This window comes from Gossypium hirsutum, chromosome D11 (genome assembly GCF_007990345.1).
Source record: "Gossypium hirsutum isolate 1008001.06 chromosome D11, Gossypium_hirsutum_v2.1, whole genome shotgun sequence".
Taxonomy (NCBI): Eukaryota; Viridiplantae; Streptophyta; class Magnoliopsida; order Malvales; family Malvaceae; genus Gossypium; species Gossypium hirsutum.
The window spans coordinates 55,234,553-55,306,641 of NC_053447.1; the positions used below are offsets into that span (position 1 = coordinate 55,234,553).

General features: G+C 34.8%; 2 protein-coding genes, 1 non-coding gene and 1 pseudogene across 3 annotated transcripts; 1 reads left to right on the plus strand and 3 right to left on the minus strand.

The window, feature by feature from the left end:
- Window positions 1-7,880: 7,880 nt before the first annotated feature.
- LOC121223941 (small nucleolar RNA R71) lies at window positions 7,881-7,987 on the minus strand. The gene has a single exon (XR_005921408.1). It is a non-coding gene; the product is annotated as a small nucleolar RNA R71 (small nucleolar RNA).
- A 20,672-nt stretch (window positions 7,988-28,659) lies between these two features.
- Window positions 28,660-29,516, minus strand: LOC107961904 (germin-like protein subfamily 1 member 14; annotated as a pseudogene).
- A 3,012-nt stretch (window positions 29,517-32,528) lies between these two features.
- Window positions 32,529-33,498, minus strand: LOC107961910 (germin-like protein subfamily 1 member 14). Its single transcript, XM_041104157.1, has 2 exons — window positions 33,351-33,498; window positions 32,529-33,245 (listed from the first exon to the last, which is right to left on the minus strand). The coding sequence occupies exons 1-2, from the start codon at window positions 33,475-33,477 to the stop codon at window positions 32,692-32,694; spliced, it is 681 nt and encodes a 226-aa protein (XP_040960091.1). The 5' UTR covers window positions 33,478-33,498; the 3' UTR covers window positions 32,529-32,691.
- A 1,062-nt stretch (window positions 33,499-34,560) lies between these two features.
- Window positions 34,561-35,643, plus strand: LOC107961906 (germin-like protein subfamily 1 member 7). The gene is made up of 2 exons (XM_016898080.2): window positions 34,561-34,745; window positions 34,879-35,643. The coding sequence occupies exons 1-2, from the start codon at window positions 34,622-34,624 to the stop codon at window positions 35,430-35,432; spliced, it is 678 nt and encodes a 225-aa protein (XP_016753569.1). The 5' UTR covers window positions 34,561-34,621; the 3' UTR covers window positions 35,433-35,643.
- Window positions 35,644-72,089: the final 36,446 nt, after the last annotated feature.

A 72,089-nucleotide genomic window follows, 5' to 3' on the forward strand; every position in this document is an offset into this window, starting at 1 on the left:
AACCACTCTAAAATCTTGGGTTTAATTTTTCTATCTTTACTCTCTAGCATCCAGAAAATTTTTAAAAATTCAATTCACCCCCTCTTAGAAATTTCAATTTACTTATTTGAGCTAACAATTGGTATTAGAGCTAGTCTCTATTTGACAGCTTTACAACCAAGAGAAGATCCTTAAGATAGCTCAAATTTTAGCCAATCAATCCACAAGAGATGACGTCTACATCCGATTTAGTTTTTCTTGGAGAATCGCAATCTATCTCAAAGCCTCTTTAGTTCAACGGTGCCAACTATTCTTATTGGAAGACAAGAATGATGTTATTCATACAAGCGAATGATCTTGTTGTATGAGACATCACCATGGACAGTCCTTCCATACCTCTCAAGTAAGAAGAAGAGTTCTTTATTCCAAAAACTATGAAAGAGTGGAACGAGGAAGATAGAAGGAGTATTTAGTTGCCAAAGCTATGCACACCTTATTTTGTGCACTTGGCTTGAAAGGATATATTAAAGTATCATTTTGTTCCAATGCCAATGAGATATGGGATTAGCTTGAAGTCACACATGAACGTATTAGCCAATTAAAGAAGTCTAAAGTTGGAATTCTTACTCTAAATTATGAAACCTTCAAGATGAAGCTCGAAGAAGATATCAAGACGATGTTCGACCGGTTTACTATCATCATCAATGGATTAAAGTCTTATGAGAAGACATATCCAAATGAAAAGGTGGTAAGGAAGATGCTCCAAGGCTATGCACACCTTATTTTGTGTACTTGGCTTGAAAGAATATATTAGAGTATCATCTTGTTCCAATGCCAATGAGATATGGGATAAGCTTGAAGTCACACATGAACATATCAGCCAATTAAAAAAGTCTAAAGTTGGAATTCTTACTCTAAATTATGAAACCTTCAAAATGAAGCTCGAGGGAGATATCAAGACGATGTTCGATCAGTTTACTATCATCATCAATGGATTAAAGTCTTATAGGAAGACATATCCAAATGAAAAGGTGGTAAGGAAGATGCTTCGCAGCTTGCTTAAAGCATAAAAAGCCAAAGTGAATGCATTTGAAGAATTAAAGAATTTTGAAACATTGACTTTGAATGAGCTCATTGGTTTTTTTCTTGCACATGAGATAAAGCTCAATGAAGGGGTTGAAGAAGCTAAAATTGAGAAGAAGTTTAGAGCTGCTATTAAATCCAGTAATGAAGATAGTGAATCTAGTGAATAGGTGGATGAAAACAAAGAGACGTTCATGTTTGCTAAAAGATCTAAGATATTTATAAAATCCAACAAGGGAAGAAGATTTCAAAGAAAGAAAGGATTAAAACTTGAATCCACCAAGAAGAAGGATCCCATAATATGCTATGAATGCAAGAAGCAGGGACAAATCAAGTTTGATTGTCCTCAATAGAAGAAAAATGGATCTAGCAAACAAAAACAGAAGGCCAATATGGCTACTTGGAGTGATGAATATTCTTCTGACGAAGAAGAGCAAGAAGTAGCTAATCTTTACCTTATGGCCATTGATGAGTCTAAAGTAATTTATAACTCATCTAGTTCAATTTCTTATGCAATTGATGAATAACAAGATGCCTATGATGAGTTGGGTTTGGAATTTAAAGTCATGGTTTCAAAGTATAAGAAAAATATTTCAAAATGGAAAAATGAAAATGACTTGCTTTCCGAAACCAATCATGAACTTGAAGAAAAAGTAAACAAAATGCAAGGAATCATTAATGATTTTGAAAAGAAGAATTTAGACTTACATAATTCACTCTCACAAGTTCATGAATATCAAGAAAAGCAATTTCAGTAGCTCAAGAGTGAAAAAGCTCACTCTAACATAGTTTTTCAAACAAGGTTTGAAAAAAGAGAAAAATCTAATCAAAACTTTGTTGAAAATAGCTTTAATCACTATAAACATAGAGGTCCTTTTAAAAATTATAGGGGAAAATTAGTTAGAACTATATGGGTCCCCAAAAGACTCATTACTTCTAAAAATAAGGATATCGTTTCTAAATGGATATCTAAAGGGACTAAAATCTTGGAAACTAATGCTTATGGACCCAAAAGAATTTGGGTACCAAAAATGAAAAATTAATTCTATGTTTGTAAGAAAAGGAGCATTGTTTCAAGGTAAGAAATTCAAACAAAAACTCATTGTACCTTGATAGTGGATGCTCAAGGCACATGACCGGTGACGAGCAATTTTAGTGAATTGAAGCCAAAAAGTGGAGGAGAAGTTACATTTGGTGACAACTCCAAAGGACTTATTAAGGGAATTGGCTCTATTGGCAAAACATCTTCAAAGTTTATTGAAAATGTTTTGCATGTCAACGGTCTTAAGCATAATCTATTAAGTATTAGTCAATTAAGTGATAAAGGTCTCAATGTCATCTTTGAATCAAACGGATGTAAAATAATTAACATTGTGTCTAATAAGGTTATGCTCGTGGGACATAGGATAGGAAATATTTACATGGTGCATTTAGATGACATGCATGATTCAAAGATAAGTCTTATCACTAAAAATGAAAATAATTCTTTATTGTGGCATAGAAAATGACATGCTAGATTGAGAATATTGTCTAAACTAGCCAAAAATGGCTTAATAAGAGGTTTGCCAAAAATTGATTTTGATTTAGATAGTTAGTGATGCATGTTAAAGGAAAACATAAGAAAGTTTCTTTCAAACCTATAAATGATGTATCTACTAGTAGAGTTCTTCAATTAATTCACATAGATGTTTTTAGACCAATTAGGACTACTAGCTTAGGTGGAAAACAATATGCTTTTTTCCTTGTAGATGATTATTCTAGATTTACTTGGGTTCTTTTCTTAAATACTAAATATGAAGCTTTAGAAAAATTCATCACATTTTTAAAAATTAATCAAAATGAAAAAGGCTACTCTATCACTAGTGTTAGAAGTGACCATGGAACTGAATTTTAAAATATTGGTTTTGAAATTTTTTGCAACTCAAATGGGATTAGCCATAACTTTTCAACCCCTCAATAAAATGGAGTTGTTGAGAGGAAAAATAAACAATATCTAATATTCATCTCTAATGATTTAATAAAAGTCAAAATGGAGTTGCTGAGAGGAAAAATAGAGTTGTATTGGTGGCTTATGATGCACAGCATAAGGGCTATTATTTGCTTCCCACAAAATTGTTTGCCTCAAATCCACATCATTTGGCTCGTAAACCTGACGTTTGAAACATAGAACACCTTCATTATTAAAACCAAACTCTGAAGTCTTACTATCATCGATCTGCTGAACCCGACTAACCAAAGACTCATCTAGAAGCTGCTTATCCTGAATCTCATCAACCCAAGTTGGCTTAACCTGCAACTAAACCAAAACTCCACCATCCTCAAACAAACTTAAGCGAGCAAACATCGCCCTTAACTCAATGGTACTCTATGGTGTAGTCATAATCCTTAAGAAACTCAATTCATCTATGTTATGAAAGATTCAACTCCTTTTGAGTGAAGAGGTACTTAAGAATTTTGTGATCAGTGTAGATGATAAACCTCTCACCATCAAGTAATACCTCTAGATTTTTAGTACGAAGAGAACCGTAACTAACTCAAGATCGAGCGTCAGATAGTTACCCTCATGTGGCTTAAGCTGTCTAGATTCGTAAGCCAACTCCTTACCCTCTTGCATCAAAACACAACCCAAACCAGTGTGAGATGCATCACTATAAACAACAATCTCCTTTCCAGATTCAAGCTATTTCAGAACAGGTGCCTGAGTCAAAATTGATTTAAGCTTCTCAAAGATCGATTATTGATCATCAGTCCACACAAAGGGTGTGTTCTTAAGCAATAGTTTAGTCAAGGGAACTGCGATCAACGAAAACCCTTTACAAACCTTCGATAATACCCTGCCAAATCGAGAAAGCTCCGAATCTCAGAAACATTCCTAAGATGTTTCCACTTAGGAACAGCCTCAATCTTTTTCGGGTCCACACGGATACACTTGGCAGAAATTAAAAACCCTAGAAACATAACTTCCTTCAACAAGAACTCACATTTTCTCAACTTAGAGTAGAGCTTCTTCTCTCGAAGAATTTGCAGAACCACTGTAAGATGCTCATCATGTTCAGTCTTGGTCTTAGAGTACATCAGAATATCGTTGATAAATACCACGATGAACTAATCTAGATACGATTGAAACACCTTATTCATGAGATCCATAAATACAACTGGAACATTCGACAGACCGAATGGCATAACAAGGAACTCGTAATGACCATAACGAGTCCTAAAGGCGGTCTTATGCACATCAAGTTCTTTTACCCTCAACTGATGGTACCTAGAATAGAGATTAATCTTGGAGAACACAGACGCTCATTGGAATTGATCGAACAAATCGTCGATCCTTGATAGTTGATACTTATTCTTTACTATTAACTTGTTCAGTTGTCGATAATCCACACACATCCTCATTGTACCAGTTTTCTTCCTGACAAAGATTACTGGTGCTCCCCATGGAGACACACTGGGTCTAATAAACCCTCTATCGAGAAGCTTTTGAAGCTAAACTTTAAGTTCCTTCAGTGCCATACGATAAGGAGCAATGGACACTGGAGTTGTCCCTAGTAGAATCTCAATTCCTGATAAGCTATAAAAGTAACATATTTTAATCCCAATTTTAATGTATTTTTGGATGATTAATTATGAAAATTAGTGAATTTGATGCCCCTAACCCATTAAATTCATATTTCAATACTTAGGAGAGCATTTAGGAGCGAAAAGAGTGAAAAATAAGCCAAAATTTGATAAATAGGGTTGTTTTCATGAGCCACACGGGCTGAAAACTCGCCTATGTGCTAGCTGTTAGAGTATGCCCAAAGATCAATCATGAGATGGTTGTAATAACATACTTGATTTATCATGTTTATTAATATAAGGCGTTACCATTATTATTTCAGTTTATTTTCTGTGTGTATAAATAAACTGTTTTCTAATAATGTCCTAAGAATAATATGATTATTCTTAAAAGATCCTTAGTCAAGTATTATTGTTGGATAGGACAACAATAATGCATTAAGACTAACATGTAGTTGATTGATGATAAAGAGTTATCATTGATATGGAATATCAGAATCGATGCATGAATATGTGTGTTAGAGAACAACATATTGGACTGACCCATTATGAGTATGTTTCTTGGATTATTATGTAATTGTCACGACATTACTCATAGTGATTAATATGTATATGATCCTCAGACTTGAGATCATCATAATCCCAACATCGTGAGTAGTATATTTTGATACAGTCAAACGTACACCGTAACTGGTTGTTCTATAAAGGCTGGTGTTGGATATACCACAATCGATGTAGAGGGATATGGTTGGTCGATATAGAATAAGTCCATCCTACATAATGGGAGTAATATCTTAGGCCACTTGATTAAGTGAGACTAGAAATGCATGGCCATGCTCAAATAAGTTGATATGAGATGTCATACTTATTTGTATATCGTAGTCTGCTTAAAATATCAAGGAACATGGAATGGACTATACAAGTGTGACTATTCCATGACTTGTGTCCAATCCAAAGATAAAGGACTTAAGGATTATTGCATAAAAGGTTAATCATAAAAGGTTATGTCGAATCATGATCTCTTGTGACTTAGGTAGCAATGATGCATTGCTAGATGCCACTCATTGTTTGTAACATTGGAATCGTTCTAGTATTACTGCTAACGTTACAAGAACCTACAGGGTCACACCCTATAGTTAAAATGAATGGAATAAACCATAGTTGGTATTGTTTTTAGGTGTCACTTAAATTAAATTAATTATAGAATTAATTTAATTCGATTTCCAACACATTATGTACAAGGTTGTTGTACACATAATGAGGTTAGCATATGAATTCAAATAAATATATGGTTTACCGAAATTATATTATAATTAATGTAATTATAATTTTTGGTTTAAAATATTATTATATTTATTTTAATTCATAAATAAAAAACCCTAAAAAATAAATAATAAGGATATAAGTATCCCGTTTTTCTTTGTTATGGTCTAGCAGCCGTCAAAGAAAATTCACTCTCAAAACTGTTTTGGGGATTTCTTTCGTTCGTAGTCAACTGGGTGGATCACGTAGAGGTCGGAGTCTCGATAGATTGCGGCTTTGTTCGACTGTAGATCAGACTACACGTTGTTGAGAAGTTGTTGTCTACTCAGAACAGCATTAGGTAATTTCGTAACCCTTTTCACCCCGATTCGTTCCTCATACATGGATCCGTGGTTAGGGTCGCCGATTATTAAATTTTTCCACTGTGCCGTAGGGGTGCCGGCAATCCAACACTAACCCGTGTCGATTTCGCATCCTAGTTCCCAAATAAGCAGAAAAACCCAACTTTTAGGCTTTCCGAACATTATAAAGTCTATAAATACCCATTAGAAGAAGACCTAATGAGGCAATCAGAGAAAATAAGAGAAATCACTCAAAGAGCACCATCAGGATCAACTTGGAAGCGGATCTCCATCAAGATCGAAGATCTCCTTTTAATTTCTTTTAAAGTTTTATTGAGTTTCTTATGTCTTGTGGTTATTTTGACTTTGATATGTTTTCATTCAGGATTATGAACTAATTCCCTAGATACCTAGGGAGGATGAAACCTATGATGAATCCTTTTATTTAATTTCTGTTTTACGCGATAAATACTTTATTCTTGTTCTCAATTATGTATGCTTATTTCTTGTTTTAATATTTTTGGGATATTAATTCATGTTTAATGTGCTTATTTCAGTGGAGGAAAAGTCCCTTTTTAAGAGTAGATCTAGCATAATTGAGTGGAGTTGCATGCAATCCTAGAAATAGGACGACATGAATCAACCCGATTATTGTCAAATCTAATAAAGAAAAATATTAGAAAAATAATCAACCCGATTATTCGATTATCTCTTTGATTCATTCTCTGTTGCGTTCTTAGTTAAATTAGTTTAGTAAATTTAAAATAAAACACATCGCCCTAAATTGTTGGCTAAATAATAGAAAAATAGTAATTACTAATACTTTTAGTCCTTGTGGATACGATATTCTCTACTCACCATAGCTATACTATTGTTCGATAGGTGTGCTTGCCTTTGTCGTATTTATAGTTATTTTAGTGACCATCAAGTTTTTGGCGCTTTTGTCAGGGGCTAAAATATTAGGAACACTCGATTTTTATTAATTTAGCATTTTTTCTTTTTATTATAATTGTTTTTGTTTTTTTTTTGTTTAATTTGTACATTCTAATTTTTCTTTTATTTGCTTCTGGTAGGTTCCTTTAGTTTATGACTAGAAGAAACCCGTCGGGACCATTGTTATTTGATAGTGAAATCAAAAGTACAACTCGTAGAAACCGTAGAGAAACAAGAAAGAGTCAAGAGAATTTAGTGGTCAAACAAGAGGAAATTATTATTACTGAAGAGATAGGTGATTACTAGAATAATCAGCTACCTCCTACAGTTGTTGCAGATCCAAATCCTGTTCCTCGTACTATGTATGATTATGCCAAGCACACTCTAACTGGGGTTGAATCGAGTATTGTAAGACCTACCATTGCTACAAATAATTTTGAATTGAAGCCAAATACTATTCAGATAATACAACAGTTTGTTCAGTTTGATGGTTTGCAAGAAGAAGATCCAAATACTCATTTGGCCGATTTCTTGGAAATCTGTGATACTTTCAAAATTAATGGTGCCACTAATGACGCCACTCACCTACATTTATTTCCTTTCTCATTGAGGAATAAAGCTAAGTAATGGTTGAACTCTTTACCACAAGGTTCTGTTACCCCATGGGTTCAAATGACCGAGAAGTTCCTTCTAAAGTATTTACCACCGGTTAAGATAGCCAAGTTGAGGAATGATATCTCTTTCTTTGTGCAGATCAATTTAAAAACCCTATATGATGCACGAGAGAGATATAAGGATTTATTGAGAAGCTGCCCTTCCCATGGGTTACCTCTATGGCTACAAGTTCAAACCTTCTACAATGGTTTGAACGCCTCAACTAGGAAATTAATTGACGCAGCAGCCGGTGGAACTCTGAAAAATAAAACGCCCGAAGCAGCTTATGAATTTATTGAGGAGATGGCACTGAATAATTATCAATGGCAAGTCATGAGGATGAAGCCGATAAAAGTAGTCGGTGTTTTCAACTTAGATGAAGTCACCATGTTACCAAATCAAGTAGAATAATTAAATAAGAAAATTGATGGTTTATATGTTTCTACGCAGGTATATCCGGTGATGTAATGCGATACAAATGGAGGTAGAATGAATAATCCAGAATGTTTACTCTTCGCTTCTAGCACAGAGAACGGGCATATCAATTATATAGGTAATAATTTTAGGCCTCAAAATAACACTTATAGTAATTACTATACTGTAGGTTGGAGGAACTATCCCAATTTCTCTTGGGGTGGTCAAGGAAATCAAATAGCACAACCCCATCTGGGCATTCAACAACAACCTTATCAGCAAGAGAAAAAGTCGAACCTCGAGGAGATGTTAATGAAATTTATATTGGTGTCAGAAACCCATTTTCAAAACACTGAGGCAACATTTAAGAATCAACAAGCATCAATTCAAGGGCTCGAGAACCAAATATGTCAGCTTGCTAAGTTATTCTCAAAAAGACTACAAGGTAGTTTTCCTAGCAATATCGAAACTAACCCAAGGGAGCAGCTTCATGCAATTATTATGCGAGATGAAGAAGGGTTAGTTGAATCTAAACCAGAATCGAGGCAAGAAATTATGCTAAATAGCAATAAGGTTGAGGTAAGCCAGAAAGAGCAAAAACCTATTGTTAAGGAATATAAACCTCGAGTGTCATATCCTAGTGTGATGAAGAGAGACCACATGAACGAACAATTTGGTAATTTCTCAAACTCTTAAATAAATTACATATTAACTACCATTTGTTGAAGCTCTTTCTCAGATGCCCAATTATGTTAGATTTTTAAAGGAGCTTTTAGCGAAAAAAAAGGAAGTTAGATGATTCGTCGACTGTGGAGCTAAATGCAATTTCCTTAACCGTATTGCAAAATAAACTACCCAACAAATTGAAAGATGCAGGGAGTTTTACTATTCCTTGTTTAATTGGTAGTTTGAATATTGATAATGCTTTGGCTGACTTAGAGGCTAGTATTAATGTCATGCCCTATAGAATGTTTAAGCAATTAGGTATTGGAAAACCCAAAAAAACTAGGATGAGTATTCAATTAGCAGATAGAACCATTAGATATCCTAGGGGTGTTGTTGAAGATATGCTTGTTAAAATCGATAAATTTATATTTCCCGTTGACTTTGTTGTATTAGACACAGATGAGGGTAGTGAGGTACCTTTAATTTTAGGGCGACCCTTTTTAGCAATTGCTTGATTTATAATTCATATTGGTATGGGTGAGTCAAACAATCCAAGCTAACATTTTTAAACACGAAAGTATAAGTGTCTCCCCTTATCTAAGTAATTACCTTTAATTCAAAATCGACATCCTCACTAAAGATTCACCCAAATCACTCAAATTGCTTAAGGGTCACGAATAAGCACTCACTAGTCAAACAAGAAAGGCCATTACCATATGCTTGCATGAAAATCAAATATCCACCACTATAAAATGAGATGATATACAAATCAAAAGGTCTTTAAAAGGTTGTAATGGGGCATAGGTTAAGGTTGTGGAGAAAGACCAGAAAATTTGATTATAATCAAGATCAAATTGATAAATTACCAAACAAGAAAAAATAAACAAATGTTGAATTAAAAACAAGCAAAAATCAAGAATTATTCAAGATAAAAATGAGCTTCTTCTTAAAATATGAATTTAATTTTTCAAGCTCAATTAACATAGAACTAAATAACAATCAATATTTTTTTCGATTTTATTTTTTTCTCTTTTTTTTTCTTTATCTAGAACAATCAGAAATAATTAAGCAAATCAAATAGAAGAACTTAGTTAAGCAACTAACCAAATCAAATCTCGACAAAAAGGGAGTCAATAAAATGGGAAAAAATCTCAACAAAAAAATTAGTTATGGGTTAACATTAACGGGTAAATCAAGAAATTGTTTGTTAGGCTCAAAGAGGTTCACTAAGGATTAATTATGAAGGTAGGCTTTTTATGTGATAAGTGGGTTAAAACCTAGGTGCCTTTATCATCTCAGTAAATCAAATCAAAGGTGTGGTCTCGACATGCATAATCGAAGCAAGTTCTAGAATAACAAATTAGGTTGACACACTCATAACCAGTAATAAAATGAGCAAGAAAAATGAATGCTCTAAAGGCTCAAAATCTCACAAAAAATAATGGTTTTTGATGTCAAACTTGCAAATCTCAAATTTCAAGATAATACTTCAATTTAGGGAAACAACTTAAAAATTTTTAATTTCTGAAAAATAACTTATCATGCATGATTCTCTCATGTCTTAAAGTTTAAATCAACCAATAACAAATATCTACAAATTAATCCAAAACACATCAAAAAAATTTCAAATTGATAAAAAATCATTCTAATGAAGTATGAGAAGATTACTTAAATACAACAAATAATTTAGGGGTTTTCTAATAATTATCTAAATAACCTCCCCACACTTAAGATGTTCATTGTCCTCAATGTACAAATAGATATAATCACAGTATAAGTTGAGTATTATAAAAGAGAGAGAAAATTGAAACTACCTTGAATATTGGATGAAATCGCCAAAATGGTAAAAAGCGGAATTGTAGACAAATCAAAATGTAGTGCATGATTCCGAGCACACTAATAAGAAAATAAAAACAAATAAGAAAGAAGATTAAGAGGTTACAACTTGATTAGAAACAACCATAAAAATAAAATTATAGTTCAAAAGATAATAAATGAAATAAGTCTAAGAAAATAAAAATAAAAAATAAAACAAAAAATAAAAATAAAACAACTAAAAACAAAACATAAAAAGAAAAAAAAGAAAAAAGAAAACAAAAAAATCAATAATAATAATCATAATCATAATCATAATAATAACAGTAAAACAAATAATAATAGTAATGAAAATAATAATAAACATGAAAACTAAAAAAACATTGATTAAATGGTTCTACTAACACTAAAACGACAAGGAAAACAATAAATATAATAATAAAAATAACACAAAAAGTAAATAAAGGAATAATAAAACAAATTAAAAAAAAAGAAAATAGATCAGTAAAATAAAAATAAATAATATAAAAATAAATAAATAATAAATTAGAATAAAGAAAAGGGTAAAAGGGGAAGACCGACGGAAAACGGTGGTCGGAGTTACGACTGGGGGTCGCGCGTGGGAGGTAATGTCGTGCATGGGTGGGGGCGGGGTTGGTTGACTATGGGGAGAAGGGAGAGGAGGTGGGTGATGGGAGGGAAAGGGGGTGGCTTGTTTAGGGAAGAAGAAAAAGACAAATTGAGAAATAAATTTTAAGGTTTTGGCCACACAACCGTGTCACAAGACCGTGTGGGGTGTTTTCAGACCGTGTGGGATTAAAAATTTAGCCCAGTCTTCCCACGGCCTCGGACATGCCCGTGTGTTCAGGTCGTGTGTGATTTCCTTCGCTTCTCCCATGCCTATATGAGATCCCACATGCCCGTGAGCCTCGGCCGTGTCTGGCACACGGCCATGTGTCTTGCCCATGTAACTCTTCGACTTGAAATAAAATTGAAAAATTAGCTCCAGAGTTCACACGGCCTAGGACACACTCGTGTGTCCAGGCCATGTCTCCAGGCCGTGTAACCTTCGATTTTTTTGAAAAAATAAGTCTCAAGATTGACACGACCAAGGACACGCCCGTGTGTCCTGGCCGTGTGGGTCACATGGCCATGTCGCCAGGCCATTTAACTCACTGTCGAACCTTTATTGTGCACACGGCCTGAGACACGCTCGTGTGTTTAGGCCTTGTGGATCAATCTTTTTTAATTTTGAAAATTAATTAGTTTTAAAAATAACATGAAATAAAATTAAGAGAATTAGTAGAGTGTTAAAACTTGAGTTGCCTCTCGAGGAGCGCTTATTTAGAGTCTAAGCTCGACTTACCTGTATTCGCACAGTTATGGTGGTTCGCAGAGTCGAGGCTTCTCTTTCACTCTATCAATTATTCTACCTAGATAAGGTTTAAGTCGAGTATTGTTTACCTTAACTGTGTTGAATTCAGAATGAGTTACCTAAACTGTACCATAGGGGAAGACGTTCAGTATCATAAAAGTGTGTGATTCGTTTGCATCAAGCTCCGAAGGGGCAATTCGTGGATCCGTTTTGTCTAGTAATACCTTGTTTTCGACCTTAAATTGGTTCATCCCGTTCATATGCTCATCATGGCGTCTCCTTGACTCTTCATCGTGCTTTTTCGGTTTCTCCTTGCATGTGTTCGCCATTCATTTAGTTCATCGATTTGTAGCATTCGTTCATCATAAATCATTCTATTTCTGTCACATTGACTGGAACATGGCTCCATTACATTTTTTCAAGGGGTTTCCTGCAAAGAAGATTGAGCCACATGATCACTAACATTAACAGAAGATTTAAAATCATCTTGATAACTAGATGTTCTAATAGAATCACGAGCTTGGAGAGTAATCGATTCGTCACCTACACAAAGTAATAATAAAAGTAACATATTTTAATCCCATTCTTAATGCATTTTTGGATGATTAATTATGCAAATTAGTGAATTTGATGCTTCTAATCCTTTAAATTCATGTTTCTATACTTAAGAGAGCATTCGGGAGCAAACGGAGTGAAAAATGAGCCAAAATCAGACAAATAGAGCTGTTTTCAGGAGCCACACAGCCTGGGCATTTCTACATGGTTAGGCAGACGCCCGCGTAAGCCACATGGGCTAGACATATGTCTGTGTCAGCCAGACGGGCTAGACACACGCCCGTGTGAGCCATACGGGTTGGAAACATGCCCATGTGCCAGCCCATGCCGATTTCGCATTCTACTCCCGAAATACATGGAAAAACCCAATTTTAGGTTTTTGAGCGTTCCAAAGTGTATAAATACCCATTAGAAGAAGACCTAATGAGGCAATCAAAGAAAATCAGAGAAATCACTCAAAGAGCACCTTCAGGATCAACTCGGAAGCGGATCTCCATCAAGATCGAAGATCTCCTTTTAATTTATTTTAAAGTTTTATTGAGTTTTTTATGTCTTGTGGTTATTTTGACTTTGATATGTTTTCATTCAGGATTATGAACTAATTCCCTATGTACCTAGGGAGGATGAAACCTATGATGAATCCTTTTATTTAATTTATGTTTTACGCGATAAATACTTGATTCTTGTTCTCAATTATGTATGCTTATTTCTTGTTTTAATATTTTTGGGATATTAATTCATGTTTAATGTGCTTATTTCAATGGAGGAAAAGTCTCTCTTTAAGGGTAGATCTAGCATAATTGAGTGGAGTTGCAGGTAATCCTAGAAATAGGACGACATAAATCCACCCGATTATTGTCAAATCTAATAAAGAAATCAATAGATTGTGTTAATGCGGCGATAGGGGTTTTAATTAGAAAGAGATTTCAATTAAACAACCTAGAGTCAGTTGTTCTTACTCTCGAAAGAGATATTAACATAATTTAGGGATTTATATGGATCAAGACACAAGTGAATAAATCATTAATTCAGGTTGATAATAATAGGTGAAGTCTAGGTCGATTATTTCCTGGGTATTTCTACCTCATTGGTTAATATTCGATTATCTCTTTGATTCATTCTCTGTTGCATTCTTAGTTAAATTAGTTTAATAAATTTAGATTAAAACACATCACCCCAAATTGTCGACTAAATAATAGAAAAACAATAATTACTAATACTTTTAGTCCTTGTAGATACAATATTCTCTACTCACCATAGCTATACTATCATTCGATAGGTGCGCTTGCCTTTGTCGTATTTATAGTTAGTTTAGTGACCATCAATTCCTTATCCGGTGGTAACCCTAAAAACTCCTTAGGAAAGACATCCGAAAATTTCCTAACTATTCGACAACAGTAGAACCCACAACAATCATGTCATGTACATAAGCCAAAAACTCCTCACACATTTTTCGAAATAACTTTTCGGCTACCATAACGAAGATTACATTAGAGAGGTAATCTTGGCACTCGCCAACCATCACAATTTCCACAGCCTTCTTGATTTTTAGAGTTACCCTCTTTGTCAAACAATCCAAACTGACCTGATGCTCCACAGGACATTCCATGCCTAAAATCAAATCAAGTTCCCCAAACGGTAACTCCATTAGATTGGTCAGAAAAACAACCCCTTAAATCTCTAACGGACACCTCATAAACACCTTACTGATTTGTACAGATTGATCCAATGGACAGACTACTGAAACCCCACTAGGAGTGTTCTAAGTAGGAATCCCGAAATTACCAGAAATAATACTAGCTACGTATGAATGCGTGGAACCAATGTTAACCAATGCAAAATATGGGTGAGAATTAATAGTAAACGTATCGTCAATCACGTCGGTCGCATCTCTGTCCTCGTGGTGCCTTGTCACAAACACTATAGTAGGTTGTCTTTCTTTAATCTAATTAGCACATCTACCTGATGCTGTCTGTCCTCAACCCAAACCATTAACACCCTAACCTAACCATGACCCTTAGGAGGCTGATGTATTACCCTCTTACAGCTGAACCAAACCCTGAACTAGGTCTTGCGCCTGATTAACCAGATATGAATAATCTTTAATGCGGTGTTTGAAAGACCCACATCGTAAAAATGCTCCTGTCCCCCTCCAACACTAGCCCGAATGGCGCCTACTACAACCAAAACATATCTGAATCCTACCAATACCAACCTTCTCCTCAACCTATTGAGGCCTATCAAACCCGATCCATTCTTTAGGTCACAGAGCTGAAATAGAAGGACCCAAATCCCTCTTGTTCTTATTCTATCCTTTTTCTTGCTCCCTTCTCTTGTACTTTACGCGTTTAATCTCCTTTGTAATTTTAGTCTTCTCCACTAACATTTTGAAGACTCAGTTCTGCTACGAAGCTACCAACACTTTCAGATCATATCGAAGTCCATCCTTAAAATGGACACTCTTATCATAATTGGTGGCCACTAAACATTGAGCGTACCTACTTAGATTCAGAAACTCAGCCTCATATTCGGTTATAAATATCTCACCATGCATAAGCTCGACGAGCTCTAACCTATGAGACTCAATGTACCTTGCCCCCACATAGTTTTCGTGGAAGGTGCTCTAGAAAAATAGGCATGCCATACGCTCAGCCTATATGCCTTGCTCTACTAACTGCCACCTTTGATATGCTTCATCGTGAAGCAAATATATTGCACCTTTCAATTTTTGCTCTAGGGTGCAGTCTAAGTCGTTCATGATTCTCCCGGTAGCCTCCAACCAATACTCAAACATAGTCAGGGTAATCCTAGCGACACCCTTAAATAGCTTAGCGCCATTGGACCGAATTTTTTTAGTTACCGATCCTCAACCCCTAGTTTCTAATTGGGTTCCAACGACCCTCTGTAGAACCCTCAACATAGCTTGTGACAATGCATCGTCCCCTACATTCTGAGTTTGGGATTCAGTTTCAATAGTAGGTGCCCCAACTATCTCCTTAGTCTCTAAGCTGGGCATGCTACCTAGAGATAGAGAATCAGCTCTAGCCCCTCGACAATGTCCATCACGCCCTTGAGTATCGCGACCTCGTGCACCTTGTGTTTTCATTTTTTTAAATTATATATAGTTCAGAAATTTTATGGATTAACTTAGGTTATTAAAAATCCTAAGTCTAGAGTTTTATTAGAATTTTTACAGAATTATCACAGTCTTTAACTAGAGTAGAGTAATCTTATCACTACATTTACTAGTTTGTCTAGTATAGCTAAAGTAAAAGTAATTACTAGATTGGTGTCAGAGTCTCGAATTTCACTTTTTACAGACTAAAAGATAAAATATAGTCAAAATCTGAATGTAAACTTTAAAAATAGTTTTCATGAGATTTTAAACCCAAAAACCACAACCCGAGTTTTGAACCTAGGATCTGATACTACTAAATATAACACCCCACCCCCAACGTAGACGTTACAGTCGAATCTTGAGGAATTACATAAACTCGTTTTAAACTTTGATTTTCAATTTGAAAACATGTGCTCTGACTATATCCATTTTGGGTAAACGCTTTCTAGTTGTTAGGAAAATTCTTGTTAAAACTATTTATTTTATTACAAATTACTTCATTTTGCAGTGGAAAGTTCTAACTTATTATTTTTTGCAATTTGTGATTTAGTTTATAAAAACATATAATTTTGCAGTTTAAAATTAATAATTACCAAATCCCACCAAAAACAATTCAAAAACGAAAAATAAAGTCCAAAATAATTTACAGTCCAAAAAGTTTGAAAAAGTCAATATTAAACATAAAGTCCTTTTTGAACTGTTTTTATTTCTGAGAATCCAACCCGAGCTCCCGTACAACGTCTGATCCTAAGTTGGATGATTGCCTAAGAGGATAAAAAAATAAAGGGTGAGCTAACAAGCTTAGTGTGTAACTCAGCCCATACAAATAGAATAGATGCAGATACAATAACTGATATAGATTCAGATACAGATGCAGATGCAGATACGGATTCAGACACAGATACAAATATAGTGTAACATCCCTAATAGAAATCCATCGCCGGAACAGGGTTACGGAGCATTACCAAAATTTACAAATCAAACAGACAAAAAATACGAACGTTTCATATCATATAGCATTCATATAAAAAACCAGTCAAATTCATACATATTGTCCCTTACACTAGCCCTCGAGGCCCAAAATATGCATTAGAAACAAATCGAGACTAAATTGAAAACTCACAAAATATTTCAGAAACATTTAAAATTTTCAAAGCTACAGGGGTCACACGACTGTGTGGCTAGGCCCTGTGATTCACATGTCAAGAGACACGCCCGTGTCTTAGGCCGTGTGGACATTCGAAATAGGGACACACGACCGTGTCCCAACGCGTGTTCGTGCCTGTATAACTCACTGACTTGGGTCACACGGCCAAGCTACACATTCGTGTGCTAGGCCGTGTACCCTTTCGAAGTAACCTCACATGCCCGTGTGCCAGGCTGTGTAATAGCCTGACTTGCAAACCTTTAAAATGCTACAAGGGACACACGGTCGTGTCACCTAGCCATGTGTCACACATGACTGAGACACATGCCCATGTCTCTACCCGTGTGGACAAATATAGACCATTTTGCAAGCCACATTTCTCACCCAATTTGGTATCAAATTACAATCAACATTATGCATATCAACAAGCCATAATTAGGCATCCAAAACAAGCCAAAATCAAGCTTTAAACATTTAATATCTTCACATACAACCAACATGCCTTTGGACACCTTAGATGACAACTTATAACATGTGTATTCATGTATTCAATATATCCAAATATATAACTAACTTATATGCATATTTGTACCTAAAATTTACGAAGCTAATTTGCATCATTTCAAACCAAGTCACTTGCCTACCAAAACATACCGTTTGGTGCCAAAATGTATTTCAATACTAACATATTTAGATATATAAAAATACCTTACATGTCACGGTACCAATTCATCACATCATAAACACATGTACAAAATGCAGATTTAGCTAACATTTACCTTTCATCATTCTATCCCAAATCAAGCCACACACCAAACATGATAAGACCATTTATATATACATAACAAAATACACCAAAACACAAGCAAAAGCATATGGCCACAATCACAACATCACACATAGGCCAACATTAGTCGAAATAACCTAAACATGCCATTATAACCTAAAATAACTAACCAAAGGTACCGAATGAGCCGATAGATAGTGTGATGTAGCTCTGACAAGCTTCCAACCCGAACGAGCTTCTGAATCACTATAAAACACGAAAAATAACAAAGAGTAAGCATTTAAGCTTAGTAAGTTCGTATAACATAGAATTTAACTTACCATTTAATCACAATTTAGGTAAGTTAACATAACATATCCCAACAAAATTGGCCAAAAGCCTAAACACATGTTCACCAACATATTAGCCATGTAAATCACATATAAAATCCAATACACATGGATGAACTCAACAAGTATTCAATTTTCATATACATGTATCAATCATTTCATATATCAATACATTACGAAGTATCATTTCATATATTTCATGTAAATACCTGTAATAGTTCTTATCGAACTCATATAATATCGTAACAGAACTGTGTCTGTTGAACCATTTAGAATATCGTTGGATACGCGGGTAGCACACACGAGGTGTACTGAACTGTAATCCATCAATTCCTGTACATGTATGCTTATATGAGCTTAGAATCGGTATGCTCCTCTGAGCTGAATAACGGTAAGCTCATGCGAGCTGAGTATCAGATTTACACAATTCACAAACATATAATTCAATTTAAATCATATAAATGCATGATTTAATTACACGAACTTACCTCGACGAGTGTACGTAGATATGGAGGTGACTAATCTGAGATTTTCTCTTTGCCTCGATCTAAATCCGTACGAGTTTTAACAGGATCTACATGGATAGATTTAACCCAATTCAATAAATTTCGTGTTCAATTTAGTCCAACATGTAATTTAGTACAAATTACCATTTTACCCCTATACTTTTAATTCTTTGCAATTTAGTCCCTAGGCTCGTAAAAAGAAATTCATTCAATTTTACCCCTACCCAAGCCTAGCCAAACTATATACATGCTTATAGCGGCCCGCTTTTTCACAAATTTACAAATTTAACCATGAATTTATCATATTTTTCAATTTAATCCCTATTTGGCAATTTCACTAAAAATTCCTTAACAAAAGTTGTTTATCCAACAACAACCATTCATTTTCTATCATCAAACATCAAAACTCAAGCATGTTCATCAATGAAAAACCCTAATACTTTATCATTTTTTCAAATTAGTCCCCGGGCTAGCTAGATTAAGCTACAACGATCCCAGAAACATAGAAATCATTAAAAACGGATTAAAATCCATACCTAATTGGACAAAACAAGGTTCGCCGAACTTAGGTCTCCCATGGCTTCCTTTCTTCTTCTAAAATCGGTGGAAGATGATTATTAAAGATGATAGCTTTATTTTATTACCTTTAATTCATCATTTATTTACTATTTACTTATGAACCTTTAAAATTATTCCAAATTAAAAAATTGTCAAACCATTATCATCCACTAACTCATCAATGGGCTAATTACAATATAAGGACCTCCACTTTTAAGTTCCATAGCTATTTAACACCTTTAGCTATTAGAACTCAATTTTTGCACTTTATGCGATTTAGTCCTTTTTATCAAATTGAACATGTAAATGGTAAAATTTCTTAGCAAAATTTTTATACGGTATTTCTATCACGAAGTAGGCAATAAAATAATGATAAAATAAATTTTTCAACCTAAGATTTGTAGTCCCGAAACCAATATTTTGATTTAACTAAAAATGGGCTGTTACATATAGAAATAGGTACAAAAACATATCCTACTCCCATCCGCTACACACCATCTCCGTCCATCCCTACACACCAATTAGGTTAATCAATACCCATCCAACCCCACACACCTATAAGTGACCGTATGTCAGTTTTTAGAATAGTGCAGTCAAGCTACCAAAAATAATGAGGTAATCCGCTAGAATCATACAAGTGTGGTCAAGCCACTAGAATAGATATGTGATATAAACCACTAGAGGAAGCAGATCATTAAATTGCCAACACTTCCTCCGTGACATAATTATCCCACCCTAATGCACATGCACACTAATCAGATGTCAGTTGCACATAAATCGTACATGCTTTATACATCAGATCATGCTAACATGCTTTCAGAAGTAGCACATACAGAACCAGAATATCAGATTTAATATTTAAAAGTGATAAATATCACATTACGGACCCTATGAAGTGGCTAACCTTGAATTGCACTCAACTACAACCTTTATAACACTATATACCCGGCCTGATCGTTGAGCTCGAGTAATAGGATGCCACATCAAACATCAAACTCATACATATTCACACGGTCTTTAAAATACAAGCAACCGTCATCAGTTTCAAATATTTAGAGGAGTATTGAGTCTTGAACACCTTAGGCAACATATAAAAGACTTATCAAATGTTTATCGACATTGATAATAAGATAATTATGCATGGGGACCATCTAACAAAAATTCCCAAAGAAATCACGTAGTTATCGATACTCACTTGCAGGTATCGATATTTTTGCGAGATAGGTATTGATACAAGTCAGAAAATCAATACCAAACCAGAATTATGCCAAAATTTGTTAAAAACCATTTTTATCGGTACATAGGCAAAGGTATTAGTATTTTTGTCACGAGTATTGATACTCGTATAAGGTTATCAATACCAAAGTTGAGCTCCTAACTTCTTACAAAAACAATTCAACACCTAGGTATCGATAGTTATGCCCTAAATATCGATACCCCTACTTAGACTTGCAAAAACATAGTAAAATAGAGAAGTATTCATGCTTAAAAAAACTATCTTCCTTACATGCATTCTAAATCATAATATCATGCATTCAAATATCCATAAACAAGTCCAAAACCAATCATCAACTCATTCATAAATATAATTCCAAGCAATACTAAAACTCTAAAATAAAAAATCATAATATCAAATAAATAATAATGATAACCAAATGAAAATTTAACTCACATTACCTTTATTCAAAGAGTCCAAAAATAATTATAAAACCACCCACTCAAAATTTTATTGCCTTCCTTGGAGCACTTCCTCGGTCGCACCGCTCACACCGAAAACACTACTTATTTGCAAAGATTTAGTGAGGAGAGTGAGCATAAACAAGCTCAATGAATGTTTGAAATTACCACAAGCATAGACAATGTCACATGATAAGCAAGAGCAACTAGATACATGCACAACCATATTTACTACGAGTCCAAATAATAAATTCATGTTTCATTAATTCATAAAACCAGCACATACTCTCACATGAAATTACATACAACTTATATATATATATCAATTATTGATAATTCATCAAGACAAAACAACGTATTCATGCTTTAATGACCCACAAGTCTAGATTATATATTCACATGCATCTACACCAATAACATTTTCATGTATTAATCAATTAATGATAATTTGGCAACTTGAAAACATGAAACATAAAAATGGGCTCTATCACCACACATTGGATACATGGATCTCCGTTACACCAATGGCTTAAAGAGTCTAACATATCCCATAAGTGTAGCATCAAACTAAACACTCTCCAATACACCAACATATCCTGGTGAATGGAGCTTAGCTCGATATTCCCTTATCCCTCCAATCTATCCCGAGGACTCAATGCCCAAATCACAAAACACAAGGGTGAGTACTCACAGTCCTATGGCATGCCAACTATATCCAAAAGTTTCAAGAGATCACAAGGCTCAAATATTTGTAAAATTCACACATTTAATTACTATTTTAATGCACAAAATTCTTGTTCTTAAACATCAATTCACATCACAACTTGTACATAATACATGCTTATCAGATTCACATAAAATTACACTTTAAGTGCCAAAACTATGCTCATTGAGCCATCACATATTCAACCACATATGTGTACATTAAAAATAAGCTTATTACATATCACATATAAGTATTCACACACACATTACCTGTCACAATAGCATCACATTCCACAACTTATCATACATGAAGCATATTTTCAGAACAAGGCAAATAGTATAAGAAAGGCTTACACTCAGAACATAGGACAGAGGTTTAGGTTACTCCTAAGATCCCGATTCATGCTATGATTCATCCATACTAGCAACAATTTGGGACACTCACCAATTACGCTTCCGCTTACTAGTTGAAAGCTTAAACTAGCTTTTCCTTGCCATTAGACTTGCTCGTAGTGGCTCTCGACTGATCCGAAACTTTACACACATAACAAAAAAATTCCAACCTCATTACAAACAGCCTTGAACACAATCAAACAACAAAGAAAACACAATTCAAGCATCTCATTTTCACCTACCAAAAACTAGCTAGTTTTCCCGAAATTGAAGTTTCGACATCCTAATCTCATTTCTAATCCTCGATTTTGATTCCAAAAATCCTAAATAAAATTTAATTTCATATCTAAACCACTAATGTCACCTAAATCTGTGGTCCTAAAATTTTTGAAAAGTTCAAGCTTTCAAGAACATGAAAAATGGGAAAACATTTTATTCTTGGAAATTCGATTATGAACTATCAAATTGAATTGAAATACCTTCTAATTACATTAAAATGAATAAGAAAAAACTTTGAAAACACGATTTTACTCAATATTACAAGATTTTCCATTTTTAAACCCCAAACATACTTTAAAAACATAAAATCTAAATATAATTGTTTAAAACTCAATTTGAATTAACAATGCTATTTATTTAACCATAGAAATTCAAAATATTACCTTGATTTGATGAAAACGATTATCTACAACTCTAATTTGGGATATGAACTCAAGAAGAACAAAGAAGATTTTGGGGGAAGAAAACACATTTTTTTTAATTTAGAGCTGTTTTGGTGTTTGGGAGGTTAGCAAATATGAGGGAATGAATAGGTTTTAAAGAAACTCTCTAATTTTAGGTTTTCAGAAATATTGGATGATTGGGTGTTTTTAAGCCATAAGGAGACATAAATGGCTTGATGTAGAAGACCAACTTTCAGAAATTGGACAATCTGCCCTTTTGGTCGTTCCTAATTTTTCCTTTTTCCAATTAGTCCCAAAATTAATTAAAATCCATCTCTTTGCAAATCAAACCTAAAAATTAAATCTTGTTTGAGCTAAAAAAATAAAATAAGATTTTGATTAAGATACTCACATCCTTAAATACTCACTTACGACCATTTTTTTGATATTTGACTCCACTCCTCGATAATGACCTGATTCTACTAACCTAAAACTACTAGGTCAGATTTTGGGATGTGACAACCTAACCAAAATTTACAAAAAATGGGTCCACATGCCCATGTGGCCCACATAGCCTAAAACATGCCCGTGTGACCCATACGGCCTAGCACACAACTATGTGGCATCGACAGTGAGTTTTTCTTCTTCGCACTATTCGCTATTTTTCGGGCTTATCATTACATACGTGGTTGTTTCTGATTACTGATGCAACAACACACTTGCAGACCCTAAAATCATCATGCAAAATGAACAATTAACAACTACATACAAAAATCAATCAATAATTTGGCCACACACACTAAACATTTAGCCTTAATCACTAAGAATCAACCCCTAATGTCGAAACCATTTTTTTGAAATCGGGTCAACTTTGGTTTGAAAACAGAAATCGAAACTGGAGTCGCCACCAATCATTTTTTATGAGGTGTGATCGGATCACCCCATAATTAGGTTGTTTTAATAAAATATTTTGATTTATCAAAAACAACAATTTTAGTCTACGAATTTTGAGAAAACGGGTTCAGGAGTCGGTTACGTGCGAGGAAAGATTAGCACCCTCGCCACTCCCAAAATTGCTACCTAATTGACTAATTAATGTATAAATGTCGAAAGTTGAAATTTTGAAAAGATTTTAAAATATGATCCCTTTTTATTAATGTTATTAAAAAACGCTTGAATAAATCGAAAAGGAAGTTAAAGACGTACTTGTCTCGAGGTAACGAAATGTCACATCCCGTAAGTTAGGACAGGATATTTGGAACCTTAGAGAATAAGCTTGCCTTTGATTTTCATTTAAATTTCGTATATTTTGAAACTTAAAAGGATATTTTGCTATTTAGGTTTAACGAGAAAATTGAAGCCTAGTAAGTTAGGGTACAATTTCTCGTATTTCAAAAATGCGAAATATTGCCTTATTTTAAAACTTTTCCTTTTTGAATTATAACGAGTACAATATTTTAACGAGGTGCATTTGCTTTATTTAGGATAAAATACAACGGTTTATTATGGGCATATAAAAAAATTTAACGCGACCTTTTGAGTGATGACATGAAATGAAATGACAATAGAACATGGAATGACGATTTATGACTAAAATGATACATTAATGAATGAATACGAGAATATAAATAAACAAATTATAGTACACATAATGACAATAAGCACACAACATATATCATTTTAACACCAACATTAATAATCAAAGGAAAATAAAACAAGATAATACATAAAACAATTTAAAATAAATAATAATTTAAAATAAATGATTTATAGGAACAACTCAAAATAAATAATAAAAGTTTCAAATAAACAATATATAGGAAAACTTAAAATAAATAATGATAAAACAATTTAAAATAAATAATAATAAAATATATCAAACAGTTTTAAAGAATATATATGAAAAGTTGAAAGATATATATATAATAGTTTACAATATAATAGTTTACAATAAATGATATATAAAAGAAAATTTTAAAATAAATAATATGTAGAACGGTTTAAAATTAATGATGATAAAAGAGAATTAATGATGATAAAAGAGCTTTCTTTAAAAAAAAATTAAATGGACTAAGGACGAATTTGAATTCGAATTAAAAATTTAGGGTCTAAATTATAAATGAATAAAAAAGGATTGCTAAGGATCAAAATAATACACGCCCAAAGAGCGAGGGAAAGATTGGGAAAATATTCCCATCCCTTATGCGCGGCGTTTAACACGGACCAAAGTGAAAAGAACAAAAAATTATGTGGCCAGATTTGGGAAAAAAATAAAAGAAATAGACAAGGGCCAGATAGCATTACGACGCAAAAGAGGAGGGGCTCCGCATGTAAATCGCCCATTCACCCTAGAAACATGCGGATCCTATAGGCAGACGGGTCGGGTCATGGGTCAGAGGCCAAAACGGTGTCATTTTGGCCACTAAACTTAAAATCAAAACGGCATCGTTTCATGGGGGCTATTTAAGCCCGAATTTTTTTAAAAAATTCATTTTAACATACCAAAAAAAAAATCTCCTCTCCTCTCAAAAACCCTCTCCTATCCGACCTAGAGTTTCGACCATGGCCACCGCCGCGGCGCCCCCGTGCCAGTGGCTGGCGTTGCGCAAAGGGCATCTTTTTTAAGCCCCCGCTTTAAAACACAATCGAAGGCCAAGCCTCCTTAACACCTAAAAAATTGAAAGAAAAATGTCTCTCCCCTCCTTTTCAAGTTCGGTTTCAGTGACGGAGAAGAGACCTCTGACGGTGAGACCGCGATATGTTCAGGTGAGCCTTTTTTTTCCTTTTTAGTTTATTTTCTTAGATAAAATAAATAAAAATAAATACAATAAAACTTAAACACAAAAATAAGCAGAAATTAAACGAATATCACCTTAAAAATAAAAAGTTCAAATCTTTTTTTGTTTTTTGTATTCAATCTTCTGGGGGAAAAATACGATGGTCTCGTTTGTGGCTTTTATAGCCGAACCTAGGCTGTTTGCTACTGGGTATTTATTTGCTCTAGTTAGAGCCAGAGTATATGGTAATTTCCCAAGTTGTTAAAGAGATTATTTGGCTTAATGGGTTGTTGGAATATTTGAGACTTGTTCAAAATTACATTAGCCTTTACTTTGACAATTAAAGTGCTATTCAGTTAGCGAAAAAACAAGTTTATCATTCAAGAACTAAACAAATAGACGTGAAGAATGACATTGTGTAAGAAATCCTTGAAGAATGAAATATTTTACTTCAAAAGATTACATAAGCTGAAAATCCTATAGATATGATAACCAAGGTGATAAAAATAAGTGAGTTCAATGATAGTTTTGAACTTGATTAATATCTTGCAAGTTTGAACACTGTTGGGGGTCGACCCGATTAAGCAGCGAATAAGTAAAAATAGCAAAAGAAATTGAGGAATTTAACACACAAATTTAACGTGGAAAACCTCCTCTAAAGAGGATAAAAAACCACGGGCAAAGATAATTTTACTATAATGGCAAAATAACGAAGAGTACAAAAAGATGGAGATAAAAACCAAACCCCGAAAACCTAAAAATAAAGAACCCTCAAAACGTAAACACAAAATTTTCTAAATATGGTATGAGTTCTAATCTCTAATGAGTGTATTTTCTAGGGTTGTAAAAGAGCCTATTTATAGGCTAAATTCATAGGTCAAAAAATAATAAAATAATCTAGTCTAATCAGAGTTTGATTGAAACAAATAAATAGAGTTTAACTGAAAGATAATTTCTCAAATTTGACTAATATAGGAGTCATACTCAACAAATCTCCATTTTGACTCATATTTACATAATGCCGTATTTTCTAAAGCCCGCCACGGGCCTATCTTGAACTATGCAGGGAATTAATTGAGTCGAATCTGTACTTAGAAACTGGAAGACTTCTAGCCTTCGACTTGAACACTGCCAAATTAAAACTAACTCGTGTCTGATTTTCACGAACATAGTGCCCTAACTTTTCAAAACTTTCATCCAAAAGAGAACCTCTCTTCAACGAAACGGTCATACATCTTTCCCTCCTATGACCAAGTTGCCTTCGCTCCAAATAAGTTGACTTCGACTCCGTAACGGACGAAGGTTGTCCAATTTCACTGGTCACTGTAGAACCTTCTAGAATATAAATACTATCGGTTCTTTTACCTTTTAACAAAATGAGAGCTCCACGAGATACTGTAATGTCGCTTGACTCAATGTTGAGTCTGCATCATTTCAAGTTTAAAATACTCAAGGAGATTAGATTCTTTCGTAAATCAGGTACATACTTGACATCTGAGAGTGCTCTAATCCTCCCATTGTGTATCCTAATTTTAACAGTACCAATACCAATTACGTTACTATATGAATCGTTTCCCATGCGCACAACTCCACCTTCAACCGAACTATATGTAGAGAACCATTCTCTATTGAGACACGTGTAGAAAGAACATCTCGAATCTAGGATCCACTCAGACGTGAGCTTGGAGTTATCACTCGTTGACACTAACAAGAAATCGTCACTGCTTTCATTGGCCAAATTAGCACCAGCTAGATCTTCCTTGGTACTTTCAGCAACTATTTTATTTCGCAGTTTATAACAATCTACTTTGACATGACCTAACTTTTTACAATAGCGACACATTTTGTCTAGTTTCTTTGATGCTACCAAAACGGAAGCTTGCCTATCTACCTTGCTATCCAATCCAAACTCATTGTCGAGTTTGTCTCTACTCAACAAATGACCCTTCACATCTTCGAACGAGAGTTTGTCTCTGCTATAAATTAGGGTCTCCCTGAAAGACTTGTATGAAGGGGGTAAATAGCACAATAATAGGATAGCATGATCTTCATAGTCAATATGAACCTCAACATTCTTTAAATCATTTAAAAGAGTGATGAATTGACTGATGTGATCTCTAAGCAGCTCACCTTCATTCATGCGAAACGTAAATAGACGTTGTTTCAACACTAAACGGTTAGCCAGAGACTTAGTCGCATAAAGAGTTTCTAACCTTTTCCACAAGGCGGATGAGGTTTTCTCCATCAATACCTCCTGCAATACCGTATTCGCGAAGCACAACTGGATTACAGACAAGGCCTTTTCATCAAGCTCTTCCCATTCTGTTTGATTTAGATTCTCAGTTTTTTCCCGGTAACAACCTTTTTCAAGCCGGTTTGAACTAGAATTGCCATCATTTGAACTTGACATATATTGAAATTTGTGACACCATTGAACTTCTGAATTTCAAACCTTGTTGCTGCCATCTCTGAACGAAAATTGAACTAGCTGTCATACCACTTGTTGGGGATCGACCCGATTAAGAAACGAACAAGTACAGATAGTGGAAGAAATTGAGAAATTGAACACACAAATTTAACGTGGAAAAACACCTCCAAAGTGGATAAAAAACCATGGGCAGAGATAATTTTACTATAATGGAAAAAGAACGAAGAATACAAAAAATGAAAATAAAAGCCAAACCCCGAAAACCTGAAAACAAAGAACCCTCAAAACGTAAACACAAAATTCTCTAAATGTGTTATGAGTTCTAATCTCTAATGGATGTATTTTCTAAGGTTGTAAAAGAGCTTATTTATAGGCTAAATTCATAGGTCAAATAATAATAAAATAATCTAGATTAATCAGAGTTTGATTAAAACAAATAAATAGAGTTTAACTAAAAGATAATTTCTCAAATTTAACTGAAATATGAGTTATACTCAACAAACACTTTGAAATGTATGGCGTTTAAGAATGCATTTGGAGGCACAATTGAAGATTGAAGATTGCGGAAATTCAATGGGATTGATAAAGGGGCCAAAGGTGGAGATTTGTTAATTTTTGGCTCCTTAAAATCTCACATTGATAAGAGATAGTTTTATGCTGCCTCTCTATCTCTATATATTAAGGCCTTAGTATACTTTGAGTATATTTTAGGAAATCTTTTAATTAAATAACCACTATCGAAGCAAACATTGTAGAAATAACCACTATTGAAAGCAAATCTTGAGACGGCAAAGAAAAAACATGACACAAGCTAGAAACCATGCCATAATCATCAGAGCAGGCACATTATAAATAAAAACACACATTATTTAAAATAAAACAATCACAACTTCTTATGATTGAAGAAATTTTATTCCCATATATTTAAATGAACTAATTGTTGTCCCACCAAAACTTGGATTGGAGATAGGTAACAATAATCTTGTCCAACTGGAAGGCCTTAGTGAGAACATCAGGATTAATGGGAGGGTTAGAGCCAAATACTGCATTTACAATCGTGATAACTCCTGGATTTTGGCTGCTGAGACCAGCAAATGCAACTGCTTTGGCATTCCCGATATTGGATTGGAAGTGGATGAGACCGACAGGGAAAACAAACACATCACAAGGGTTTAGGACTTTGGTGATGAGGCGGTTATCTGTGTTGGATGTAACGAAATCGACATAAAGTATGCCTTCCAAAACCACAAGGATCTCCGTTGCACGAGGGTGCGTGAGAGGAGGGTTTAGGCCACCATATGGAGCATAGTCAATTCGAACTAGAGATATGCTGAGAGTGTTAAGTCCCGGTATTTATGCCACATTGACAGGAGTCACAGTTGATCCAACCGAATTTGAGGTGTTTCTAGGGATATTAAGCCCTGAGTAGAAGAAGTCTTCTGCATTGGCAAGCTTTGGGTCCTTGCAGAACTTTCCATTTACAAACACTGCATGAAATAAACTAAGGTTAGTCAATATCGTGAATCCATGCAAATATATGAATTCTTATGAAGAAATTGTTACTTCGGATAAAAGGCTCTAGCGTCTTGCATAATTATGGACTTAAAGATACTAGTCAACAAGAGAGTACTGAGAAACAAAACATAATGTAACAATAGCGTACCACCATTCTTGGTGTCATTGATGGCTCAACAGAAATCTTGCAGGGGGCTGGGATCAGAAGCTGAGGCTAATAAGGAACTGAAGGCCAAGATGGCAAAAGCTGCAACGAAAAGTTGAAGTCGTTTCATCATAATTGATGTGCAAGCACGGAATGTATGCTACTACTTGGGAGAGGGGTGGGAAATCCTTTATGGCAAACAAGTTTATATATAGGCATTGAAACAAAAGAACTCGTCCTGATTTGCCTTTCATCAAGTACGTGAAGACTAGGCGTTTGCCTTCACAATTAGTCATTTCTTATTAGGAGGTGAATCAGTCTTCAACCACTACACTTTCTAGTTCTGTTCTCCTCGTACATCATTGCAATGTATGTCGTGGAATTGGTCTTAATTCAGTCGCAGTTCTAAACATTTTCTTATCCAGGCTTTGACTTTTCCTTCTCAGACTAAAGTTGATGGGGAAAAGGAGGTGCTGAAAATACATTATTATCTTATAATTTGCTAGTCACAAGAAAGTTTTCTGGTAAAATACTTCTTTCAAATATATATATTGCATCAAATGTGAACTCAAAAATAACTCCATCTGGCCTTATGCAAACAAATCTATATATATGTAATTTTTTATTCAGATAGTGGGAATAATTTAATTTAGATTTGGAGTTGCTGCAAGCAGCCGACAGTTTTGTATGTAAAACTGAACTCGGTCAATCTTTTAGTTAGCATGATCAAGGAAATGCTATGGAGACAAAAACTTAAGCTTGATTAAAGGCTTCTGATTGTGTCTGTAATCAACATGTTATACAATCTCAGTTGACATAGTCTTCTCTGGCATGTTCATTTGTACTGACATCTGTGCTTATCACATCCACAACATTGTCAATTTCTTGCAAGTTCAATGAAGCATGCATGCAAGAGCGAAACTTTCCAAGTCTGTTGATCACTGCAATTACCCAAAAATGAGCTTTGAATTAATCACTGATCCAATTCGTTGCCAACTTTGTAATAAAATATTTTTAAGCCTAATTAATGACTTGAATTTTTCCTAGTACAGAAAAGTAAACTTCAAGGCTTCAGTTACCTCACAGACTTCGAATCATATTAGTTTGAGTGATCACACCGCTTTGTTTAATACAAGTTTATTGCTAGTCAGCAACACCATGAACTAACAAATACGATATGATGCAATAGCAAAGAGTTTGATATATTAAGAATGTGGTAAATTTGGTGTAGGCTTATCCAATGTTGTACAAAATCGAATATACAGACTTTACCCAGTCAAAATCAAGTGATTAGGTATATGATATATTCCAATTCTGGATTGAATCAAAGTGACTAGGCATGTTTGGACATCCTTTACAATTTTATCTAATTACATTAGCATTTTATATCCGTTTGTCATTCCCTTTCTAATATTTAAATTTAAATATGTCAAAGGTTCTTGTACTCTTTCAAAATTTAAAATTTAGTCCCTATATTTTAAATTTCTGTGCTTTTTAATTTAAAATTTTTTTGTCCCTTTGTTTAATTTTTGCCGTTAAAGTTAACATTGTCAAAGGTAGAACAACTTTTTTAGCCCTCAACATTTACAATTTTTTTTGCCAATTCGGTTCTTACCTTTCAAAAGTACATAATTTTTTTTGTAAATAATTTTTTTCATATTCTCTGATTTTTACATTTCTAGCTAGAACGATGGCTTACCATTGGCTAAAGGCAGTTAAGGAAGGGGTTTTCATTAATGAGTGGACTTGCTAGGATGACTCAATCTTATGTGTCCAATGTTGTTGTGTGGTTAAAGCAATTTCAATGTTCGGTGGGATCCACATGTAAAAGGAGCTTAGAAGTTTAATGTTGACGATTCCACTTTCGGGAAACTAGGGACTTCAGGTTGTGGGGTTGTATTGCATTATGATTGTGGGGCTGATAGGAATTCAAGATTTTAAAGATGCTGAAATTGAGAGCGTTAAATGTGCCATTAACTTAAACTGAAAAAGTAAGATAAAACTAGTCATTGAATAAGATTGGAGAAGTGGCTTTCTCTATGGTGTTATGAGTGGCTAATGAGATAGCTCACTCTTTGGCAAAAAGCAACATGCTTTAGGGGTGTCATGTTTTCTAGTAGTGATGGAGTGTTTCTTTTATTGTTCGTGTAATCTATTATGATCTGGTTTATGCAATCTAATGTTGCTTTTTTAAGGTGTGTCGAACTGCATTGTTTGACTTGTGGAGTAGTATATGATGATTAAGAAAATTATCTTTCAACGAAAAAATTGTATATTTAAAGGAAAAGAAAACATTACTTGCTTATGTTGCTATAGTCGAACTTCATGCAGGATTGACCTAACCTTGCATTCCAAATAGAAACTTCTTGCACCAATTAATGCTGATACTTGCTAATGTTCCTATAGTTGAATCAGCTAAGGAATGGTTGTCGCTAAAGTGCTCAACAATTTTGCCTCTTAAGTGGCATACGTGTACATAATAAATATAGCTTAAAACACAAGAAAAGAACAAGTCAAATCATTATGGAAACTATTTTAAAACATAAAAAAATAAAAAGTATATATAAGTTTAAAAAAAATTAAAAATATTTAAAAAATAAAAATATTTAAAAATAAAAGATTAAAAAGATGTTTTAAAAACTATTTTAAAAACATAAGAAATTCTAAAATTTAATGTTATTTAAACTGGACCGGATCGATTGGGTCAAGAACTAGTTAGGGTATCGATCTGATGAAAGGTAAAAAACTAGCTGACCTGCGAGCTAGTATGGACTGGTTAAACCGGGCTAAAAAATCATTTTTTATAATTTATTTTTATTTTTCAATAATTTATTTGCTTTGAAACAGTCGAATTGGTTGTTCTGGAAATCAATTGGTTAGACCAACTAGAAATCGGTTCCAACGATTTTTTAGCTCAGTTCAAGCAATCCATACCAATTTTAAGTCAACTGATTTTTTACGTCTTGTCGGCCTAATACCCAACCGGTTCCCACTCCGACTAATCGGTCCAGTCCAATTTAGATAACATTAAATTTTTAATTTTTTATATTTAAAATGCATTGAATCTACAGTACTACCATAAAAAAATGAAAAATGAAAACAAATTATTAAATCAAACCAAAAAAATAAGTAAAAATAGCAATAACTAAAACAATAAATTTCATTACTTAACAAAGAAGCTTACAGCAACATAAGCAAATACTTTTTATATTTATTCTTTCCAAAAAATATATATATATTATTGTAGAAAAGGAAACAAGTCAAAGATTATTGCAAAGATTCAAATTGAATTATATTTGGGCGCCCTAATTGTTAGCCCACCAGAATTTTGACTGAAGATTTTTCACCACATTCTTGTCCAATTGGAAAGCCTTGACGAGAACATCGGGATTGATGGGTGGATTTGATCCAAACACTGCATTGGCTACGGTAATAACCCCAGGATTCTGGCTACTCAAAGCAGCGAAGGCAACGGCATTGGTTTTCCCCACATTGAATTGAAAGTGAATGAGACCAATTGGGAAAACAAATACATCTCCAGGGTATAAGACCTTGGTAATGAGACGATTATCGGTGTTGGATGTCACGAAGCCAACGTAGAGTGTGCCCTCCACAACGACTAGGATTTCGGTGGCACGAGGGTGAGTATGAGGGGGGTTTAGGCCACCATTTGGTGCGTAATCAATTCGAACCAATGAGATGCCAAGAGTGTTAAGCCCTGGTATTTGAGCAACATTAACTGGAGTAACAGTCGATCCCACTGGATTTGATGTGTTTCTGGGGATGTTGAGCCCTGAATAGTAAAAGTCTTGTGCTTTAGCAAGCTTTGGGTCCTTGCAGAACTTCCCATTAACAAACACTGGAGATGAGAAGAAGAATGTTATTTTCATGTACCATGCCATGAAGAGATTGTAGAATGTTTTATTTGAAGGTCAAGTTTAAGAAGAAGAGATAAAAACAAAACTTACCAGCATCCTCGGGTCATTGATGGCTACGCAGAAATCTTGGAGAGGACTGGGATCAGATGCATAGGCAAATGGGGAAGCCAGAGCCAAGAGACAAAATACTAGGATGAAATGGGCAGTTTTCATTGTGATAAATGGAATTTTGATTGCTTTGGAGACGATGAGGAACTCTGCTGCAGAACATGACTATTTATACATTACAGTCTTTGAGCTAGTCTATGTTTTTCTATTTCTGATGAATTGTTCTTCAACTACTACCCTTGTCTCTTCCCACTTCCAATGCTTACATCAGTATCTTTGTCATGGAAGTAGTCAAATCTGTAATTAAATTATGTCTTTTGTAGTACTTAATACAACTTGATCCATTCGAACGTTGACCTTAGGAGATACCCAAGGTTGCTAAGGCTGCGGGCAGGCAACCCTGTTCATGCAAGATACAACGAAAATAATGTTAACAATAATCCTAGTTGGAAACATTTTGCCATTTGGCAGTGTTTAAACATAAAGTGCCAGCAGCTGGGCTTGGTTAAAGTGTGAAAGAGACTGCCATTGTGGGTTGAGGGAGATTAACTATTGAAACCTTTGACATGATCTTTTTCCCTCATTATCATCTCCTTTTGCAATTAGTGATCTCAATTCTATTTTATTTTTAAAAAAAAATTAGAGAAACTGTTTTTCCAGGCCGGCCTATTAACCAGCTTCAACATCTATTAATTAATTCAAACAAAATAGCTTGATTAAGTAAGAATTATTTGCAAGAAAAGCGCCTCGGAATGATTCAAAACTTGTGGTTTTATATCTCTCTGAATATACACGTGCATGGACATCTTCATAAAAGCCCGGTTGCATTAAATGTAACCTGCATATAGTTTTCACCATTCTATGGATATATAGGAGCACTGCAACTTTGAAATACTGCTAGAGGCTTATCAATTGTGTATATATATATATACATTCAAAGTCAGTAGCGTAGTTAAGACGATATTGGGTATGTAAAAACGACCAGTTCGATGAGGATGAGGGTGTAGAGTAGTTGAAGAATGATTCCTTCAGATTTCTTTAAGAACCAGTAATCACTTCAGACTTGGCAAACCTCTTTTTTTATTTTCCTTTTTAAAATGGAATTGTGAAAGAAATAAAATGACAATGGACCTGTTCAGTGACTACTATCTATAAATGGACATGCTTTGAAACCAGATTTCTCACCCCTCATAAAGCAAGAAATCTTAGAAGCTCAATTTGATCAGGTTCAGGACTGTTGCTTACAACAATGAAAGGTGTTCAATTCCTTGTAGGATTTGTCCTCTTGGCTTTGGCTTCCAAATTTGTCTCAGCTTCAGATCCCAGCCCTCTTCAGGATTTCTGTGTAGCAATTAATGATACTATAGACGGTGGTGTGTTCTTTAATTCTTTGAAATTTCATCTTTGCAATATATTCGTTTCGACTCTTAAAAGTGGAGAAATATAGCTAGTACAAGTATTGGACAAGTGTCCAAGTAGTAAACTCTTTTCTTTCCATTTATGCAGTTTTCGTTAATGGCAAGTTCTGCAAGGACCCCAAGCTTGCAACCGCAGAAGACTTCTTCCTGCCTGGCCTCAACATTCCTGGAAATACATCAAACCAAGTAGGATCAATGGTCACTCCAGCCAATGTTCAACAAATACCTGGACTTAACACTCTTGGCATATCTCTTGTTCGAATTGACTATGCACCTTACGGTGGCCTAAACCCTCCTCACACTCACCCTCGTGCCACTGAAATTCTACTCGTTGTGGACGGCACACTTTCCGTCGGCTTTGTCACATCGAACACGGATAACCGTCTCTTCACCAAAGTCCTATACCCCGGAGATGTATTCGTTTTCCCCGAAGGTATGATTCACTTCCAGTTCAACATAGGGAGTACGAATGCGGTTGCCTTTGCTGCTCTCAGTAGCCAAAACCCAGGGGTGATCACCATTGCAAATGCAGTGTTTGGCTCTGACCCGGCCATCAATCCTGACGTTCTTGCCAAGGCCTTCCAGCTGGATCAAAATATCGTTAAACAACTTCAGTCCCGGTTCTGGTGGGACAACAACTAGGGGATACTTCTAAACCCCATGAACCTTAGTAGCTAATTGTTTGGATGATGTTTATCACGTTGAATTTAGTTGAAAGAAAAAAAAAATAAAGAGGTTTCTCATGTACCTTTGTAACCTCTCAGTAATATTATTTTAGTCATACGGTATGGAGTACAATTTATTTTTAATTTGAAGTTTGGATTTCGGACCTTCGTTTAGGGAAATAAATGAATTACTGGAACATTTTCAAATATTTATAGTGTTCCAATAACTATAAGTATTCCAATACTTGTTGTAACCTCTAGTAATATTATTTTCGTCATATGATATGGCGTCTTGCAATTACAATTTATTTTTAGTTTGAAGTTTGGATTTCGGACCTTTGTTTTGGGAAATGAATGAATCACTAGAACGTTTTCAAATATTTATAGTGTTCCAATAACTATAAGTGTTTCAATACTTATTGTAACCTCTCGTAATATTATTTTCATCATAAGATATGGAGTCTTGCAATTACAATTTATTTTTAGTTCTAAGTTTAGATTTCGGACCTTTGTTTAGGGAAATGAATGAATCACTGCAACGTTTTCAAATATTTATAGTGTTCCAATAACTATAAATGAATGGGTGTAATTAATCAAAAGTTATATTATTTGATTTTCTAAAAAAGAATTATAACTATTTAAATAATATTATTTGAATAGTTATAGTATTAAATAAATAATTATATGTTTATTTTAAAGACGTTATTGTTCAGAAAGACACCTATTGAAAGATGCTTCTATAAAGAGACATGAAAATTCCTATAAATAGGAATGAGATTTCATTTGAAAACCGAACCAACAAATTCTAATATTCTTTCTTTCCTTCCTTCATTTTCTAATATTATTAGATTATTTTATAAAGTAAAACTGCAAAAATCCTTTGTAGAAATTGAGTTTCTTATTAAATATTGCTCAGTGTGTCTATTCTCGTCAGTGCAAAACGCAAATAGTCATTGGTTTCATTGTATCCTCGAGGTTAATTTGCTTGGAACTCATTTGCACACCGAAGATAGGTGGGGGCAAATATAACCTTAAAGATAGTGACTTGATACACACCTTGGAGCCTTGTCCTATTTCTTCTTTTTCTATTCGAGTTCCGTTCATATGTTTGAGATTTTCTTCACCAGAGATTTGTACTAACAATCACTACGATTAATTATTGTATTAATTTTTTGTTGTTTTTTTTTCTCCTATTGGGATCTAACATAATATTATTTCATTAATTTCTCAACTACAACTACTGTTTACAAACAAAATTCAATAATCATTTATACACCGTTCAAAATTATATAAACCCTTTGCAATTTCTCTGACTTTTTTCCTCTCCCCTCAAATTATGCATAAATGTACTTAGAGAGAGTGAATGAAATCTTTATTCTTAAATTAAAAAAATAGTTGTTCACTCTGTTTTGATTAAAATAAAATATATTATTAACATTAATATCCTTATTAAAATAAAATTCATTAATTGATTATTTTTATTAAATTAAATATGGACTAGTTTATTCATTATTTCTGTATTTAAATTGATAGAATGAGTTGGTTTCTTATGACTTAAAAAAAGTTAGTTTATGATAAAATTTAAATTTTTTAATTTTTTATTAAAATAAAAATTTATACTGTTTTTATTACCATTAAAATCAAAATTCCTATTAAATTGAAATTGCTTAATTAATTATATTTATTAAATTAAACATTGACTAATACTTTCTATTATTTTTTTTCGATATTTAAATAGAATTGAAGTTTTTTATGGTTCCAACTAGCCTATCTCCATTCTATTTATCATCAACAAAGAAGAGCTTTCACAATAAAATGGTTAGACATTTCATCTTAGAATAAAGAAAAACACATGAATGAGTTGAATAATATAAAAATTGGTTTGTTATGTCTCTCTAAGTTATTTCTTATATATATATAACCACTTTCCTGCACATTCAAGATGTATAATATCATATTCAATACATGAGGAATTGCCGAGATGGATGAAGGTTAGACAAGGGTATAGAGGTTAAAATTATCCAGGCGTGAAGGTGGTTTATCTGTGTCCTAGGATCTTGTGCTTTGAAAAACATATGTCTAGTGAATGATATGTTGAAAGTTATTGAGCAAACCATTTTAGATCACAACCCGCAAGTCCAGATTGCTTATCTGGTATTACTGAAAAAATTTTACTTTATTTTTTTTCTTTGAAGGGCTAATAACATTTTATTTAATAAACAAGGGGCACAAAAGCATGTCAAGAAATATTATTCAGCTAAAAATATTTTTCCTCGACCACAAATGAACATTTTAATTGATTGGGACTGTGGAATATAACTGTTTCCATTGAGCTTGTAACCTATGATAGGAGTATGAAAACTTTCAAATCCATCATGATTCCCTTAAGACATCGTTTCAGGTTTGGGTGAGATATCGACCGATAACTCCATTGTTTTTTTTCCTTTGGTCATGCCATATCTAGTCATTGGAAAAAAATTGGATTAATGATATATGTTTTGGAATTGATACCTTGAAGAATTTGAAAAATGAACAACTATTTTATTCTAATTGGAACTATTTAGATGCTGAAGTGGGAAACAAAATTAAGAAACTAATGTACTATTTCACATAAAACCAAGGAAAAAATCAAAGGCTGGTTTCACAAAAATAAGTTTCCAAGTAAATCAGATTCTCTGGTTTCAACATTTCCAACTAAAACGATGGCTTACTACTGGCTAAAGGCAGTTAAAGAGGGGGTGTCATTAATGAGTGGACTTTTTAGGATGACTCAAGCTTATGTGTCCAAGACTATTTTGTGGCTAAAAACAAATTTGATGTTTGGTGCGATCCCTATATTGTAATGGCCTAAATTCAAGGTTATCGGAATAGTGGTTTCGTAACCACAAATCCAATTTAAAGAGAAATTTATTTTAATATTTTTGCATGAATATTGATATGATAGGAAAATCGTAGGAAAATATCGATAGGAAAATTTTACCGATTTAGTGGTTAGTTAGAAAAAGAAATTATTAAAGTAATTGGGTAAAAATAAGGTATCGAGACCTCGATCTCGTAAAACTGAGTCAAAAATATTTTTATAAATATTTATGAAATGTTAGTAATATGGTATTAAAATTTTGTTAGAGAATTTTAATGTTTGGGTAGTCAATTAAGTGAAAAGGACTAAATTGAAAAATGTGTAAAAGTTACTAGAAAGATTAAATAGCTCAATTGTTAAATGAGAAGAGACATAAATTGCAAATAAGCCCAAAAGGAGATATTTTGGGCGGCATAAGCTCAGAAAAATCAGGAGAATTGGTGAAATAAGGGTAAAATGGGAAAATAACAAATTTTACTAACATAAAAATGGGACCAAATTGGAATATCTAGAATTCTCTTCATATTTTCTGCATTCTGATAAGCCAAAAATTTCCTAAGGGTTTATTCAAGCTGGTTTTTCATAATTTTTGCACCAAGTGAGTTAATCCTTGCCATTTTCTTATAATTTCTGTGTTTCTAAGACTTTTACAACTAGGTCGTATTACTAAATTCATTAGTTTTTGGTTTATGAATGAAATTGAAAGTTGCTATAAATATGTGATGGAAGTTTATGATGAAATAGCATGAAATTGAAGCTTTAATTTGTTTATGAGATGATTTTATTAGGTAATTTCAATAGAAATTGATTTGTAGGACCAAATTGTGTAAAGGTTTGGAATTAAAGTATAGTGCTAAAATTCTGATTTCCAAAGGTTATAAAGTAGTTTAAAGCGATGGAATAAAGTGTTAATTGAGAAAAAAATCAGCTCAATTGAGAGGTTAATTGAGCAGCGATGAAATTATCATTTATTGAAAGCTTAGGGAAAAATGGTAATTAACATCATGCACTAAAACAGTTTTGGACAGCAGCAGTAGTCTAACTTTGAAAGATCTCTAAAAATTGTATAGATCGAATTGGAGGATGAATAAAATATTAAATTAAAGCTTATTGAGTCTAATTTCTTATAAAAGAAACGATGTAAGCAATGGAATTGTAAATCATGAGATATAATAGGTTTTGTGAGACAAGGTCAGAATGAATTTGGGTTCTCCTGTTCTGACTTTGGAAAATCATCAAAAATTGGAGAAAACTACTTAGGGGATTAAATTTATATTTTTAAAATCCTTAATGAGTCTATTTCCAAAAGAAACAAACGAGAACATCATCTGAATTCTGTTCAATGAGATAACCAAAAATTCTAAAAATTTTATGGTAAGAAGATATGTGAGTCTAGTTTCGGAGAAAATTAGCAGATCTTAATTTTGAGTTCCGTAGCTCAAGATATAAATAATTTAGTGACTATGACTCAATGAGATAGCTTTGAATGCAATATAAATAATAATGGAATTATAGAGAATGTTATATATGAACATGAAATGTATTAGATTAATGATTAAATTTATTTATTTAGATCCAGAAAATTCAAATATGAAGCTAGATTGAGGAGAAGAAAAAGTTCGAGATTAGTAGATTTTTTTTTACGAACAAGTATCGAGGTAAGTTCGTGTAACTTGAATTATATTCTTAAATGCTTGAAATGTTTGTTATTGATGTGAATATGAGTTGGATGTTTATTGTATGATAATTGATGAAGTATTGCTATTCTTGATGAAAAGAGGAAATAAATCCTGGTTGATGGAAAGGAAAATTCGATGGATCTCTGAAAAGGAATTGACGGTAAAAAGGATCTATCCCGGACGGGTGATCCTATCCTAATATAGCCCTCCCGAAGAATATGTGGAAAATGGATTTAGCCCGGACAGGTAATCTAAATTATGGTCTGAATTTAGCTTGGACTGGTAATTCAGATCCAAGCTCATTAGAGTAATTGTCATTGCAGGGGATTTAGCCTGGACTGGTAATCCCGACAATACTCTATGATTTTATATTACAGGGGATTTAGCTTGGACTGGTAATCCCGCTATAAGGATGGGGTTCGCAAGAGTGTGCTCTCTGAAATGGAAATGTGCGCACATGAATATGAATTAACGGACCTGGATCTGTACACGAAAGTGTACCCCTGAAAATCCATCGAAATTTCGAGAAATTCAATGGGATAAATATGGAAAAATAACTAGGAATGGAAATCATGGTATTGATGAGCTCATCAATCATGGTATATATATTATTGATACATGAAAATTATTGAAATAACTTGAATGTCGAGTTTGTACATGTTAAGGGAATAATGCATTGAATGGATGTATGACTGTTTATTGCATTGTATTGAAAATATTAGGTAAGTGTAATTCTTGTTACATGAGATTACTAAGCACAAAGTGCTTACCCTATTTCCTTTTCCCTTGTTTTGTAGTGTTAAGAGCTCGGAAGTCGGATTCAGTCAGAAACGTATCACACTATCAACCTCAAGATCTCGGTATATAAAGAAACTTTATTTTGTAAATCAATGGCATGTATAAGCTAGTAAAGTAAATGTTAATGTGAAATGAATGTATGGTTAGCCATTAGTATGGCTAACAAATTTTGGTTTTGGTACGTGATGCGGTTATCTTATGAATACGTTAAATCTATCTTGAAAATATGTTGAAATGGATTGGTTGTGTTGGATTGGTCTCGGTTTAAAATTACAGGGAAGATTAGATACTTGTAAAGGGGTTATACTGATTTCAAAAAAATTTTTTGGGATTTTGCGAAAAAATTATTCAGTAAAATCTGGTAATGCCTCATACCCCATTTCAGAGAGAGCTTTGAAGTTTAATGTTGATGATTCTACTTTCGGAAAACTAGGGACATCAGGTTGTGGGTTTGTGTTGCATTATGATTGTGGGGCTGATAGGAATTCTAGAATATGAATTTGCTAAAATTATGACCGTTAAATGTGCGCTTGACTTAAACTGAAAAAGTTTGAATCTCCAATATCTTCCCGATTCAATACTTGAATTTTACTCACCAAAATAGAAAGAATGTCCTTTAGAATAGTTTGACTGGCATACTGTGCATTTTGAGGGACATTTTCTAAGACAATTGCCCACACATCTTCATTATAAGAAGCCAAGTGTTTTATTAGTTCAAGAAAGTTACATCGGTTTCTTGAATCTTGTGCTTTAAAACGTCACCTAAAGGCACAACCTTGAAATACAAGCCACTTAACAACACCTATTGACACCTTGAGCTATAGACGATTTCTTGCAACTCGCTCAAAATTTTATTTCTCAATAATCCTCTCAATATTTTGCAATGAGTTATAAAGATCAAGATAATTTTTCATAGCATTCTTATGTAAAGAATTTGCATCCTTACCCACATGAGTAACAAAAGGACATTTAGATCCTTCATTGACCTTCTTTCATGATCGAAATCCTTGGCTTGTAAAAGTATTTCAATGATCCCAAATGGCTTGTTGAAGAGAAAACAAAGAACGAAATTCCAAAATAACATTCTAGAAATTCAAATTTTGATGAAGGTATCAATACCTTAGGCACAACCTTGAAATACAAGCCACTTAACAACACCTATTGACACCCTGAGCTATAGCCGATTTCTTGCAACTCGCTCAGAATTTTGTTTCTCAATAATCCTCTCAATATTTTGCAAGGAGTTATAAAGATCAAGATAATTTTTCATAGCATTCTTATGTAAAGAATTTGCATCCTTAACCACATGAGTAACAAAAGGACATTTAGATCCTTCATTGACCTTCTTTCATGATCGAAATCCTTGGCTTGTAAAAGTATTTCAATGATCCCAAATGGCTTTTTGAAGAGAAAACAAAGAACGAAATACCAAAATAACATTCTAGTAATTCAAATTTTGATGAAGGTATCAATACCTTAGGCCTAGGTATCGATACCTAGCCTTCAATATTGATACATATGTTAAAAACGATACCAAAATCACATTCTATTTTGGAAATTTTGAGTTTTAAACCCTAAGTATCGATACCTATACCTTTGGTATCGATACATTGGGTAAATTTTGGTAAAAATCAGTTAAAAGTTCACTAAAACACCCTACAAAATATTGGATTCAACTCAACACTTCAGACCAATTCAAGATGCATTTAAACAACTTAAAACAACTCCAAATCAATCACAATTATCACTTTAACAAACCACATTTGCAGATATACTTATAACCTTAATAATTCATTTCATATAAAACGAAAATACTTCAAATAAAAACCAAAATTCAATCACAATTATATTTATTAAATTAAACATTGACCAATACTTTCTATTAATTTTTTTCTATATTTAAATAGAATTGAAGTTTTTTATGGTTCCAACTAGCCTATCTCTGTTCTATTTATCATCAACAAAGAAGTGCTTTCACAATCAAATGGCTAGACATTTTAACTTAGAATAAAGCAAAACAAATGAATGAGTTGAGTAATATAAAAATTGGTTTGTTTTGTCTCTCTAAGTTATTTCTTTTTATATATATAACCACTTTTCTGTACATTCAAGATGTATAATATCATATTCAAGACATGAGGAATTGCCGAGAGGGATGAAGGAATGGTTAGACAATGGTATGGAGGTTCAAATTATCCAGGCGTGAAGGCGGTTTATCTGTGTCCTAGGATCTTGTGCTTTGAAAAACATACATCTAATGATATGTTGAAAGTTATTAAGAAAACCATTTAAGATCACAACCCGCAAGTCCATATTGTTTATCTGGTATTACTGACAAAATTTTACTTTAATTTTTTTTCTTTGAAGGGCTAATAACATTTTATTCAATAAACAAGGGGCACAGAAGCATATAAAAAATATTATTTAGCTAAAAATAATTTTCCTCGATTACTCGGTTACTCACTTTTCTCCTTCATGGACGGTTTCTTTAGATACAATCAGATAAAGATGCATCCCGAAGACATGGAAAAGACCATATTTGTAACCCTGTGGGGAACATTTTGCTATAAAGTGATGCCATTTGGATGAAAGAATGCGACAGCAAAGTATCAAAGAGTCATGGTAACCTTGTTCCATGACATGATGCACAAGGAAATCAAGGTTTATGTCGACGATATAATTGCAAAATCTAGAACAGAAAAGGAACATGTGCAAGTCCTGAGAAAATTGTTCTTAAGATTGAGGCAGTTCCAGCTCAAGCTCAATCCAACAAAATGCACTTTCGGAGCTAGGTCAGGAAAGCTGTTAGGCTTCATAATCAGTGAAAAATGAATCGAGATTGACCCAGATAAAGTCAAGGTGATACGAGAATTACCTTCACCACGCACTCAGAAGGAAGTTCAAGGTTTCCTAGGAAGACAGAATTACATTTCTCGGTTTATTTCACAACTAACCGAGAAATGTGACCCCATATTCCATCTTTTGAAGAAACATAATCTAGGCATATGGGACAAAGAATGTTAGGAACCTTTTGACAATGTAAAACAGTACTTGTCCAATACTCCAGTACTGTCAGAACCTAGTCCAGATAGGCCACTGATATTGTATTTAATAGTGTTCGATAATTCCATGGGATATGTGCTAGGCCAACATGATGAGACAAGAAGGAAAGAAAGGGCGATATACCATCTTAGTAAGAAATTGACTGATTGTGAAATGAGATACTCGCCTATTGAGAAATTATGTTGTGCTTTGATCTGGACAACTCGGAGACTGAGGCAGTACATGTTGTATCATACGACTTGGCTAATTTCAAAATTAGACCCTTTAAAGTATATGATAGAGTCGACTGCTTTAAATGGAAGGATGGCCAGATGGTAGATTTTGCTTTTCGAATTTGACATAGTTTATGTGAGCCAAAAGGCCGTGAAAGGGAGTGCAATAGTAGGCTTTCTAGCTAGTAGAGCCTTAGAGGATTACGAGCCTTTAAACTTTAATTTCCCGAATGAAGACTTGATGTATGTGGCAACCACTGAAGAAAATTCCCAAGTAGGTCACATTTGGAAGCTAAACTTTGACGTAGCCTCAAACGCTATGGGCAATAGAATTAGGTCAGTCTTAGTATCCCCAAACGGAGATCATTATCCTTTTACTAGAAAATTGGATTTTGATTGCACAAACAACATGGCAGAATATGAAGCGTGTATCATAGGCATCCGTGCAGCCATAGAACGTAAAATCAAAGTACTAGAGGTATATAGGGATTCCGCATTTGTAATATACCAACTGAAAGGAGAATGGAAGACAAGAGATCCCAATTTAATTAGTTATCAAAAGCTGGTTCTTGAATTAATTGATGAGTTTGATGACATTACATTTTGCTATCTCCTACGAGATGAAAACTAGATGGCTGATGCGTTGGCTACCCTAGCTTCCCTTATCAAAGTAAACAAACAAGAGGATGTTAAGCTTATCTAGATGAGTATCTATGAGACCCCCGGCTCATTGTTACAGCATCGAAGAAGAGGAAAATTATGATCATCCTTGGTATCAAGATATACTATGATATGTGAAGAATCGCGAGTACTCTGACCAGGGAACTGAGAATGATAAGAGGACATTGAGAAGACTAGCCGTTGACTATGTCTTAGATGGGGAGATCTTATATAAAAGGGAAATGATCAGGTACTATTAAGATGCGTGAACATTGTGGAGGCTAAGAAAATCAGAGAAGATTATGAGATTCGGGTACTACTGGTCCACCATGGAAGGAGATTGCATCAATTATGTCAAGAAGTGCCATAAATGTCAAATTTATGGAGACAAAATACACGCACCTTCTCCACCTCTTCACGTTATGACTTCTCCATGGTCTTTCTCCATGTGGGCCATGGATGTAACTGGGCCAATATCACCGAAGGTTTCCAATGGGCATCGCTTCATCTTTGTGGTCATTGATTACTTTACTAAGTGGGTGGAAGCTGCTTCATAAGCTAACGTCAAGAAGTCAGCAGTCGGTAAATTCTTGAAAAAAGTGATCATATGTCGATATGGGATGCCAAAAAGAATCATATCTGACAATGCGCTAAATTTGAACAACAGCACAATAGCGGAGGTCTGCAGTCAATTCAAGATCAGACACCATAACTCGTCACTGTATCACCCAAAAATGAATGGTGAGGTAGAGTCAGCTAATAAAAATATTAAGAAGATCGTGGGGAAAATGACTGAGACTTACAAAGACTCGTACGAGAAACTACCATTTGCCCTATTTGCTTATCGAACATCTATCAGGACCTCTACCAAGACAACGCCTTTCTCTCTGGTTTATGGGATGTAGGCAGTTTTACCCATCGAAGTCGAAATTTCTTCTCTCCAGGTATTGGCTCAGCTAAAGTTGGATGAAGCAGAATGGATCCAATCTCGATATGATCAATTGAACCTAATTGAAGAAAAAAGGCTAAAAGCTATTCATCACGGTCAAATGTACCAAAAATGAATGATGCGAGCTTACAACAAAAATGTTCATCCTAGAGAATTCCACGAGGGGGACCTGGTATTGAGAAAGATTTTTCCTCTACAAAAGGATTTTAGAGGGAAGTGGATGCCAAATTGGGAAGGACCTTATGTGGTAAAAAGGCTTTTTCTGGAGGAGCATTGGTTTTGATCGAGATGGATGGTAAAAACTTGCCTAGTCTTGTAAATTCAGATTTAGTCAAGAAGTACTTCACCTAAAGGAGGAGAATGGACCAAGGCGAAAACCAGCAAAGGGCACTTTGAGTCCTAAAAAAAAGGGAAAGGCTAAGGTGAAAACCCGTAAAGGGCGCCTTGAGACCAAAGGGGATTTGAGTTGAAAACCTGAAAAGTGCGGCTCAAATTTTGATCAAAACGGAGTGCGGTAATCTTGTTATGCCTAAATCAACAGGAAAGGGAATGCAACATTTGGGGCATCGCAAGGTACTCTAGATCTCCTAAACACATGTCAAGCTCAAAATGATTTTTAGAAAGTTTGTACAGAGAAGATCAAGCTGCGATATCTGGGGCACCTAGTCTTCATATTATCTATATTGAATTTGCTATTCTTGGAATACTTTTTTCTTTTCAAGATACATGTTCCCAATTAATTGCTTTTTTATTTTTTTTACCATCATTAATAATTTATTCATTTCGAGCTATGTTCCAAATCAATTCTATTCTTATCTAGTGTTATGATCTTTTTCAAGCATGTTGCATTGGAATAATGATTAATGGATTAACAATACTTTCACAAAGGAAGTTCTGCATATTATTCTAGAAGTTTTTAAATATACAAGAACCTGAAATAGGATTATTGTTTAGAATGCAACAGGTTTAAAGGTTGGAAATATATGAGAAGGAAGAGTCTAAATTAAGACTATCCCTTCGAATTATGTTGTCAAGATATTTATTGAACAAAATGATAAGATATCTTGTCAGTGATAAAGCTTCAATGAGCAAATAAACAATGCTCACCAAGCAATAAAAAGAGTTTATTCTTGGAGAAGAAAATTCTACATTTGTGCATAAACATCTGGTCACGACACCCTGGGAATGGTGTAAAAGACCAAAGAGATTCACATCCTGTACCCTTGAATTGCAATAGAAGAGGATTGAGAAAGAGCCAGATCTTATACTCCTGGGTTACAGTTGGAGGAAGATGGTACAAATCTTATGTCCCAAAAGTATAGTGGAATGAACCTTGAAGTTATAGTGGGGGCAATCTGATTAAGTAAAATGTGAGTGTTTCTTTGGAGATACCAGCCGAACAAGATGACATTATAACATGTCGGAGTTAAAGCCTTAATAAACAATGAGCAATGACAACTCAAACATTAAGGGATCATTCTTATGACATTCTGCATCAATGCAGATATCATGCATACACATCTAGTTAGGAGCATTTGATTCATTCTGATCAAAACATCCTAACCACTAGGCATAAATAGGTCCATGAAATGGACTCTACAGGTCATGTTCCCCAGAGAGCAGATTAGTGAAACCACAAATCCTATACTACTGAAGTTACAGTGGGAATGGATTGAAGTTATTATGGCAAATCTTATCTCCCTAAAGTTGCAGCGAAGCAGATTAAGTCACTAATCTTACCCCCTGAAGTTATAGTGGGGTAGATTGCAGTTACAAGTTTGATCTCCCTGAAGATGAAGTGGAGCAGACTGAAGATAGCAAGTCTCATTTCCCTGAAGTTGCAGTGGAATAGATTAAGGCTAAATTACAGACCTTATCTCCCTGAATTTGTAGTGGAGCAGGTTAAAGTCACCAATCTTATTCCCCTGAAGTTTCACTAGGGTAGATTAAAGTTACAAGTCTTATCTCCCTGAAGTTGCAGTGGAGTAGACTGAAGATAGCAAATCTTATGTCCCTGAAGTTGCAGTGGAACAAATTGAAGCTATAAATTACAGATCTTATATCTTTGAAGTTTTAGTAGAGCGTATCATATCAAACATTATCTCCCTGAAGTTGTAGTGGAGCAGGTTGAAGTTACAAGTCTTATCTCCCTGAAGTTGTAGTGGAGTAAACTGAAGATACAAATCTTATCCCCCTAAATTTGCAATAGGGCAGATTGAAGCTACAAGTCTTATCTCCCTAAAGTTGCAGTGGAGCAGATTGAAGATATCTAACTTTATCTCTCTGAAGTTACAGTGGAGCAGGTTAAAGTTTCTAATCCTATCTCCCTGAAGTTGCACTGGAACAGATTAAAATGATGAATCATATACCTCTGAAGTGCAGTAGGTCAGATTAAATCTACCATAGCAAGTCTTATCTCCCTAAAGTTGCAGTGGAGCAGACTGAATATAGCAAATCTTGTCTCCCTGAAGATTGCATTGAAATAGATTGAAGCTATAAATTGCAGATCTTATCTTTTGGAGTTGCAGTTAGGTAGATCATATCAAATCTTATCTCCTTGAAGTTACAGTGGAGCAGACATTTCCTATACCCTTGAAGATGCAATCGATTGGGAATGAAGCTACTTAGAAGAGAAACACCGAAGAAAGTCAAGATTCGGCTAGACCAGAAAAAATTGGCCCTTCTTTCTTTGCTCCATTTCCGTTACACAACAATGAGCAAAGAGGGGCAGCTATAATGGGCCAAATTTGTCCTGGGCCCAAAACCAAAATAAACCAAAAATAAAACCCCCCAAAAAATAAAAGTCCAATAATTAAAAGTTCATTTACACAACCCAAAAATCAAACCCAATCCTAAGCCTAAATTAGTCCCCAGCCCAATAACCAAAAAATCAGCAAACCCTAACTCAGCAAGGTGTGCCGCACCCCCCCACGTGCACCTCTGTACGCCAGCTGGGCAATGGCCTATACACCTGCAAAACAAACGAGCAAGAAGCAAATAATAGAAAATATAGGAAAACAACGAAAAATGTTCTATTTTCGGGCTATAAATAAGCCCCAGTTCATGTATATTTTTTTGGACGCACATAATCAATAGAAAAATAAAGATTACAAAAACGAAATTAAAGTTCCAGAAAAGGTGATTGATATTTCCTTTTTTTTCTTTTTTTATTTCTTTTAAATTTTTTCTCTGCTTTTTGTAAAGAATAATAGAATACAATACAACACCGTTTTGAGCTAGGGTCCATAGCGCCAAAACGATGCCGTTTGACGGCCATAACTTGCGCGACCCGACCCGCTCCTGGGGGATCCGCATGTTTTTAAGCTTAGGGATATTTATCCCGCTAGTCCATCCGCATTTGCGAGGTGTTCCAAATAAGTCTGATTTGTTCTTTTATTTTTTTTAAATTTCGCCTCGCATTTTGTTTTTATTTCATTTTGGCCCATATTGTAGTGCTGCGTTTTGGGGGCAGGGAATATTTCCCATTTGACCCCCATGTTATTCGCGCATTATACTTTGGCCCTTCATTTTATTTTATTTTATTTTATTTTATTTTATTTTTTCTTGTAATTCTGTTTTGATTTCAATATAGTCATCAGTTGCCCAATTAAATTGTTCTATCCCCCATTTTAAATTTTTTTATGTATATCCTTTTAACTATTTTGTATATTATTTTAAATTTCTTTTTACTATTCATTTATTTTAAACTTTTTATATTTTGTTTTAAAATTGTCATGGAGGTTATTTATTTTAAATTGTTGTGTATATTATTCATTTTAATTTGTTTTGCATATTATTTACCTTAAATTGTTGTGCTATTTACTTTAAAATTGTGTTTTATATAATTTCATCACATTTTCTTTGATTGTTGATATTAACATCAAGATGATATGTACCATTATGTGTATTGAATTCCTTAGTATATTGATTATTTGTCGTTCATTAGTGTACATTTTGTTTTCGAGATGTCACTTTGAGTTGTACATTATCATTCAATCGCATTTTATTCGCTTAAAAAGTTACGTTTAATATCATTTAAGTTTTGAAATCATTTTATTCCAAAGCTTTCAAGATAACGCAATACTCGGTATTTGGGGTCTCCGAGAAGATTGTGCCCTAACTTACTGGGTTCCAATTTTTCTCGTTGAATCTAAGTAATTGAGTACCCTTTTTTAATCAAAACATATAAATAAAAATCTCATTCTCGGAGATTCGATACGTTGTGTCCTAACTCATTGGATATGACATTTTGTTCTCTCGAGATGAGGATTTTTTTTAAAGGCAATATTCTATGTTTGGAAATTTGAGAAACTGTGCCCTAACTTATTGGGCTTCGATTTTTCATCTGACTTAAACAATTGAATATCCTTTTTAAACTTCACTTCATGAGTTTTAAAAATCAAAGGACAAGCTCATTTTTTAGGATGAGAAACATCATATCCTAACTCATTGGGTGTGACATTTTATCTCTTCGAAATAAGGGGGTCTTAGCATGTAATTTGATTTATACAAGTGTCTTTTTGAATAAAAGGATCGTATTTTAAAATTTTTGCAAGTTTTTCGACATTAAGACACTAATTAATCAACTAGGTACCAATTTTTGGGCGTTACGAGGGTGCTAATCCTTCCTCGTACGTAACCGACTCTCGAACCCATCTTTCTGAATTTCGTGGACCAAAATTGATGTTTTAATAAATCAAATCGTTTATAAAAATAACTATTTTTCGAGGTGACCCGATCACACCTTATTAAAAAAGATTGGTGGCGACTCCCATATTCGTTTTCGTTTTCAAAATTAAAGTCGACCCCGTTTTCAAAAAAATAGTTTCGACATGATATATTCCAATTTTGGATTAAATCAAAGTGACTACGCATGTTTGGACATCCTTTATTAGTGGTGAATTTCCACGTTAGTCACGCCAAAATTTGAGTAAACTACCTATTAATCACTCTAAATAGGGGTAGTTCCTATTTTGTTGACTCGAAAATTTTTAGTTTAAATGCACTATTAGTCTTCTATTACCATTTATTAGTACAGTGACCAATTTGATAATTTTTTTTGGGTGACCAAATTAAAAAAATAAAATTGGGGTGACCAAATTAGAGATAAGCCCAATTTAAAGTGACTAACGATATAATTTACTCTAATATTTTTTACATACAATAACGAGACATACAAATATAATAATTTAATTGATTTTAAGGTTTGAGCCTAATTTTGCTTGGTTTGGGGCTAGTATTCAGGTAAACTTTCCAAACAATAATGGCCCTAGGATTTAAACTCAATCCAAATTCTTAGGGAGAAAGTCTAGGGCTGCTTTTTCCAACCATTTGTTAGTGTAATTTAATTGATGTATATGATATATAAGATTCACCCACGATTTATTAACCAATAAAAATTAATAATTATAAATAATAATGAGTAAAAATTGGTTAATTATAAAATGTATAATTTTTTAATAAATAAAAAATTTAGTAGAAAAATGATTAAGTTAATTATAAATATACTATGATGAGTCATAATTCTAGCAATAAAGTATACATAATTTTTTTAGAAATATAACTTACAAAAGGACCTAATATGATAGCTTACAAGAAAGTATTGACACCGAAAACACCACGTGATATGTTAAGTGGGAGGTTGTAGCACCAATTTAAAATAATCGCTATCGAAAAAATAGCAACTATGGTAAGCAAATCTTCATACAAAATGCAAGACAGAAAAAACTTAACAAGGAAACATAAGTCACTAGCTCTTAACATTGCAAGTACACTAGCAAACTAGAAACCATGCCATAACCATCAGCTCAGGCACATTACTAATAAAAACTCACATTATTTAGAACAACACGATCACAACTTATGATTGAAGAAATTTTATTCCCATATATTTAAATGAACTAATTGTTGTCCCACCAAAATTTGGATTGGAGATAGGTAACAATATTCTTGTCCAACTGGAAGGCCTTAGTGAGAACATCAGTGCTGAAACCATTTTTTTGATGGAAAACGGGGTCAACTTGGGTTTTGAAAAATGAAATTAAATGTGGGAGTCGCCACCAATCCTTTTTTTGATGAGGTGTGATCGGGTCACCTCAAAAAGTGGTTTTTTTTAATAAACGATTTAATTTTTATTAAAACAACTATTTTGGTCTACAAAGTTCAGAAAAATGGGTTCGGGAGTCAGTTACGCACGAGGCAGGGTTAGCACCCTCGATACGCCCAAAATTGGTACCTAGTTGATTACTTAATGTCTTGGTGTCGAAAATTAAAAACTCGAAAAGAATTTAAAAAATACGATCCTTCTTTATATTGCGTTATTTAAAAAAATTTACTTGGATAAATCAAAATGGAAAAATGCCTTCTTATCTCGAAGTAACAAGATGTCACATTCAGTAAGTTAAAACACGACACCTCGTATTTTCGAGAGTAAGATTGCATATATTTTTTTTTGTTTAAACCTCATTTATTTCAATTTTAAAAGGATATTCGGTTATTTAGAATCACGAGAAAAATCGAAGCCGAGTAAGTTAGGGCACGATTTCTTGAATTTTCTAAATACGGAATATTGCCTTTATTTTTGAAATTTAAAAGGATATTTTGTTATTTGGGTTTAATGAGAAAATCGAGACCCAGTAAGTTAGGGTACAATTTCTCAAATTTCCAAAATGCAAAATATTGCCTTATTTAGCAAAATTCATTTTGAATAATAGCGGGTAATCTATTTGAAGGTATGCATTTATCTCACTTAGAATAAAATAAAGCAATCTAAATTGGATAACTATGTCGGAGTTTAATTTACAATACAATGACGTGAACTAATCAATACAATAATAAACATAGAGTAATGATACATGAATAAAATTATACCAATGGCACACACAATGAAAATAATCACTCAACACACATTATTTAAACATCATTATTAATAAAAAAGGGATGAATAAATTAAATAACATATATAACAATTTCAAAATGAGTAGTATAAAATAAATTAGAACAAATAAATGTAGGATAATTTTGAAGGGATAATAAATGAATTTTGAACAAATAAAATAAAAAAGTTTATACAAAACGATTTTAAAATAATATGTATAAAAATTTTAAAAGTAATATGTATGTACATATAGAAATGTAAGATAGGAAAAATTTTAAAATGGATAATAAATAAACATAAGACGTATATCATAGCTGAAAAAGTACCAAATGATTTTAAATAATTAGTATATATAATGCGTTCCAATGTAAGATAAATAATGTATAAAATACTCAATGTATAGAAACTCTAAACAAAAATAAAACAGTTTTGATATAAATAATATAAAGAATTTCAAAATAAATAGTATAGGAAACAATCTAAATTACATAGTACATATAAATTCAAAATAGATAATGCAAACACATGTATTTAAGATAAATAACATATAAAAAGCTTGAGATAAATACTAGTTAATTTAAAACAGTCTAAAACAAAATAACATATAAAAGAAAATCTTAAATAATAAAAGAAACAGTTTAAAAATGTACAAAAAATGGGGTTAAAAGGTAATGGGCATGATTGAAACCAGAAATAAAATAAAGGGGATAATTAAAAAATTAAAAGATGGAACGAGGGACTGATTTGCAACGTGCTAAAAATATCAGGGAGTGAAGGAAGAAATATGCCAAGCCCCTTGTGCACAGCGTTTCAATGCAAAGGGGCACACATGGTCAAAGGACCCGATTGAAGTAGACAAGGAATTCGCAGCCCAAATTTTAAAAAATAAATAAATAAATAAAAGGTTAAAGTGCGCTTCAGCGCAATGTGAAGGGACTAAAGGCATAATTTACCCATTAAGAGCAAGAATGTGTTGATTTCCCCCCTCAAACGGCACTGATTTGCAATCCATAAAAGCAAACAAATGCTTTCTTTTCTGCCATTTATTTTTAGCAAGGAAACCCCCAAAAAAAGTTTAACATTATTTTTTTTAAAAACACAGAGAGTCCCCATGGCCCCTCTCTCGCGCAGTCCCCTATTCAGACTTAGGGCACCTCCGGCGTTCAACTACGCCGTCGTCGACTTACGACCGGCGACACGATGGGATGGGCTTTGCAGCCCCGTTTAACGGCGTCCTTGAGAGCCAAGACTCTCTCCACCCATGGGAGTCGAAAACAAGGGAGGTTCTCGGCCTCTTGGACCCGATTTGGACGACGGAGGAGAGACCCTTCGACGACGGAACCAAGGCCACTTCCGGTGAGTTCCCTCTCCCTTTATTTTGATTTTGATTTTTTTTATTATAGTTATTAAAAAATAGATTTGCAAAAGAAGAAAAAATGTAAGATAAAACAAGTAAACAAATAAAAAAAGGAAAACGAAGAGGAAATAACAAGGATCCAATCTTTCAAAATTTCTGTGTTTCTTTCTGATTTTCTCTGTTCATCCAAATGAAGAAGCAGATACATGAGCAGTGCTTGGGGTTTTTTATAACCCGATTACCAATGCTTTTATCTCTATTTTGTTTTTTTACATTATTTTTTCTTTGTTGTTGCGTCTACTTGTTGGCTTTGCAGGTGCCTGTGGCCGACAGTGGTGGCAGAAGCGTGCGAGTGGAGGCGTGGGCTGGAGGCGTGGCAGACGAGGAGGCCACGTAAGGCATGCGGCGGCCAGCTAGGGTTTGCTGCTGAAATTTTAAGTTTGTGGGCTGATTATTTTGGGCTTAAGGTTTGGGTAGTTGGGATTGAATTTTGGGTTTGTTGTATTTTATTTTATTTGGACAATGGGCCCAGCAAATTTGGGCTTCTACAGCTGCCCCTCTTTGCTCGTTTTCGTGTAACGAGAACAGAGCAAAGACTAAGAAAGACCAAATTTGCCTGGTCTCGCCGAGGCTTGACTTCTTCGGGTGCTTCTCTTCTTCAAGTAGCCTTATTCCAGCCTGCTACATCTTGTTGCTTTGATCCACTCTACTGCAATTTCAGATACGCCTTATAGCTTCAATCTACTCTGCTACGACTCCATGGGGATGAGATATGTGTTTTTAGTCTGCTCCACTACTGCGTAGGGAGATAAGACTGGATGTGATCTACTCCACTACTGCTTAGGGGAATAAGATCTGTGGTTCTGTCTGCTCCACTATTGCTTAGGGAGATAAGACTTGATGCGATCTGCTCCACTACTGCTTAGGGAGATAAGATCTGTGGTTCTGTCTGCTCCACTATTGCTTAGGGAGATAAGACTTGATGCGATCTGCTCCACTACTGCTTAGGGAGATAAGATCCGTGGTTCTGTCTGCTCCACTATTGCTTAGGGAGGTAAGACTTGATGCGATCTGCTCCACTACTGCTTAGGGAGATAAGATCTGTGGTTCTGTCTGCTCCACTATTGCTTAGGGAGATAAGACTTGCTACGATCTGCTCCACTATTGCTTAGGGAGATAAGATCTGTGGTTCTATCTGTTCCACTATTGCTTAGGGAGATAAGACTTGATGCGATCTGCTCCACTACTGCTTAGGGAGATAAGATCTGTGGTTCTGTCTGCTCCACTATTGCTTAGGGAGATAAGACTTGATGCGATCTGCTCCACTATTGCTTAGGGAGATAAGATCTGTGGTTCTGTCTGCTCCACTATTGCTTAGGGAGATAAGATCTGTGGTTCTGTCTGCTCCACTATTGCTTAGGGAGGTAAGACTTGATGCGATCTGCTCCACTATTGCTTAGGGAGATAAGATCTGTAGTTCTGTCTGCTCCACTATTGCTTAGGGAGATACGACTTGATGCGATCTGCTCCACTATTGCTTAGGGAGATAAGATCTGGTTTCTTTTGTCTGCTCCACTACTGCTTAGGGAGATAAGACTTGATGTGACCTGCTCCACTACTGCTTAGGGAGATAAGATCTGGTTTCTGTCTGCTAGAGAAGTGAGATTCGCCGTTGTGGCTTCAATCTGATTAATTGCAATGTCGGGGAACAAGATTCGCCGTTGTAGCTTCAATCTGATCCACTGCATCGCCAAGAAAGTAAGATTCGCCGTTGCGGCTTCAATCTTTTAAATTGCAATATCAAGGAAGCAAGATTCACCGTCGTAGCTTTAATCTGCTGCACTGTACTGCCAGAGAAGTGAGATTCGCCGTTGTGGCTTCAATCTCTTTAATTGCAATGTCGGGGACCAAGATTTGCCGTTGTAGCTTCAATCTGATCCACTGCATCGCCAGGAAAGTAAGATTCACCGTTGCGGCTTCAATCTTCTTAATTGCAATATCAGAGAAGCAAGATTCGCCGTCGTAGCTTTAATCTGCTCTACTGTACTGCCAAAAAAGTAGATTTGCCATTGTGGCTTCAATCTCTTTAATTGCAATGTCGGGGAACAAGATTCACCGTTGTAGCTTCAATCTGATCCACTGCATCGCCAGGAAAGTAAGATTCGTCGTTGCGGCTTCAATCTTCTTAATTGCAATATCAGAGAAGCAAGATTCGCCGTCGTAGCTTTAATCTGCTCTACTGTACTGCCAAAAAAGTGAGATTCGCCGTTGTGGCTTCAATCTCTTTAATTGCAATGTCGGGGAACAAGATTCGCCATTGTAGCTTCAATCTGATCCACTGCATTGCCAGGAAAGTAAGATTCGCCGTTGCGACTTCAATCTTCTTAATTGCAATATCAGAGAAGCAAGATTCGCCGTCGTAGCTTTAATCTGCTCCACTGCATCGCCAGAGAGATAATGTTTGATAAGATCTTCTCTACTACAACTTCAGAGAGATAAGATCTGTTTTCTTCGATCCACTTCCTACCAATATAGGAAGACAGAACCTGCTAATCTACGATCTACTTCACGCCAATACATGAAGACAAGATCTGCTTTCTTCGATCCACTTCCTACCAATATAGGAAGACAGGATCTGCTATCTTCGATCTACTTCACGCCAATACATGAAGACAAGATCTGCTTCTTCAATCCACTTCCTACTAATATAGGAAGACAGGACCTGCTATCTTCGATCTACTTCACGCCAATACATGAAGACAAGATCTGTTTTCTTCGATCTACTTCGCCACCAGTATGGGAAGACAAGATCTGCATCTTCGATCCACTTCTTACCAATATAGGAAGACAGGACCTGCTATCTTCGATCTACTTCACGCCAATACATGAAGACAAGATCTGCTTTAATGACTTCAATCCATCCTACTGCAACTTTAGGGGTATAGGATCTGTTTCTTTGATCTGTTCTCTGGGGAACATGACCTGTAAAATTCATTTCATGGACCTACTTATGCCTAGTGTTTAGGATGTCATGATTAGAATGAATCAAGTGTTCCTAACTAGATTTGAATGAATATATATTTGCATGAATGCAGAATGTCATTTTCTGAGAATGATCCCTTTTTATCGATTAGGTTGTCATTACTCGAAATTTATTAAAGGATCTATCACCGATGCCTTCTCGTTCAGCTAGTATCTTTGATAGAAAAATCAAGGAAATAGTTGCAATTTAGACTATTCTTCCTCCAATGCTTCTAACCCTTAAGTTGGTTAGTTCTAAACAATAGTCCTATTTCAGGTCCTCGTATTATTTAAAAACTTTCAGAGTAATATGCAGAACTCCTTCTGCATGAGTATTGTCAGTCCATTAATCGTTATTTCAATGAAAAATGCTTGAAAGATTATCAAAATGGACAAAATGAAATTTCGTTGAGAGCAAAGCTCTAAACAAACAAATCAATCAAGATAGCAAATTTCACTGAGATACGAGATGAATAAGATGAAAAAGATTATCACAATGGATAAGATGAAAATTTGTTAAGAGCAAAGCTCTAAATGAACAAATTAATCAAGATAGCAAATTTGCTAGAATAAAAAAATGAGAATAAATTAATCAAGATGGCGTATTTTTTCAAAAATAAAAAAATGAATAAAATGGAAATAGGTGCCCCAGATATCATAGCATGAGCTTCTCTGCCCCAAACTTCTTGAGGACCCTTTTGAACTTGATATGTGTCTAGAAGTCCTAGAAGACTTTGTTGATGCCCCAAGATGTAACATCTCTCCTTCTTATTAATTCGGAGAGGACAAGACTACCGCATGCCCCACCTTCGATCAAAATTTAAACTGCCCATTCCTGGGTTTTCAATTCAAAACCCCTTTGGTCTCAAGGCGCCCTTTGCGGGTTTTCACCTTGGCCTCTCCTTTTTCTTTTTGTTCTTCTTTTCTTTTCTTTTTTTATTTCTTTTTTCAAGTGAAGTATTTATTGCTTGAATCAGAATTCTCAAGATTAGGTAGGTTCTTGCCATCCATCCTGGTTAATATCGACGCTTTTTCTAATAAGGACTTCCACATAAGGTCCTTTTCAGTTTGGCATCCACTTTTCTGAATTCCCCTTTGTATGGCAAGGATCTTCTTCAATATCAGGTGCTCCTCATAGAATTCTCTGGAGCGAACCTTTTTTGGCGAGCTCGCATCATTCGCCTTTGGTACATTTGACCATGACGGATAGCTTTCAACCTTTTCTCTTCAATCAGATTTAACTGACCATATCGGGCCTAGATCCATTCTGTTTCATCTAACTTCAGCTCTGACTAGACTCGAAGGGTAGGAATATCAACTTCGATAGGTAAAACTGCCCCTATGCCATATACCAACGAGAAATGAGGTGCCCCAGTAGAGGTTTTTTTTTCTTTTGTTCTCTTTTTTTTGTTTTTGTGTTTTTGGTTTTAAGTTTTTTTTGCCTTTTTTTTTGCTTCCACTGAACTGTTCATTTTGGGCGGCATGGTGTTAATCTTGAACAGACTGCAAACTTCTGATGTCGTGCCGTTGTTCAAATTCAATGCATTGTCTGATATGAGCATTTTTGGCATTCCATATTGACATATGATTCTTCAAGAAATTTGCTGATTGTCAGTTTTGTGATATTGGCATATGAAACAACCTCTACCCACTTTATGAAATAATCGACGACTACAAAGATGAATTGATGATCGACAGAAGCTTTTGGCGAGGTCGGCCTAATGACATCCATGCCCCTCATAGAGAAAGTTAATGGAAAACTCATAACATGAAGAGATAAAGGAAGCACATAAATCTTGTCTCCGTAAATTTGGCCTTTGTGGCATTTCTTGGTATAACTGATGCAATCCCCTTCCATGGTGGACCAACAGTACCCATATTTCATGATTAACTTGGCCATTGCAAGATCAATGCATGTGTTCCTCAAACACCTTTTTTTAGCCTCAACAGTGTCCGCACGTGTTAGTAGCTCAGGCATATCTTGGTATGATCATGTGAAAACATCATTGAATTCTTAAAGTAACTCAATGACGTCTCGCTTTGTCTCCGCGGTGATACAGGCTCTGATATTCACATTTTTCTCTTCTCTTAAGCTCACAATTTTCACTGATTCTTTGTAAAGCAAGATCTGTTTCTCGACTTGTTCTACCATCCTTAACAATCAGGAGATAAGCTACAGTCTCGATCGTCTTCAAAGTCTTGAGGTACCTCTGGACACATATCTTGCTCAAAAGGAGATTCTGAGTCAATAGCAGTGTCGCTCATATCATTGATATCTGGAGACCTGTTCTAGGGATGAAAGAAGACTCAAAGGACAAATGAATCAAAGGGTAATTATCTGTGTAGTATGAGTTTGAATGAAATGGAAGGAACAAAAGAATATTTGCCAAAACCAGACACAAAGATGCATTTCATTGAAATAAAAAAATGTGGACATACGCCTTTTTCAGAAAAGGATTTTCTATTGCTCCTAGGCTCAGAGCAATAAGAGCGTTCCGAATGTTACTCTGAAATGACCCTAAAAATTACAAGAATCTCCTCCACAGTCCAGTTGTTTTGAACGCCTCTAGGGATGTAGAAACAAATTCATGATAGGCTTTTTCATTTTTTTAGTTCTTCTTCAAAGGCACAAACATCTTCACCTTTCGAACCATCGATATATTCAAATAATTCCAATTCTTTACCATCCATCTGGTTCTGTACTAGAGTTCTAAACTTGACGTACTTTTGGATTTTAGGAAACTTACTGTATGCAATGAAACGTAATGTTGATGCATGAATGCGTATTTTTGGATTTTAAGAAATTTATTGCATGCAATGAAATTTAATGTTGATGCATGAATGCGTATTTTTGGATTTTAAGAAATTTATTGCATGCGATGAAATGTAATGTTGTTGCATAAATGCAAAAAAAAGAGATGTTGATTCTTGGTTCAATTCTATTAGAAGTACTTTACTAGAAAATAAATGTCTTTACATAAAACGGATATATATACGGCTTTGCCCTCATAGGCAGGGACATTTGATCCTCTTATTCATTCGAGCGTTAAGATAAATCTCACGAACTTTTCAAAAGGGATGTCTCTTTTATCTCTTTCTTGCTTGATCCGGGCTGAGACTCGTTGTTCACTCATGCTCATGATGCTCGTTGGCTTCTCTTTACGAAAGTTCAGCGGCTCTCGAATAATCCTTGTCACCTTGAATTCTCGGGCAACGGAGCAATGGTTGTATAGTCCTCCATTAAACTATCATCCTTCTCTTATCATGTTTTCTTTGACCATATTCGGACAACCGTATTATTATCCACTTTATCAAGAAACCCATTTCCTTATGACAAACTCTCTATTTAACAACTGAACGTGAATCAACACCTTTTTTTATGATGAAAATGCAATGCAATCATAACCAAAAAGACAATAGGTTAGTACAAAGTAAAAGCAAGCAAGAATAAATAGAACAACTATTTGGGTGACCACTAGGGGTTTGAAGTGGTTCTACCTAGGGTGGCTCTTAAGGTCTTCTACATGTGGTTTGGCTCTAAAGTAAGGGTACCCGAACCAGTAGATTCCTCGATCCTCACCCATTATAGGCTCATACAGACCGAGTTCGGTTCATGGGAATACATTTCCCTATGGCTGCACGAAGATGAAAATCTCACGAAGACAGAGGTACGGATGTATCCCGAAAGCGATCCACTATCCTGCACGGAGGTGAAAACCTCACGAAGGACTAGTTTCTCACTCCCACTTAAAGGGGTGTGACCAGTGGTCATGCAATGCAATGTGCAGAGATATAAAAAATAAAATACAGAACATGATGAAAAATATAACTCGAGACAAAAGAGATGCAATGAGAGGATCGTAAATTTAAATCGAATTTTCAACTTTCGACAAAAAGACGAGAAATAATCAACACGTGGCTTGACTCTCTTATTTTGGTCCCCAGTGGAGTCGCCAAGCTGTTGACACCATTTTTTTGATGGAAAACGGAGTCAACTTGGGTTTTGAAAAATGAAATCAAATGTGGGAGTCGCCACCAATCCTTTTTTTGATGAGGTGTGATCGAGTCACCTCAAAAAGTGGTTGTTTTTAATAAACGATTTAATTTTTATTAAAACAACTATTTTGGTCTACGAAGTTCAGAAAAATGGGTTCGGGAGTTGGTTACGCACGAGGCAGGGTTAGCACCCTCGATACGCCCAAAATTGGCAACTAGTTGATTACTTAATGTCTTGGTGTCGAAAATTAAAAACTCGAAAAGAATTTAAAAATACGATCCTTCTTTATATTGCGTTATTTAAAAAAATTACTTGGATAAATCAAAATGGAAAAATGCCTTCTTATCTCGAAGTAACAAGATGTCACATTCAGTAAGTTAAAACACGACACCTCGTATTTTCGAGAGTAAGCTTGCATATATTTTTTTGTTTAAACCTCATTTATTTCAATTTTAAAAAGATATTCGGTTATTTAGAATCACGAGAAAAATCGAAGCCTAGTAAGTTAGGGCACGATTTCTTGAATTTTCTAAATACGGAATATTGCCTTTATTTTCGAAATTTTATATGTTTGAAATTTAGAAGGATATTTTGTTATTTGGGTTTAATGAGAAAATCGAGACCCAGTAAGTTAGGGTACAATTTCTCAAATTTCCAAAATACAAAATATTGCCTTATTTAGCAAAATTCATTTTGAATAATAGCGGGTAATCTATTTGAAGGTATGCATTTATCTCACTTAGAATAAAATAAAGCAATCTAAATTGGATAACTATGTCGGAGTTTAATTTACAATACAATGACGTGAACTAATCAATACAATAATAAACATAGAGTAATGATACATGAATAAAATTATACCAATGGCACACACAATGAAAATAATCACTCAACACACATTATTTAAACATCATTATTAATAAAAAAGGGATGAATAAATTAAATAACATATATAACAATTTCAAAATGAGTAGTACAAAATAAATTAGAACAAATAAATGTAGGATAATTTTGAAGGGATAATAAATAAATTTTGAACAAATAAAATAAAAAGTTTATACAAAACGATTTTAAAATACTATGTATAAAAATTTTAAAAGTAATATGCATGTACATATAGAAATGTAAGATAGGAAAAGTTTTAAAATGGATAATAAATAAACATAAGACGTATATCATAGCTGAAAAAGTACCAAATGATTTTAAATAATTAGTATATATAATGCGTTCCAATGTAAGATAAATAATGTATAAAATACTCAATGTATAGAAACTCTAAACAAAAATAAAACAGTTTTGATATAAATAATATAATGAATTTCAAAATAAATAGTATAGGAAACAATCTAAATTACATAGTACATATAAATTCAAAATAGATAATGCAAACACATGTATTTAAGATAAATAACATATAAAAGCTTGAGATAAATACTAGTTAATTTAAAACAGTCTAAAACAAAATAACATATAAAAGAAAATCTTAAATAATAAAAGAAACAGTTTAAAAATGTACAAAAAATGGGGTTAAAAGGTAATGGGCATGATTGAAACCAGAAATAAAATAAAGGGGATAATTAAAAAATTAAAAGATGGAACGAGGGACTGATTTGCAACGTGCTAAAAATATCAGGGAGCGAAGGAAGAAATATGCCAAGCCCCTTGTGCACAGCGTTTCAATGCAAAGGGGCACACATGGTCAAAGGACCCGATTGAAGTAGACAAGGAATTCACAGCCCAAATTTTAAAAAATAAATAAATAAATAAAAGGTTAAAGTGCGCTTCAGCGCAATGTGAAGGGACTAAAGGCATAAATTACCCATTAAGGGCAAGAATGTGTTGATTTCCCCCCTCAAATGGCACTGATTTGCAATCCATAAAAGCAAACAAATGCTTTCTTTTTCTGCCATTTATTTTTAGCAAGGAAACCCCCAAAAAAAGTTTAACATTATTTTTTTTTAAAAACACAGAGAGTCCCCATGGCCCCTCTCTCGCGCCGTCCCCTCTTCCGACTTAGGGCTCCTCTGGCGTTCAACTACGCCGTCGTCGACTTACGACCGGCGACACGATGGGATGGGCTTTGCAGCCCCGTTTAACGGCGTCCTTGAGAGCCAAGACTCTCTCCACCCATGGGAGTCGAAAACAAGGGAGGTTCTCGGCCTCTTGGACCCGATTTGGACGACGGAGGAGAGACCCTCCGACGACGGAACCAAGGCCACTTCCGGTGAGTTCCCTCTCCCTTTATTTTGATTTTGATTTTTTTATTATAGTTATTAAAAATAGATTTGCAAAAGAAGAAAAAATGTAAGATAAAACAAGTAAACAAATAAAAAAGGAAAACGAAGAGGAAATAACAAGGATCCAATCTTTCAAAATTTCTGTGTTTTTTTCTGATTTTCTCTGTTCATCCAAACGAAGAAGCAGATACATGAGCAGTGCTTGGGGTTTTTATAACCCGATTACCAATGCTTTTATCTCTATTTTGTTTTTTTACATTATTTTTTCTTTGTTGTTGCGTCTACTTGTTGGCTTTGCAGGTGCCTGTGGCCGACAGTGGTGGCAGAAGCGTGGGAGTGGAGGCGTGGGCTGGAGGCGTGGCAGACGAGGAGGCCACGTAAGGCATGCGGCGGCCAGCTAGGGTTTGCTGCTGAAATTTTAAGTTTGTGGGCTGATTATTTTGGGCTTAAGGTTTGGGTAGTTGGGATTGAATTTTGGGTTTGTTGTATTTTATTTTATTTGGACAATGGGCCCAGCAAATTTGGGCTTCTACAGCTGCACCTCTTTGCTCGTTTTCGTGTAACGAGAACAGAGCAAAGACTAAGAAAGACCAAATTTGCCTGGTCTCGCTGAGGCTTGACTTCTTTGGGTGCTTCTCTTCTTCAAGTAGCCTTATTCCAGCCTGCTACGTCTTGTTGCTTTGATCCACTCTACTGCAATTTCAGATACGCCTTGTAGTTTCAATCTACTCTGCTACGACTCCATGGGGATGAGATATGTGTTTTTAGTCTGCTCTACTACTGCTTAGGGAGATAAGACTGGATGTGATCTACTCCACTACTGCTTAGGGGAATAAGATCTGTGGTTCTGTCTGCTCCACTATTGCTTAGGAAGATAAGACTTGATGCGATCTGCTCCACTACTGCTTAGGGAGATAAGATCTGTGGTTCTGTCTGCTCCACTATTGCTTAGAGAGATAAGAGTTGATGCGATCTGCTCCACTGCTGCTTAGGGAGATAAGATCTGTGGTTCTGTCTGCTCCACTATTGCTTAGGGAGGTAAGACTTGATGCGATCTGCTCCACTACTGCTTAGGGAGATAAGATCTGTGGTTCTGTCTGCTCCACTATTGCTTAGGGAGATAAGACTTGATGCGATCTGCTCCACTATTGCTTAGGGAGATAAGATATGTGGTTCTGTCTATTCCACTATTGCTTAGAGAGATAAGACTTGATGCGATCTGCTCCACTACTGCTTAGGGAGATAAGATCTGTGGTTCTGTCTGCTCCACTATTGCTTAGGGAGATAAGACTTGATGCGATCTGCTCCACTATTGCTTAGGGAGATAAGATCTGTGGTTCTGTCTGCTCCACTATTGCTTAGGGAGGTAAGACTTGATGCGATCTGCTCCACTATTGCTTAGGGAGATAAGATCTGTGGTTCTGTCTGCTCCACTATTGCTTAGGGAGATAAGACTTGATGCGATCTGCTCCACTATTGCTTAGGGAGATAAGATCTGGTTTCTTTTGTCTGCTCCACTACTGCTTAGGGAGATAAGACTTGATGTGATCTGCTCCACTGCTGCTTAGGGAGATAAGATCTGGTTTCTGTCTACTAGAGAAGTGAGATTCACCGTTGTGGCTTCAATCTGATTAATTGCAATGTCGGGGAACAAGATCCGTCGTTGTAGCTTCAATCTGATCCACTGCATCGCCAAGAAAGTAAGATTCGCCGTTGCGGCTTCAATATTTTAAATTGCAATGTCAAGGAAGCAAGATTCACCGTCGTAGCTTTAATCTACTGCACTGTACTGCCAGAGAAGTGAGATTCACCGTTGTGGCTTCAATCTCTTTAATTGCAATGTCGGGGAACAAGATTTGCTGTTGTAGCTTCAATCTGATCCACTGCATCGCCAGGAAAGTAAGATTCGCCGTTGCGGCTTCAATCTTCTTAATTGCAATATCAGAGAAGCAAGATTCGCCATCGTAGCTTTAATCTGCTCTACTGTACTGCCAAAAAAGTGAGATTTGCCGTTGTGGCTTCAATCTCTTTAATTGCAATGTCGGGGAACAAGATTACCGTTGTAGCTTCAATCTGATCCACTGCATCGCTAGGAAAGTAAGATTCGTCGTTGCAGTTTCAATCTTCTTAATTGCAATATCAGAGAAGCAAGATTCGCCGTCGTAGCTTTAATCTGCTCTACTGTACTGCCAAAAAAGTGAGATTCGCCGTTGTGGCTTCAATCTCTTTAATTGCAATGTCGGGGAACAAGATTCGCCGTTGTAGCTTCAATCTGATCCACTGCATTGCTAGGAAAGTAAGATTCGCCGTTGCGACTTCAATCTTCTTAATTGCAATATCAGAGAAGCAAGATTCGCCGTCGTTGCTTTAATCTGCTCCACTGTATCGCCAGAGAGATAATGTTTGATAAGATCTTCTCTACTACAACTTCAGAGAGATAAGATCTGTTTTCTTCGATCCACTTCCTACCAATATAGGAAGACAGAACCTGCTAATCTACGATCTACTTCACGCCAATACATGAAGACAAGATCTGCTTTCTTCGATCCACTTCCTACCAATATAGGAAGACAGGATCTGCTATCTTCGATCTACTTCACGCCAATACATGAAGACAAGATCTGCTTCTTCAATCTACTTCCTACTAATATAGGAAGACAGGACCTGCTATCTTCGATCTACTTCACGCCAATACATGAAGACAAGATCTGTTTTCTTCGATCTACTTCGCCACCAGTATGGGAAGACAAGATCTGCATCTTCGATCCACTTCTTACCAATATAGGAAGACAGGACCTGCTATCTTCGATCTACTTCACGCCAATACATGAAGACAAGATCTGCTTTAATGACTTCAATCCATCCTACTACAACTTTAGGGGTATAGGATCTGTTTCTTTGATCTGTTCTCTGGGGAACATGACCTGTAAAATTCATTTCATGGACCTACTTATGCCTAGTGTTTAGGACGTCATGATTAGAATGAATCAAGTGTTCCTAACTAGATTTGAATGAATACATATTTGCATGAATGCAGAATGTTATTTTTCGAGAATGATCCCTTTTTATCGATTAGGTTGTCATTACTCGAAATTTATTAAAGGTTCTATCACCGATGCCTTCTCGTTCAGCTGGTATCTTTGACAGAAAAATCAAGGAAATAGTTGCAATTTAGACTATTCTTCCTCCAATGCTTCTAACCCTTAAGTTGGTTAGTTCTAAACAATAGTCCTATTTCAGGTCCTCGTATTATTTTAAAACTTTCAGAGTAATATGCAGAACTCCTTCTGCATGAGTATTGTCAGTCCATTAATCGTTATTTCAATGAAAAATGCTTGAAAGATTATCAAAATGGACAAGATTAAATTTTGTTGAGACAAAGCTCTAAACAAACAAATCAATCAAGATAGCAAATTTCGCTGAGATACGAGATGAATAAGATGAAAAAGATTATCACAATGGATAAGATGAAAATTTGTTAAGAGCAAAGCTCTAAATGAACAAATTAATCAAGATAGCAAATTTGCTAGAATAAAAAAAATGAGAATAAATTAATCAAGATGGCGTATTTTGTCAAAAATAAAAAAATGAATAAAATGGAAATAGGTGCCCCAGATATCATAGCATGAGCTTCTCTGCCCCAAACTTCTTGAGGACCCTTTTGAACTTGATATGTGTCTAGAAGTCCTAGAAGACTTTGTTGATGCCCCAAGATGTAACATCTCTCCTTCTTATTAATTCGGAGAGGACAAGACTACCGCATGCCCCACCTTCGATCAAAATTTGAACTGCCCATTCCTGGGTTTTCAATTCAAAACCCCTTTGGTCTCAAGGCGCCCTTTGCGGGTTTTCACCTTGGCCTCTCCTTTTTCTTTTTGTTCTTCTTTTATTTTCTTTTTTTATTTCTTTTTTCAAGTGAAGTATTTATTGCTTGAATCAGAATTCTCGAGATTAGGCAGGTTCTTGCCATCCATCCTGGTTAATATCGACGCTTTTTCTGATAAGGACTTCCACATAAGGTCCTTTTCAGTTTGGCATCCACTTTTCTGAATTCCCCTTTGTATGGCAAGGATCTTCTTCGATATCAGGTGCTCCTCATAGAATTCTCTGGAGCGAACCTTTTTTGGCGAGCTCGCATCATTCGCCTTTGGTACATTTGACCATGACGGATAGCTTTCAACCTTTTCTCTTCAATCAGATTTAACTGACCATAGCGGGCCTAGATCCATTCTGTTTCATCTAACTTCAGCTCTGACTAGACTCGAAGGGTAGGAATATCAACTTCGATAGGTAAAACTGCCCCTATGCCATATACCAACGAGAAATGAGGTGCCCCAGTAGAGGTTTTTTTTTCTTTTGTTCTCTTTTTTTTTTGTTTTTGTGTTTTTGGTTTTAGGTTTTTTTTGCCTTTTTTTTTGCTTCCACTGAACTGTTCATTTTGGGCGGCATGGTGTTAATCTTGAACAGACTGCAAACTTCTGATGTCGTGCCGTTGTTCAAATTCAATACATTGTCTGATATGAGCATTTTTGGCATTCCATATTGACATATGATTCTTCAAGAAATTTGCTGATTGTCAGTTTTGTGATATTGGCATATGAAACAACCTCTACCCACTTTATGAAATAATCGACGACTACAAAGATGAATTGATGATCGACATAAGCTTTTGGCGAGGTCGGCCTAATGACATCCATGCCTCTCATAGAGAAAGTTAATGGAAAAGTCATAACATGAAGAGATAAAGGAAGCACATAAATCTTGTCTCCGTAAATTTGGCCCTTGTGGCATTTCTTGGTATAACTGATGCAATCCCCTTCCATGGTGGACCAGCAGTACCCATATTTCATGATTTACTTGGCCATTGCAAGATCAATGCATGTGTTCCTCAAACACCTTTTTTTAGCCTCAACAGTGTCCGCACGTGTTAGTAGCTCAGGCATATCTTGGTATGATCATGTGAAAACATCATTGAATTCTTAAAGTAACTCAATGACGTCTCGCTTTGTCTCCGCGGTGATACAGGCTCTGATATTCACATTTTTCTCTTCTCTTAAGCTCACAATTTTCACTAATTCTTTGTAAAGCAAGATCTGTTTCTCGACTTGTTCTACCATCCTTAACAATCAGGAGATAAGCTACAGTCTCGATCATCTTCAAAGTCTTGAGGTACCTCTGGACACATATCTTGCTCAAAAGGAGATTCTGAGTCAATAGCAGTGTCGCTCATATCATTGATATCTGGAGACTTGTTCTAGGGATGAAAGAAGACTCAAAGGACAAATGAATCAAAGGGTAATTATCTGTGTAGTATGAGTTTGAATGAAATGGAAGGAACAAAAGAATATTTGCCAAAACCAGACACAAAGATGCATTTCATTGAAATAAAAAAATGTGGACATACGCCTTTTTCACAAAAGGATTTTCTATTGCTCCTAGGCTTAGAGCAATAAGAGCGTTCCGAATGTTACTCTGAAATGACCCTAAAAATTACAAGAATCTCCTCCACAGTCCAGTTGTTTTGAACGCCTCTAGGGATGTAGAAACAAATTCATGATAGGCTTTTTCATTTTTTTAGTTCTTCTTCAAAGGCACAAACATCTTCACCTTTCGAACCATCGATATATTCAAATAATTCCAATTCTTTATCATCCATCTGGTTCTGTACTAGAGTTCTACACTCGACGTACTTTTTGATTTTAGGAAACTTACTGTATGCAATGAAACGTAATGTTGATGCATGAATGCGTATTTTTGGATTTTAAGAAATTTATTGCATGCAATGAAATTTAATGTTGATGCATAAATGCGTATTTTTGTATTTTAAGAAATTTATTGCATGCGATGAAATGTAATGTTGTTGTATGAATGCAAAAAAAAGAGATGTTGATTCTTGGTTCAATTCTATTAGAAGTACTTTACTAGAAAATAAATCTCTTTACATAAAACGGATATATATACGGCTTTGCCCTCATAGGCAGGGACATTTGATCCTCTTATTCATCCGAGCGTTAAGATAAATCTCACGAACTTTTCAAAAGGGATGTCTCTTTTATCTCTTTCTTGCTTGATCCGGGCTGAGACTCGTTGTTCACTCATCCTCATGATGCTCGTTGGCTTCTCTTTATGAAAGTTCAGCGGCTCTCGAATAATCCTTGTCACCTTGAATTCTCGGGCAACGGAGCAATGGTTGTATAGTCCTCCATTAAACTATCATCCTTCTCTTATCACGTTTTCTTTGACCATATTCGGACAACCGTATTATTATCCACTTTATCAAGAAACCCATTTCCTTATGACAAACTCTCTATTTAACAACTGAACGTGAATCAACACCTTTTTTTATGATGAAAATGCAATGCAATCATAAGCAAAAAGACAACAGGTTAGTACAAAGTAAAAGCAAGCAAGAATAAATAGAACAACTATTTGGGTGACCACTAGGGGTTTGAAGTGGTTCTACCTAGGGTGGCTCTTAAGGTCTTCTACATGTGGTTTGGCTCTAAAGTAAGGGTACCCGAACCAGTAGATTCCTCAATCCTCACCCATTATAGGCTCATACAGACCGAGTTCGGTTCAGGGGAATACATTTCCCTATGGCTGCACGAAGATGAAAATCTCACGAAGACATAGGTACGGATGTATCCCGAAAGCGATCCACTATCCTGCACGGAGGTGAAAACCTCACGAAGGACTAGTTTCTCACTCCCACTTAAAGGGGTGTGACCAGTGGTCATGCAATGCAATGTGCAGAGATATAAAAATAAAATACAGAACATGATGAAAAATATAACTCGAGACAAAAGAGATGCAATGAGAGGATCGTAAATTTAAATCGAATTTTCAACTTTCGACAAAAAGACGAGAAATAATCAACACGTGGCTTGACTCTCTTATTTTGGTCCCCAGTGGAGTCGCCAAGCTGTTGACACCATTTTTTTGATGGAAAACGGGGTCAACTTGGGTTTTGAAAAATGAAATCAAATGTGGGAGTCGCCACCAATCCTTTTTTTGATGAGGTGTGATCGAGTCACCTCAAAAAGTGGTTGTTTTTAATAAACGATTTAATTTTTATTAAAACAACTATTTTGGTCTACGAAGTTCAGAAAAATGGGTTCGGGAGTCGGTTACGCACGAGGCAGGGTTAGCACCCTCGATACGCCCAAAATTGGTACCTAGTTGATTACTTAATGTCTTGGTGTCGAAAATTAAAAACTCGAAAAGAATTTAAAAATACGATCCTTCTTTATATTGCGTTATTTAAAAAAATTACTTGGATAAATCAAAATGGAAAAATGCCTTCTTATCTCGAAGTAACAAGATGTCACATTCAGTAAGTTAAAACACGACACCTCGTATTTTCGAGAGTAAGATTGCACATATTTTTTTTTGTTTAAACCTCATTTATTTCAATTTTAAAAGGATATTCGGTTATTTAGAATCACGAGAAAATCGAAGCCCAGTAAGTTAGGGCACGATTTCTTGAATTTTCTAAATACGGAATATTGCCTTTATTTTTGAAATTTAAAAGGATATTTTGTTATTTGGGTTTAATGAGAAAATCGAGACCCAGTAAGTTAGGGTACAATTTCTCAAATTTCCAAAATGCAAAATATTGCCTTATTTAGCAAAATTCATTTTGAATAATAGCGGGTAATCTATTTGAAGGTATGCATTTATCTCACTTAGAATAAAATAAAGCAATCTAAATTGGATAACTATGTCGGAGTTTAATTTACAATACAATGACGTGAACTAATCAATACAATAATAAACATAGAGTAATGATACATGAATAAAATTATACCAATGGCACACACAATGAAATAATCACTCAACACACATTATTTAAACATCATTATTAATAAAAAAGGGATGAATAAATTAAATAACATATATAACAATTTCAAAATGAGTAGTACAAAATAAATTAAAACAAATAAATGTAGGATAATTTTGAAGGGATAATAAATGAATTTTGAACAAATAAAATAAAAAAGTTTATACAAAACGATTTTAAAATACTATGTATAAAAATTTTAAAAGTAATATGTATGTACATATAGAAATGTAAGATAGGAAAAATTTTAAAATGGATAATAAATAAACATAAGACGTATATCATAGCTGAAAAAGTACCAAATGATTTTAAATAATTAGTATATATAATGCGTTCCAATGTAAGATAAATAATGTATAAAATACTCAATGTATAGAAACTCTAAACAAAATAAAACAGTTTTGATATAAATAATATAAAGAATTTCAAAATAAATAGTATAGGAAACAATCTAAATTACATAGTACATATAAATTAAAAATAGATAATGCAAACACATGTATTTAAGATAAATAACATATAAAAAGCTTGAGATAAATACTAGTTAATTTAAAACAGTCTAAAACAAAATAACATATAAAAGAAAATCTTAAATAATAAAAGAAACAGTTTAAAAATGTACAAAAAATGGGGTTAAAAGGTAATGGGCATGATTGAAACCAAAAATAAAATAAAGGGGATAATTAAAAAATTAAAAGATGGAACGAGGGACTGATTTGCAACGTGCTAAAAATATCAGGGAGTGAAGGAAGAAATATGCCAAGCCCCTTGTGCACAGCGTTTCAATGCAAAGGGGCACACATGGTCAAAGGACCCGATTGAAGTAGACAAGGAATTCGCAGCCCAAATTTTAAAAAATAAATAAATAAATAAAAGGTTAAAGTGCGCTTCAGCGCAAGGTGAAGGGACTAAAGGCATAAATTACCCATTAAGGGCAAGAATGTGTTGATTTCCCCCCTCAAACGGCACTGTTTTGCAATCCATAAAAGCAAACAAATGCTTTCTTTTTCTGCCATTTATTTTTAGCAAAGAAACCCCCAAAAAAAGTTTAACATTATTTTTTTTAAAAAACACAGAGAGTCCC

Excerpts from the sequence above, each read along its gene's own strand:
- LOC107961910 (XM_041104157.1), bottom strand. The coding sequence starts at position 33,477 with ATGAAAACTGCCCATTTCATCCTAGTATTTTGTCTCTTGGCTCTGGCT. Across the intron at positions 33,246-33,350 it reads TGACCCGAGGATGCTGGTAA|TGTTTGTTAATGGGAAGTTC; the intron begins GTTTTGTTTTTA and ends TCTCATCTCCAG.
- LOC107961906 (XM_016898080.2), top strand. The coding sequence starts at position 34,622 with ATGAAAGGTGTTCAATTCCTTGTAGGATTTGTCCTCTTGGCTTTGGCT. Across the intron at positions 34,746-34,878 it reads TAATGATACTATAGACGGTG|TTTTCGTTAATGGCAAGTTC; the intron begins GTGTGTTCTTTA and ends CCATTTATGCAG.